The 72,089-nt window shown below is 37.5% G+C and overlaps 1 protein-coding gene and 1 long non-coding RNA gene across 2 annotated transcripts; both read left to right on the top strand.

Moving 5' to 3' along the window:
- Window positions 1-50,130: 50,130 nt before the first annotated feature.
- Aga (aspartylglucosaminidase) lies at window positions 50,131-61,285 on the top strand. The gene is made up of 9 exons (XM_038328481.2): window positions 50,131-50,315; window positions 52,119-52,272; window positions 52,800-52,912; window positions 53,775-53,887; window positions 55,761-55,872; window positions 56,912-56,987; window positions 58,550-58,657; window positions 59,349-59,482; window positions 61,044-61,285. Exons 1-9 carry the CDS (start codon window positions 50,189-50,191, stop codon window positions 61,142-61,144), a joined length of 1,038 nt encoding a protein of 345 aa, XP_038184409.1. The 5' UTR covers window positions 50,131-50,188; the 3' UTR covers window positions 61,145-61,285.
- Window positions 61,286-61,774: 489 nt separating this feature from the next.
- On the top strand, window positions 61,775-65,314 carry LOC119812371. The gene is made up of 2 exons (XR_005285076.1): window positions 61,775-63,875; window positions 63,985-65,314. It is a non-coding gene; the product is annotated as an uncharacterized LOC119812371 (long non-coding RNA).
- The last annotated feature ends 6,775 nt before the right edge of the window (window positions 65,315-72,089 follow it).

The following is a 72,089-nucleotide window of genomic DNA, read 5'->3' as shown; positions in this document are numbered from 1 at the left end:
ATCTTGTCTCACGATTATGTTAGCTTCCTCAAATATGGGCATTCCTCGGGAGCAGAAGAGGCCAGGATAAAGCAAGAAACTTTTGTGGTTTTGACACAAGAGGCTGTATCTCATCTTATCCTTGGAGTTCTGGGTGTGTCTGAGGATGAAATTAGCACAAGACACAAAAACAGAAGAAAAACAATAAAAAAATATTTAGTTCACATTTTTATATGCCATGGGAACCTTCATAAAATAATAATAAAATAAAAATAATAATTAATAATAATATAATAATAATAATGATAATAACTTTCTCTGTTATTATTACTGTGTCAGTAATCCTCTCTCTGGTGTGTAATGTCTATTACTGACACAGTGAGCTGGACAGAGAAAGAAGAGTAAGTTTTGAAGAAACAGACAAATTATATGGAGAAGCTTTAAGGTAGGAGTTACTTTAACAAGGTCTGCTTATCATTCTTTGATCTTGATACTTAGTCCTTGAGGATTGGAATGCCATTCCTCTTGTTGTAGGGCAGAGGCCCTTCACCTAGGACACTCATCCCATGCCTTTGAGAAGCAGAAAAGGTATCAGAATATCCTTCTTGTACCCACTTTTCCTGGTGCCTTTAATTCAAAATGATCAATATGCCAGAGTAGTTTATTTTTAACTCCTTCAGGACCTCTGCCAAATGCATTGGTGGTTCTTATGCTTTATGAAATCATTTTTTTTAACCATAGCTCCAGTATTCTTTTAACCACAGTAGGAGAGATTTACCTTGAATGATTTATCTATGATATGAGGACTATCTTAAAATAGCATAACAATTTATCTTCAGTTTAATCCTAGTCAAAACCATTTACATAGAAATGGATGTGATGACAAGTCTTAAAGTTCAGATAGTTTTAAAATAGTAAATGTAACAGATGCTTAATATCATCTAGTGCAATATATCATTGTATGAATAAAAAAGAAATATGAGATTCAGAAAAAATTAAATAGACAAAATGTAATTAACCCAGCTGACGTTTAGCCAAATTAATACGGTTTGTACCAAGAGAAGCAATGGCTGAGTCTCTTTTGTGCCAACATCAAAGAAATTTTTTTAAAGAAATTCTTATGGAGGCAATTGAACATGGAAAATGTCTACTCACTGCACAGCTAAGAGAATTATTTCACCTCTTATTGGCTTGTAACATATAGGAAAATTCTTGGATAGTGCTCTGTGCCTTTAGGGAGAAGCAGGTAGTGTGGATTTTAAGCATCCGGGAAAGCAGTACTTAAAGAACACTGCTATGCTGTTTTCCTTTTATAACCTTGCTTTCAAAATGAACCATCTCTGGTCAGCAAAGAGGAGTGAAGAGAGAGTTTCTCTTACTTAGGGGAGTTCCTGGAGCACTAGCTAGTGGCCGGCCACTGGTTGGCAGCATCCAGAAATAAGAAAATAAAGTCCCTATAATTATAACAAGTATGTTATGTTTAAATATGTGGGAATCATTGCCAAGATATATTTTTGTTTGTGCAAGTTAAATCTAGTCACGATAAAAAGGTATTAGATAAAAAAAAATCACAATTTTATATTTACTTTTAAAATTGCAATGAACTTTCTTTTTAAAAATATACTGTCCTTGAATAAACACATAATATATTCCTATCAGAAGCCATAAACTACAAACACTAAGAATAAAGTTCTGTTTCTCTGGGTGATAACAGAAAGGAAGTGTCTTTTGCTTAAATTGGGACTAATGTTATGTACCTTGGGGTAGGAGGCTTCTTTTTTTTCTACACCAAAACAGGAAGAAAGGAAGCTGCTACACGGTTAGCTTGCTGTCTCTCCTGTCTGAAAGCTCAGAGAAACAAAGGTAACATTGTCATTGTTTTATGATTGTAACTCTGCTGGGAAGCTTCTCTGGTAAGTTTCAACTGCAGGGGATGCATTTGATGAAAATCTTTAAAGCAATTGAGTGGTATAAACTGTTGACTTTTATCCTTGGCTGGCAGGAGTAGCTTATTCTTTGAAGGATCTTTACCTGGGAAGCTTTCAGATTCCATTGTCATGTGAAGCTTCCTATATCTAGAGATAAAACAAAATTAACTTTTCAAGGACATAGCGCTCCAGAAAGAGGAAAGTTATCTAGGAAACAAACAGAAGTTCAAAATCGAATGAGTAGCCCACAGCATTTAAGTTTTGTGAACATTCTATTCTTTTATAAATATAATGAAAATGGCACATGGGGTCTTTTAAAAATAAATCCTAAATCACAGCACGTGATTCATTTCTTCTTTAGATTAGTCTATATTCATGTTCTTACTGTATAAATTCATAAGCTTTAAAAAAACAGTTTATAGGCACCAAAATTTGTCTACTTTTTAAATTTTTAAAACAGTTTTACTATGTGAGTCACAGTCATTGTTTTCATTGTGATGCGTTTAAATTTCCTCCCTGAAGAAAATACTGTCACTTTGCAAAAACTTTTAGAGTTAGCATTATGATCTAGTCTCTTGTAGAAAGAAATCAACAGAGGTTCAGTGTCTTGAATTTATAGGTCTAGGTGGTTAAAAACAACCTTAATTAAATAGAACTGGCTGCTTCTTATACTTGCTAGTGGTGCTTTTTACATCACTGACAGACATGAGAACCTGAGAAAATATGTGTCACCCTACTGCTGAAGATGAATACAATGATCAGTCTCTGAGGAACAAGATGGGTATTAAGCATTTCGATATCCAATAGAGGAAAACAGTCAGCCAACAGTTTTTGGACAATTTTGTGCATTTATTCAGCTCGTCTTTCTAAAGATGCTTTTCAGACGTTCATGCCTTGTGATCCGTTTCCATCTTCACTTCACTCTCTCCCTTGAAGGTGAACAGGTCACTGGGTTTTGAATCAGCCTTGACCCTTGAAAATCACCTAATGAGATGATCTAACGGACTGTGGAGAAAACTTCAGCCATACTTTCCTTCTCATCCCGTCAGTGTTAGCACAGAGGGAAAGTTAAATTCTCCGTCCTTCAGGCGCATTTAGTGCTCTTTCATCGGACTATGGGACTAAATTTTAATAAGTCACTTTCGCAGGACAAGTCACGTATACTTCTGTTTTCTCAAGCTTTTTTTTTCATGTATACTAGTATATTGTCTTTAAGTTTTTTTTCTCATTTTTTTTATTAAAAATTTCCATCTCCTCCCCTCCTCCTCCCCCTACCCTCCCCTCCCTTCCACCCATACCCCCACTCTGCCCCTCTCCAAGACAAAGAGCCATCAGGGTTCCCTTCACTATGTTAAGTCCAAGGTCCTCCCAGCTCAGCCTAAGTCCAGGAAGGTGAGCAACCAAACTGACAAGGCTCACAGTGAGCCCGTCCATGCTGTAGAGTTCATGCTCATCGCCGTTGTCCTTGGTTTCTCAGGCCTCCTCCACTATCAGCCACATTCAGAGAGTCCGGTTTGGTCACCTGTTCCATCAGTCCCATTCCAACTGGACTTGGTGGTCTCCCGTTAGATCTGTCCCACCGTCTCAATGGGTAAACACACTCCTCACGGTCCTGACTTCCTTGCTCATGATCTCCCTCCTTTTGCTCCTCATCAGGACCTTGGGAGCTCAATCCGGTGCTTCTATGTGGGGCTCTGTCATTTTCTCCATCCAATGCCAGGTGAAGGTTCTATGGTGATATGCAAGATATTCATGAGTATGGCAATAGGATCTGAACGTTTCTGGCACCGTCTCCTCAGCTGCCCAAGGAACTAGCTGAGGGCGTCTTCCTGGACACCTGGGAACCCCTCTAGAGTCAAGTCTCTGCCAACCCTAGAATGGCTCCCTTTATTAAGATATATAATTCCTTGTTCCCATATCCACCCTTCCTATATCCCAACCATCCTATTCCCAAGAAGTTCGAATGGTCAAAAGACACTTAAGGGCATGCTCAACCTCCTTAGCAATCAGGGAAATGCAAATCAAAACAACATTGAGATACCATCTTACACCTGTCAGATTGGCTAAAATCAAAAACACCAATGATAGCCTTTGCTGGAGAGGATGTGGAGTAAGGGGTACACTCATCCATTGCTGGTGGGAATGCAAACTTGTGCAACCGCTTTGGAATGCAGTGTGGAGGTTTCTCAGGAAATTTGGGATCAACCTACCCCAGGACCCAGCAATCCCACTGTTGGGAATTTGCCGAAGAGATGCCCAATCATATTACAAAAGCATTTGTTCAACTATGTTTATAGCAGCATTATTTGTAATAGCCAGAACCTGGAAACAACCTAGATGCCCTTCAGTGGAAGAATGGATGAAGAAATTGTGGAATATATACATATTAGAGTACTGCTCGGCGGTAAAAAAACAATGACATCTTGAATTTTGCATGCAAATGGATGCAAATAGAAAATACCATCCTGAGCGAGGTAACCCAGGCCCAAAAAGATGAACATGGGATGTACTCACTCAAAATTGGTTTCTAGCCATAAATAAAGAACATCGAGCCTATAATTCGTAAAAAAAAAAATCTTAGAGATGATATATAAGAAGGTGAATCCAAAGAAAAACATATAGTTATCCTCCTGGATATTGGAAGTAGACAAGATTGCCGGACAAAAAATGGGAACTTGAGGGTGGGGTGGGATGGGGGGATAGAGGGATGGGGAGAGAAAAGTTTCTCAAGCATTTTTAAAGAAAGCGTATGTTTCAGAGGCCTAGTGAATAATCAGGTTACAAATGTCATAAGAATTTAACAAGACGAAAATCAAAGGACTACGGTGATCGTGTTCACCATCCCTGCTTATACCATAGGTAGTGGTATCTCTGTGTAAGTGATTGTAGCCCATGAAGGTATGCTCAGCAATGCCCACAGTATGTATGTATTAAGCCTTGTCTTTTGCTAGGTTTTTGTATTATATTTTTGAGATTATGGTTACAGCATTTCTCCATCTCCAAAGATTCCCTACAATGCCTCCTTTAACCCTTCTAACTATCCTTCAAAATTCATAGTTTCTTTTTCCTAATAATTGTTATTGCATACATATATGTATACGCATATACATATAGATTCTTAAATGTAACCTGCTTGGTCCCTATAATATTATGTGTATGTATGTCTTCAGGGTTGACTGGAAGCCTGTTCTTTGGCCTTCTCTGCTAGACATCTGGAGATATAAGTAATGTTCTCTAGCGTTACCAATGTCCTTGTTACCCGCAATGAAACATCAAAGATATATGTATCTCTTCCTCCTTCACCTCCCAGATTAATTGAGCACATGTTCTAATGTTTTTCATGAACAATTTTTAAATGTATTCCTTCTTCTCTACCTGTCTCTATTATTTATAACCTTTCCAGGTTTTTACCTAAATAATAGCATTACATTTTAAATTAATCTCTTTTGTTCTCTACTCTATGCTACTACAAAGATGAATTATCTAAATTAAAAATCTACAGAAAAGACTTCAGAGGCTTTTCCAAGAATACCCAAGTTCCCTACTTTCTCATACTCCGTTCTGTGAGATAATACCTTGCTTTAACCTATTTTCAACATGTCCTCATTCCCTCCATCATCATCCGTTGATTGGAAATTCTGCACTGACTGTTCTATCATTTTCTCATGTTCAGCATCACCTGGTTTGACTTCCCAGAGAATTTTGGAAACTGGGGGTTTTTTATCACTTCCTCTATGAAGTCTTCACTAAATTCTCACTTTTTGAGACGAATAAACTAACTTATTAATTTTTGGTCTGTCTTGCATGTGTTTGCATGAATGATGTGCATATTAACTTTTTTGTCTGTCTTTCATGGGTATGTGTGAGTGATGTGCATATATGTGTGTGTACGTGCTCGCATATGTGTGTCATAAATGTGTCTTCTGGTGCTAGGATTATCAGCAAGCTACAACCTGCATTTATTTAGATGTGCAAGTCCTCGTGTTTCCATGGATCCACTAGGCCATCTCCCAGGCCCATCTTCTCAACCCTCCAGTGGTACTGGTTGTTACCATAGGAACTTAAAGCCACTGCATTGATACTGTCCGTGTTTGTGTCTATTTCACCGACTGATTATCACCCAGTGAAGAGAGCTGCTTTAAAACAGTAAACACTCACTTAACACGAGCCAAACTGTTCAAACCATTCCTTATTTCCAAAATGGGCAGAAAACAACTGATAATTAACATGTTTTAGAGGAAGACCACATTCAGCAAGGATTAGAGCCTAAAGGGTTTCAGGACAGCAGCAACCCGTGCGAGGAACACTAGGAGACGTGGAAACCTGAGAAGCAGCATTCTATGAGAGGGCGTGTCAGAAAACAAAAAAATGTCAATGCACAAAAGTGAGAGGCCCTGTCAGGAGACACTGGAGTCCAGCTTAGCAAAGCTGAAATCCGTGGCCAGTGTAAGAAAGTCAGGGACGAGAACCTGAGGAGGAAGAGACTTATCAGCCAACTAGGGAAACTTACCTACATTCGAAAAGACAACAGCTACCATTTAGTGAACACTTATTTTATTCTATATACTATAGTAACCATTTTAATTGTTTCCATAATTAATCAGTCACATAGGTTCAATAATGAACTGGTTGTGCTGGTGAGAAAGTTAAGGCAATTGAAAAGTAAGCATTTGTTCAATATGGCTCTCCTCTTTTTAAATTCTGCATTTTAAAAACTGTTAAACATTGTCTTTTTTTGGAATAAAGGAGAATTACTCCCACCTGAATAATCAAGATGGAAAAAATTGGTCTTAATAGCCTTTTGAATTCAGTCAGAAATAGCATTTCTTAATATCGCCAGATTTTTAACTAACACCTTTGTTACTGAGCTTTAGCGATAACTAATTTGCTATTTGCAGATCCATAATTGTGTGAGCTCTTTTCTTATTATATCACACACATACACATACACACACACACATGCATTTCCCTCCCCCCCCCTCACACACACACACACACTCACACACACACACTTTATAAGTCTATTGGTCCTGTTCTGCTTCTCTGGGGAACACTGACTCAGATAGGTGGAAAAGAAAACACTTATAAATATCAGCTGTGCCATTTTGTAAGTTATAGGCTAATAGAATTATAAAAATTACTAATATATTCTTGATTGCTCTTATCATACATTATCTTTTCTTCCTGTTTCTTCTGTCTCTACACAGAATCTTCAACTTTCCAGGAATGCTAAACATTATAATGTTACAGCAACAAGAAAGCTAACGGAATGGACATTGCTAAGTAACAGATGAAGAGACGGAAGAAAATTTGGACTTCTTTCTGGAGAGAAGCTGTTCTGTTGTTTGTGCAAAGAAACTTCATGAGGAGAGGTCAGAGCCTTTCTACTCTTATCACTGTTGTATAGAAGTTTAAGAATGGAAGCCGGAAGTACATAGCTCCTGACTGAACAAAGACTGTGACAAATGCATGAACTTCCTCCTTTCAGTCTCACCTGCTGGTGCTTCCTCCTGCATAACAGAGGCTGAAACATGTTTTGAATTCATTTCATGCAACCCATCTTTAATCTATAGTTTTATGTGTCACTAAAGGTCTGCACATCAAAAAGGCATTCAAGATTGCTGGAAGTTAAGTTTTGTGGGGCAAGGATGATCATTCACTTAGCTGATGCAGATTACAGCAGACAGAGCAAGACTGCTTCTGGAGCAAGAATCTGCAGGGATACATTCTGGACCCAACAGATAGATCGCCAAACAGGAAGCTCCGTGATTTGGCTTTGTCTCCATTTAGAAGCCAGACACCAATGACAGCTATTACTGCAGGGTGGGTACAGTGACAACAGTTTTCTCACACAACCACTTTTATGCTGTCGATCATAGAATTTAAAATCTAAACCAGTTTTCATTGGCATTGTGATATCTGAGTCTCTCTTAGATTTCTTTGAAGTTATCAATTGGGTTGGAACTAAGAATTCATAATAAGCATTTTGCTTTACAGATAACTGTGATTTTTAGCAAATCTCCTTTTGGTATTATACTCAATAGTCACTATATCTAACAAATATTTAATATCAAAATTTCTCTAAAGCAAAATTGGAAGTAGAATTTAAAAGAGAGATTAGAATCAGAATTTAAAATGGAAGGCATACCTCAAAGGTAGAGAATACTTGCCCAGTATATGCCAGGCCCTGGGTTCAATTCTACCACTGGAAAACAGAACAAATGAACAAACTGGGCAGTGGTGGCGCAGGCCTTTATTCCCAGCACTTGGGAGGCAGAGGCAGGTGGATTTCTATGAGTTCAAGGCCAGCCTGGTCTACAAGAGCTAGTTCCAGGACAGGCTCCAAAGCTACAGAGAAACCCTGTCTCAAAAAACCAGAAAAAAAAAGAAAAAAAAGATTTTGGGAAGAAGGGAGCCCATTCCCGCAGTCCAGATGCCACCACAGAACAAGCAAGATGTAACTGCCTTGCTGAAAAAGGTTGGAGACAAGAGAAGCTCTCTAACTATAGAGCAAGTTTGCATTACCCTGGACGTTCAATTATTCCAAGACAGAAACTTTGGAAGGTAATCAGCAGTAGAAAAGCCAAGAGGATAAGGTGCTCAAGATGGGATTAGCACCTTTACAGGCCATAAAACTCCTCCTCTCCCTTCTGTGGATCAAATATCAAGAAGGCAGCAATCCATGAAGAAACCCTTCACCAGAAACTCACCTTAATGACACCCTGGGATCCAACTTCAAGTTTTTGAAACAGAGAAAATAAATTTCTGCTGTTAAAGCTTCTTCAAAAAAGTAAAGAAAGAAAGAAAACCAAGAACAAATAAACAAATGGTGAAAGCTTCAATAGTGGATATGCTAGCACTAAGAAGAGGCTATAGAGATTGAAAATAAGGCCTGTTGTAGACTATAAGAAATAATGAAAGAGGTATATTAACAGTATGTAAAACTCTGGGAGAGAAAGAATGATTAATAAACATTGCATCAAGAATGCCAAGGTAGAGTTTGGAAAGATGGTTCAGCAGTTAAGAATATTTGTTGTTCTTCTAGAAACCCAAAGGTTTGATTCTCAGACCCAACACAACAGCTAACAAGAACTCCGTTTCCAGGTATTCCACAGGTCTCCACAGACACTGCATGCACATGGTGTGTTGATTGACACACATGTAGCCAAAGCATTCCTTACATACAAAACCACAAATTTAAAATTTTTAAAGAAAGTCAGTGTAGCAAAGAACGATATTGCACTACAATCTCTCAGTACTAGTGAGGCAGAAACGAGGAAAACAAATTAGATCTAAGCCTTTGGGGGCACATTAGAGACCATTTCTCAGCTGACAAAAAAGCTAAAACAGTGAATTCTACAAATAGTTTCAGGGTATCGTGAGCAAATAGCAACAATTTACAACAGGTCAAAAATAAACAAAAATCATCACTATGTTATTATAAAATTACATCAGACCGTGAAGCCTGCTGATCGCTTTGTAAGAGTTCAAGACTAGATCATAAAACTTAATACCAAAGCATACATGTTCAATATTCAGGGATGAAACTTATTTCTGGGAGGTTAAAAAGATGTTTCCAGATGTGGTTTTTTTTTTTTTTGATGAAATGGTATGACCAAAAAAAATTTTCAATTTCGCTTTCTGCTGCTAGATAGGGAGCGATGGGCAGGTGCATGGACAGAGTTCATGAGGTCAATGAGAAGAGAAAGGGGATTATACAGTACAAAAACAATAATGACTACAATAAGGCCAGAAATAATATGAAAGAATTAAAATGGGAACCTAAGCTAAACAGTCTGGTGAGACCAGTGAAGTAATTCTACCTTTGAGCAAATATTTACTCACTACATAAGTTTTAAAATTAATTTCACCAATAAACCTCTTTGAGTATATTTCTCTACTTTCTCTGATCATCAAAACAAATTCACAAACATAATTTCGCTGCTGTAGCAATGATGTTAGGATAATGTGCCTTACAGCTCGCATTCCTGGAGTACAAGAGTTCATTGCCATTCTCATTACAAGTCAGCACAACTGAGCACTTTTTTTTGAAACAAAGAACTGAGGAATGTTACAGCTAGAATGGACCTTGTAAGAATGTTGAATTCTTTACTTTTCATTTTAATTAAGGTTTTAAAAGGGGTCAGGTAAGATATAAGCACAGGAATTCTAATTGAAAAACACTGCAGAGGAAAAACATGTTTTCCCTTCCAAACACATTTCAGAAGTAGACCACAGAAAGCGTGGGGTTCAAGGAGATCTTTTTCTAAGTCCACACAAATTAATTGGCAACACAAACCTCAATTATGTGTATTTGAGTAAATCAATCTGGGTAAAATTATATAACTAGATACTCCATGACTAAATAACAGCATTCCATACACTACCTTAACTTATCTGTTTTTGCCTTTGTTGTAGAAAGAAGTAGGCTGATTATCCATATTCGTCAATGTGGAACTGAAAGACAGACAAACTCTTATGTTTTCTGAGATTTCTTCCAAAAAGTCATATTCCTAACTAAATTCAGCATGGTAATTCCACATATCAGGGTAAAGGATATGGTAAATAATAGGAACAGAGCACACAGAAGATCAAAAAAACAGAAATTGTCTAGAGTTGAGACATCCTAAAAGCCTTCAATATCACCACCGCTATCAGTTATCTCTCAAAGAAAAAGAATTACTGGAAAAATCCACCTAAACTCTGATATCTTAAATCTGTTTAAGGAGATCAGTGTAGGTGGAGATTCCTACATGGTTGCACATTTTAGGAGCCTCTGCTTCTCCTTTAGCAGAAGAAAATTATATGCCATCCACTTAGTATTCACAAGCTAGAAATGCATTAGTCTCCTTATTTGCATTTCCTACCATGACCCCCTCACAAAACCTATCTCCTGATATTTAAATGTGTTTTAAGTCCTCCCTCAAATAGCAAAGACCTAGAAATATGATTCTAAGAAGTAAAATACAATATAAGGAACATGGTATCAGTCCCTCATAAAATTGATGGATTCTGTTTCAGTGGTCTTTTTTTCTGCTCCATGCCTCACTCTGAAGGAATCACAACCAACCAGACCATCAGACATACAAACCCCGACTCAGGTGGAGACCTTCTACTCAACCATAGACTACCAAGGCAAGAAGACCAACGAGTAAACAGAAACCAAGGAACAAAACACCTATCCAACAAAGAGAAACACAGAAATAGGTACCTAGACCTATAATCAACCTAATCCCAGATGCTTAGATGTCAGTGTAAGAATACAACCAACAATAAGCAGGGCAATATGTCACCAGAACCCAGATATCCTAATTAAAAAAAGTCCTAAATATTTTGACAGAACTAAATAAAACAATGACCTTAAAACCAGCTTTAGGAAAATGATAGAAGTTCTTAAAGAAGAAATAAATAAATCCCTCAAAGAAATTGAGAAAAGACAAAAACTTGGAGAAAATGAATAAACTTCTTTAAGATAGCCAAAGGGGGAAAAACATCTAAAGGAAACAAATAATACTGTTTAAGATCTGAAAATGGAAATAGAAACAATAAAGAAAACACAAACTGATGGAATTCTCAAAATAAAAAATCTAGGTAAGTGAACAGGATCTATAGACACAAGCATCACCAGCAGACACACAAATGGAACAGAAAATCTCAGACCAAACCTAAGAACAACAGGAATAGAGAAGAAGAAGCCTAGCACAAAGGGCCCAGAAAATATTTGCAGCATAATAAAAGAAGAAAATTTTCCTAACCTAAAGAAGGATATGCCTAAGAAAGTACAAGAAGATTATAAAACAAGAAATAGATTGGACCAGAAAAAAGTACCCTTGTCACATAATAATCAAACATCAAACATACAGAAAAGAGAAAGAATATTAAAAGCAACAAGGTGAAAAGTTCAAGAAACATTTAAAGGCAAACTTATTAAAATTATACCCAACTTCTCAATAGAGACATGATAAGCCAGAAGGGCCTAGATAGATACCTTGTAGATTCGAGTAAACTACAAATGGCAATCCACACCACTATACCCAGTAAAATATTATCCCCATAGATTAAGAAAACAAGATAATCCATGACAAAGTAAAATTTAAATAATATCTATCCATAAATTCAGCCCTATAGAAGGTATTAGAAGGAAAAAACACAACTCAAAGAGATTAACTACACCCATGAAAACAAAGAAAGCAATTTTTAAAAAGCCACATAAAGATGAAAAATGTACAGTCTGGAATATATAAATATATATATACATATTTATATATTCCAGACTGTACATTTTAATTGTGGTTTCTTTGATTTTTTTGACCTAAGAGAGACATTTAGCTGCAAAGCTAAACCAACATATGTATTTTAAAGGTACCTTGACTTCAAAATTTGAGTCTCAGGATATGTTACTTTGGAAAAGAAGTTCTGTTTTTGTTTCCAAAGAGGATGTGAACCTGTGGATACCTTCCAGGATAATGTGATTTAAATGAACAAGGACCTCTGAAAGACTGGGACACAAACCCAGACACAAAACTGTCAACCTACAATCTGTCCTGTCTCCAAGATGTGCTGGTGTAATGTTGGCACAAAACTTGTGGTTGTGGTCAACTAATGACTTGAGGCCCAAGTCACAAAATGGAGACCATGCCATGACACTGCTGGATAGACAGGAACCAGAATCTGGACAGCCCAGAGACCCAGGATAAATCAAACATGACTGTGGAAGAGAGAATTTGGTAAAACAATTACTAATGATATTCTACTATATGAATGATATCTGCTATGATACTACTAGACCAGTGCCTTGCCCAATTTTTATCAGAGAGCTGTCATGCAGCAACTGATGGGAGTAGATGTAGAAACTGACAGAAAAACATTAGGCAAAGCCTGGGGAACCCTGCAGTAGAAGAGAGGAAGAGTTGAAAGAGCTAGAGAGGTCTAGAACACAGCCCACAGAATCAACTAAACAGGGTTCATAGGGGATCACAGTGTCTGAAGCAACAATCACAGGTCCTATATGGGTCTGAGCTAGGTCTTCAGCATACATGCTGTGGTTGTATAGCTCGGTGTTCTTGTTGGAGCCCTAATAGTGGGGAAAAGCAGCAGTCACTTTTTGCCTGCTCTTGGGACACTTTTCCTCCTACTTCCATCAAACCTTCGCATAAGGATTTATGCCTTGTTTGAATGCAACTGGTTATGCTCTATTCAGTTAATATCCCCTGGAAGACCTTATCTTTTTATTTTTATTTTTTAAAAATGGAGCAGTGGATCTAGGGAAGAGAGAAGGTGGGGGAGAACTGGGAAGAGTAGAGGGAGGGAAACTAAGGCCAGGATGCTATGTATGAGAGAAGAATAAAAGAAAAAATTAAATTATTAATGTGGCTATATTGTAAAGCTAAATAAAAAATTAAATCAATATCTGAGGAAAAAATAATTGAAGCAATAGGCTAAGTAAGATGCCTATAGATTTAAAATACTTCAAAGGAATAAATTATCTGGTTTTTAACTTTAGAACCCTGAGTTAACTGGATCATTTTGACTTTGTTTTTTCTACAAATATGTGGTCTACCAAGTTAAAGAAACTCTATAATGATTTTCTAGGAAACCTGTCTGTTTTGCATTCTATTGTGATGAATACCATTACCGAAAACAAAACAAAACAAAACAAAAGACAGCTTGCCAAGGAAAGAGTTTATTTGGCTTACACTTGCAGGATACAGTTCATCACTGGGGAAAGTTTGGGCAGTTGCTCAAGCAGGAACTGAAGCAGAAACCACAGAGAAATGCCGCTCACTGGCTTCTGGTCAGTCCACGCACATCTGTCTAGGGATTGTACTGCCCACCGTGATCTCATTTCTCCTACATCAATTACCAATGAAGACAACCTCTTAGAAACATAGCCACAGGCCAATCTAATCTGGGCAATTCCCACATTAATAATTTAATTTTTTCTTTTCCCAGATATCTATATGAGGTATCAAGTTGTAGTTAAACTAAGCTGCTCCAAATTGCTGTTGTCTTTCTCAGAGGAAAGAATGTCATTCAACAAATAGATGGGCATCAGGGAGTAAGAGTGGGGACAATGGAAAAATGGGACCAGATTACGGCATCCCTCTCCATAGGGCTCAAGTGTGAAAAGGAAAGCTTCCCTTACTAAGAAAAGCTTGAGTGTAAGATTTTTAAAAAATGATCACAAACAAGCTAGGAAAAAAAATAGTATTTTTCTAGTGTTAAAGAAAACACTGTAGAAAAGCATACAAATGAAAGATGCATCTCCCTCACATAATCACTAATATTTTGCTGCTAGAAATATGGAAATCATGTTTACTATTTGGAACCTAGAGTGAAATATTCCAAAGAAGCCTTAATAATATACCTTTTTTTTCATTTTCCATGCACTGATATATTTCTGTACACAGTCAAGGCTTTTAATCATCTGATTTTCTACCATGATCCCGCACAGAAGTCACACACTCATTGTTTATACTAAGAAGGGTATTAAATACTCTATGAGATTAAACAAATGAAAGAGTAGAATAAAATAGAAATGAATAAGAAGCAGGAAAAATAGATGTGGGAAGAAGGTGCAACTGTTAGAAAAGTTCTTGTTTACTTCTCACTGCCGCCATAAATGCCATGACCCAAAGCAACCTAGGGAAGAAGAGGCTTTCTTTGGCTTATCCTTCCATGTCACCAGCCCTCACTCAGAAGGCAGGGAAGGAACTCAAGCTTGGAAGGAAGAACTGAAGCAGAAACCAGAAAAAACATTGCTTGCTGTCTTGCTCTCCATGGCTTCCTCAGTCTCTTATATAGCCCATCTTTCTTATATAGCCCATGCCTCACCGCCCAGGGATGGTACTGCTTACAGTGGGCTGGTTGTACCTTCACCAATCAGCAATCGTGAGAATGCCTCACACCCACATACATAGGGTAATTTAGTGGAGACAATTCCTCAGTTGAGATTCCCTCTTCCCAGGTATGTCATTCTGACAACTGAAGTTAACTTTTCCTTTTTTGCGTGGTACTAAGGCTCAAACTGAAGGCCTTGTGTGTGCTAGGCATTAACTTTATCAACCAAGCCACATGGCCAGTAGTGCTTGTTTCTTGTGAGCAATAGTTCTGTTTCACTGAACCAGTGTCATAAGTAACTAATATTTTCAAAAAGTATTACACCTTCCAAATATGTTTGTATTTCTTTAAGTTGCCGCATAAGTTGTAAAGCACTATTATGTATATGACAAGTGAGAAGCAAAAATCTAAGGGATGACATATGGATTGTTCAGGATGTTGTGCTAAATGAAATAAATGAATACAGCAAAAATAAATTCCACTTATATAAAAAATAAATAATCAGTTTTCTTGAAGTACACTGTAGAGTCCTAGTGTCCACACAGATGCATTGGTAGTTGAGAGGGTAAACTCATGATACTCAAAGTATATACAACTCCAGATAGAGGAATATCCAGAGATTTATTGGAAAATATGATGCCACAGTCAATAACATTTCTGAAAGCATATAGGGGAATAGCCATAAAGCCTTCCCACCACAAAAAATAATTCATGTGAAGTGAGAAATATTAGCTGTAGTTAATTAATCTAAATGTTTCTGTATTTCAAAACAATATACTGTACAAAGCAAATACATGTGACTTTACATATCAAGCTGTCCATGACATGTTCCCAACTTCAAGTTTTGTTTTTAGTTTCTTCTTCATTTATTTGTGTGTATGTGATTTTGTGTACACCAGCATGTACATGCAGAGACCATCAATTTTATGAGTTGGTTCTTTTCTTCCATGGCATGGATCCTGGAGATGAACTACAGATTATAAAGCTTGGCAGCAAGCTTTTACTCAAGAAGCCATCTTGCCAATTCTTAAATCTCTTTGGTTCTACACCACGATGCTTACAATTACAGAGATAAATGCCCCATGCTCTCAAGAACAAAAGCCTGATGATAGTATGTGCTTCCTTTACAACAGAATCCCTGATTTAATTTTCATAAAGATATTACCACAAATCAAATATGACCAATAAGTAACAGGACAGAATTCTATAATTATACAACAACAATGCATGCTCTAAGTGCGTACCTATAGACCAGAGGAAACGTGTTCAAAGAAAACAGGAAAATAACAATAGATGAAGAAATTAAATTAGGAACTGAAGAGATGGCTCAGTCATTGTCAATGTTTCCTGCTTTTGAAGAAGACCTAAGTTCAGGTCCCAGTGCCCATGTCAACTGCTCACAACTGTGTGTAACTCTAGCTCCGGGGGTTTCAATGACCTCTTCTAAACTCAACAGGCACTTACACATGTAAGGCATATATTCACATAAGCACACACTCATACAAATAAACGAAGTATATATATGCATATATATATACACATATAGAGAGAGATAATTAAGTTATACTACATTCAGAAATAAAAGCTCTTATTGCTGCTTCAACTTCTAGAGGCAAAGGGTGTATATTTATATGCCTTTTAATGACTTTATCCAATAAGATTAGTAGAGACAGAATCATTTTTAGTAAATAGGAATCTTTAGTAAAAGTAACCTTGGTAAAATTATCTTAAAATGTTGTTATAAAATACCATAATCAAAGCAAAATTGTTAGAGAAATACAGAGTTCTTGCCTCTCTATAACAAATAAGAAACATATAGGAGTTGGGGTTACAGTGAAAACTGCATAGTACAACATTCATATGTGTTAGTCTTATTAACTATGCCCATTTTAAACAGTGTTCTCAAGTATTAGGATGCTAAGATTTAATAGACTCTTTTCTAAATCCCAGAAAATCTGCACAAAAAAGTAGAAGGAATATTGTAGTTTTGGAGGAAAGCAATTAAACAAGACACTTTAAATTTGACCTAAATTCAGTGACGGGTCTGATATTTTGAATCTATCTGGGATAAAGTATATTCTTCACTAGTTGAAAAAGCTATATAGCAGAGTGATTTATAGCAGTACTTCTGAACGAATGAAAACCGAACATTTTTACAGTTGAACAAAATTGGGCTTAGACAATAGGGAACCTAAAACTCATTTGGATTCACGCAGTGTTTCGAAAACACATCACTAGGACCTTTACAATCAGCCCAGCCACTGACTGGCAGTCAGGGAAAGAATCTCCAAGTAGAAATATGTTGACCAGATTCCGCATGCTTAAAACCTCAGGGGAGGCATCTTTGTATGAGCTATCTTTTCTATTTTCCAGTGGGACACAGAAGATGGACCTATAGACAGACAATTATAGTAATCCAAGTTGGACATCATAAAGCATGAATTAAAGTTTCCTTGCCTATCTGTGACAATACTTTCTAACTTGCTCTATTTCTAAACTGATTATGTGCTGGTATCCCCCAGCAGACTGAAGGTAATTCGGAAGAGCAGCCATCAATTAACATTTACACTCTTCAGAGATAAGAGAATGGCTATCATTTTAGTTTTGCAACAGAAAGAGATGAAAATCTACAGGCTGGAGCTTTAGAGGCTTTTAGTATGCATCTTTTTCATATCACCTGAATTATATTTCAGGATGTTTGAGACTTCCAAAGCCATGCTTCCAATATTGAAGCAGGTGTTCTTCCAAGTGAACAGTGAAAAATATTCTGTAATAGCTAGGTCAGCTTCACAATTCTATTCTTATTCTTTTCTTGGTTCATAATATCTATTTATTCCTGAGATACTAGGGCACTGATCTAGCCATATTACTGCAAGAAATAAAATGAAAGAATATCTAACTTCTGTCCTTTTACCAAAAGTAGTTGCAATAGAAGTTAACAGGGACAGAACTGGATAAGGGGCAGGCCCTGCTGATAAAAGACGGTGTGATCCTCTGTGGGTAGCTAATACAAGACTGAGGCTTCTAAGTCTTCACATGGCACGGATGGATATCAAAGTTCCTAGGCTAGATTCAGGAAATCCAGTTAACATTACCGTTAGGCCTGAACACATGGTTTGAATACAATAGATGGCTTTCATTTTGTGCTATAAAATCACTTGGTGCTTTGGGATTTGACCTGTTCACTGTTCAGAAAATTTGTACTTGCCCATAAAGATAAACAGACAGACAGACATTCATTACCAATACAAAGTTTCTTTTGTAAACTTTATCTAGCATTTCATTATTAACTATGTTATGTAAGTATTATTTTACTTTCAATTTCTTCTTTGTCAGGAGAGAAGTTTTATAATTATTTTTATTCTATCAGATTAGGAGCCACTATTTAATGGTATTATAAACTATTGACTATGATTAATACAGCCTGGCACTTGGAAAGTTCTGTGCACAAAACAACCATTACTTTACAACAATCATAGAATTGATGATGCAAAATGAATACGATGTAATTTATACACAAAAGGTTATTACAAAATTTGTCTTCTCTGGCTTTCTCAAAAATCATCAAGTTAAATCCATGGAATGAGCAAGGCATTCTGTGCCTGTGATCAAATACCTATGCCCTTACCAACACAGTGAAAAGAAGCAGGCGTTACAAGTGATTATGAATTTCTCCAACTGATAACAAATGCATGCAGATATATGTCCTTTCTATAATGAATGTTTTATTCATATACACAGAAGGCATTTTCGACTCCCCATTCCCCTTTGCCTAGACAGAAATAATCAAAGCATTGTAGTCTGGCTACTGTAACTTTTCCTCAGCCTAGTAAATTTTGTTGGTTAGGTGTTAAAAGAGTATTAAATTCAGTTCACCACTATTATTTAAGCACTGATGCTTAAGATACCTTTCTCATATCATACGTACTGTGGAATTCTATTTTAGTATATTATGTTTGGCAGAGATGATTTCCAAAAGAAAATGTACTATGGGCATCTCATTTCATGCTACCTTTCTGTAGTCAGGATCTTATACCCTTTATGTATCTAGATGACACATATTAAATGATATATCCTTTTCTGAAGCACCTCCTATTTCTCTGCCTTCATGGGGACGTGACACCTTCTTGTCACTCTTTGAACTGTTTGTCTTTACAATCACTATTAAGTCCTTCGAGGAGCAATTCACCTGTTAACTCTTCAATGACTAGCCCAAACAAACACAAAATCACTATGTGCTTAGCTTTCATAATGTTTGAGGCCACATTAGTCATTTTCAATCCTATTATGGCAGATGATAGTATAGGGAAGAAATAAGATAACAATATTCTCTGTCATCACCAGTAATCACTAAATACTCACTGAAAAAAAACAATGGATTTCCAATTAAGAGTTACTCTATGTTTTAAGGTATATTTCTTAGCAATTGCAATGTATTAATTTTGTATTATTAAATCAATGATTATAACTATAGTTTTGCTGTCAGTATTTAAGGATAGAAAATAATAATTTGATTAAAGTCATCACCAAAGCCATAACTATCAGGGAAATGTCAATAAAATCAACAGAGAGATTCCATCTCTCCCCAGTCAGAAAGACTATTATTGAGAAAAAACAATAACTTCTAGTAAAGATGCTGGGAGAAAAAACCTTGTATCCTGCTGGTGGGAGTGGAAATAGGTATGGAGACTCTTAAAAAAAAAGCTAAAATTAGATCTACCTTTAGATCCACCTTATGACTCTTCCATATAATCCTTAGGTATTTACCAAAACAAATATCCAACAACATATTACAAAGATGCTTGCCCACAAATTTTATTGCAGAGTTCTTCAAGAGCTAAATTATGGAACCACCCTAGGTATCTGCCAAAAGAGGCTGGATTGGGAAACTGTAATCCATGCACACACAATGGGACTTTGTAATAATTAAAAAGGAATGAAATTACATCAGCAGCAGGAAACAAAATGGATGCCACAGAAACCCATCACATTGAGTATAACATTGTACTCAGAAAGACAAATACTGGCTGTTTTATCTCATTTGTAGATTCTAGATTTTAGATAGATATATAAAATCCTATGTGTATATAGGGCATTATGGTGGGAGCAAAATTATCTTGGAGAATAAGTGATACTAACTGGAGGAAGTGAAAAGAAAAGAAACCAAAGCACTTCTACTTCCCTTTGTAGCAGCTTTACCAAAAGTAAGATCAAATTTTAATTCTCCACTTCTCTCTCCCTTTGTTCTTTCATCATTCTTTGTCTGTTTGTCTGTCGTACGAGTCTGAATGTGTGCCTACATGAATACTGTCTTGTGAATTAGCCCTTGTCCCTGTGTCTGTGTTCCTAAGAAAGAGCTTTTCTTTGTATTTAACAAACAGTACAGAAAGCATTAAATAGGTCAGTAATGATGGACTTTACAGAAATCCTTAACAAAGTTTCACAAGGGATGAAATCACTGACTCCAAATGACTACCACTGGCCCAGATAATGAACAAATGCTTTCAATCAATATTCATGTGCACTTTCAGAATTTTCAACAGGTATTTATTTTAAACAGTTGCTTTCAATCTATTTGCCCATTCCAGCATTTATAATTATAAGATGCATTACTTTGGGTCAGGGACATGGAGGAATAAACAATTTAAGATTAAAGCTATGTAGCTCAGGTTGTAAACGTTGATAACATGGGAAATCCAGGTTGAGTAAGACTGGTTTTTACATTGTTCTCTTAAGGGCAAGTTAAACAAACAGCTTTAGCACACCGCAGAAGATCATTCTTGAGTGATCACAAAGTGAGTATATTTTACCTAAGCTGTGAGGTTCAGCAAAAGTTCCAGTCTCTTGATAAACTTAGAAAATACTGACCGAAATATTCAAAGTGACTTTCATTTTTCCACTATTCTGTTCATTTACTTTCTCTAATCACTAAAATTTTCAGCTTTATTTCATCATAGTGCAATATTGCTAAGGGTGACAAATGAAAAATGTCTTCTACTTCCCTTTCATTTGTGTTACCACTTATTGAGTGTCAAAGGCACTCAGAATAAAAGAGACAATCTATCCCTTGTGCTCTTTATTTAGAAAACTTCTGAAGTTTCTCCTATGCATGATTTTCACTTCACTCAGTTTCCGCTCTACATAGAATCATAATCCATAACCTAATCCATAGGTTAAAAGGTAAATTATACATGATGGTATTTATTTAGCAAGAGTTCATTACCTAAAAGGAAAGTGGTTGTTGTTTTAAAACTCAGCTTATTCTAAAAAGTCGAGCTTGAATTTTCTCAATTATATAAGTATTACAAAGGAATGCTTTACAACACCTTTCAACAATAGCCTCAAAAATAAAAACATATATAATATCTTGTGGTAACCTTAACTAAGCAAGTATAAGACTTATGTGATAAAAAAAAAAAGCTTTAACACACTTGTGGAAGTTTGAATAAGAATGGCCCTGTAGATTCATATATTTAAATGCTTAGGAAGTGTCACTTCTTGAAAGGTTGGACTGTGAGATTTCAATCGTCCAAGCCAGGACCAGTGACTCTCTCTTTCTGCTGCCTGTGGGTCTGGATGTAGAACTCTAAGCTACTCTTCAGCACCATGTCTGCCTCCATGCTGCCATGCCTCCTGTCAGGATAATAATAGACTCAACTTCTGAAATGGCAAGCAAGTCCAAATGTAATGTTTCCTTTTTAAGAGGTGCCATCCATGGTCATGGTGTCTCTTCACACCAATGACACTGACTAAGACAACACTAAAGAAAGAAACTGAGGAAGATATCAGAAGATGAAAATCTCTCCCATGCTCATGGATCAATAGGAGTAATATAGTGAAAGTGACCATCCTCTAGGAAGCAATCTACAGATTTAATGAAATCCCCATCAGAATTCCAAAAACTTCTCAGAAAATAAAAGGAAGATTTGCAGCTTCAATTTCACATGGAAACACACACACACACACACACACACACACACACACACACACACAGGACTCCTCAATGATAAAAGAACTGCTGGAGGTATCATCATCCCCAATCTCAAACTGTACTACAGAGCTATGGTAATAAAAACAGCATAATATTGCCATGTAAACAGACATGCTGATCAATGCAATGAATCCACATATCTATGGACACCTGATTTTTTAATAAAGAAGCCTATAGATTTGCTGTGGAGGAAAAAGTATATTCAAAACATGGTGCTGGTCAAACTGGATGGCTGCATGTAGAAGAATGTAAATAGATTCATACCCATCAAAATGCACAAAATTCAACTCCAAATAGAATAAAGACTTCAACATAAGGCCAGCTACCCTAATTCTGATAGAAGAAAATGTGGGACATTGTCTTGAGTGCATTGTCACGGGTAAATGCTTTCTTAACACAACACTGAATGCACTAGCACTAAGAACAACTAACAAATGTGACCCTAGTAACTGAAAAGCTTCTATATGGTAAAGGACTCTGTCATTCAGACAAAATGACAGGATATAAAATAAGATTATCAGCGCCCCCAACCAGTAGGAAATAGCCTGGAAAACTATGGCCATATTCCCAGAAAATGGACTATGAATATTTTCCTTCGTTTAGAATATTGATTACAAGTGGTTATGGATAATGGTCAAGAGCAAAGCTAAACAAAGGATATTAGATTCAGACTTCTTGTTTTTTTATGGGGGGAAATGCTGTGGGAGAATGGTTTGTAACCTGTCAATTGCATTTTAATAAAGTTCTTGGTATCATTCAAATTTTTTCAAAGGTGAATCATCTTCACATGGACTCTGTTCTATACTTATATAATTATGAAGCTCAATCTAGACTTAATAAACTATAGAAATAGCAAAGAATCTGATACTTTCATCTTCAAACCCAAATGAAAGTTCCTAATTCAGTTGTGTCTACTGTCGAAATATCCAAACTAGCTTTGTTTAATTAATAATGGCTTCTCATTTAATATTGTTTGCTTCCCAATCTGGATCACCTCCTTTACAAAGCACTGTTCTAAGCTTTGAGAGTGAAGGAAGTAATAACCTGGAAACACACTGGGAGGTAAATAGTAAATCGTTTAGACTTTGATATGCAGTCTCTGTCACACTGTTCAGTTTCCCTGTGGTATACCACTAAGACAATCATAGACAATACATAAATGAACTCCAGTGATACCTTATTCTACCTATGTTCCATGCATTACATTTTCTATCTGCTTTCCTATATAGAAAGCTCTCCTACCTCAGACGCTAATAAAAAGAGGTGGTTGTGCAGATTTGGCCATCAGCTATGTTTCGTTGGTCACAGTTTGAAGAGGATATAAGGAGAATCAGAGTCAAGATTTGTACCAAATAGAGGGGGTGTATACACAAAATAGGTCACTTGTTTCTATAAGAAATGTACAAGCTACTAAACTCAGAGAAAACATGAATAATATTATGTAGTACATCATTATATATATATATATATATATTTCTAATGGCTAATTCTAGTGTAGTATTTCTAATCAATTAAAAGTTATATGTATGTATGTATATATATAAATATATATTATATATTATAATATATTATATATATTTTATAATATATATTATATATTATAAATAAATATATATATATATTGTTGACTGAAGCTAACTATACACACAAAAATCACCAATTAGAATCTCCACAGAATCCTCAAGTTGAACTGCTCATTGAAATATGGACACAAAATATTAACAGAACAGGAGGAAGGAAAATAATGAGTGTCATAGCAAAACAAAAGATAAAACTAAAAGCTAGGTCACCAATGTAAATATACACCCCAGCAGTAAAAGCCCATTTTATCCATTGATTTCTAGCAAAAAGAGTATGGTAGAGGAATACAGAGGTAAAGAATGCAAACAAACAAGGGAAGACACACCTACTCAAATGAAGTGACATTCTATGATATGCATAAATGTGGTAAATTCTAAAAAAGAATGAGAATCTATTCTACCATCTCTAATTCTTACACATAACCACATTTGGGATGGGGCATTATAAATCCATGATGTAGACTTCAGGTTAAATGGTAACCTGAAGGATGAAACCCATAAAGGGCACCATGATTAGAGCCAAGACCAGTTGCTAGACAAGTCATAAACCATAAGAGAGAACTTACTACTACTTTGATAAAAGGGACATAATATTAAACAGATACCTAGTGACTTCCATTATACCCAAACAATGTCATATCTCTCAACCCTTCACCAGAGTAGCTGCTTACTGCTGGAGATGGAGGTGATTAATTTAAGAAAAAAACCAATAACTAGTCAAAGTACAGAGACTATGAGATGACAGAATTCTTAGCCCTAAGTGAGACTATATGTGTGCGCACACACACATGTAATTGTAATTATGCAAAGTGTATTTAACATTCTCCCTTCAAAGACTGAAGTGAGGACAGGCCAGAGCCAGAAGTTCTGCAGATCCAGACATGAGTCTGAGACTTCTGAGACTGTAGACCAAAAACCTCTGGGCGTACACACAGGAGTCTGGAACTTCCAAGAAAGTAGACCAGAGCCAGAGTCCTTTGCATGATGGGGCCAGAAGGTCCTGCTCATGCACTCTGCTGACATTAAGAGACCATGGATGCCATCCCAGGCTACAATACTCAGCAAAACTTCCAATCACCATAAAAGAACAAAACAAGATATTCCATGACAGAACCAAAATTAACCAATACCTAGCCACAAACACAGTCCTACACAAAGTACTAGAAGGAAAACTCCAACTCAAAGAAGTTGGCTACATAAACAAAAACACCGACAATACATAATCTCACAGCTGCAAATCCCAAAGAAGAGAAAAATACACAAAATAACATCACCAACAATGAAAACTAAAATAGCAGGAGATAGCAATAATTGGTCATTAATATCCCTTAACATAAATGGACTCAACTCAACAATAATAACATACAAGCTAACAGATTGAATATGAAAACAGAATCCATCCTTCTGCTGCATACAAGAAACAAACCTCAACCTCAAAGAGACATTGCCATAAAGTAAAGGGTTGGGAGAAAATTTTCCAATCAAATGAACCTAAGAAACAAGCAGGTGTAGCTATCCTAATATCTAACAAAATAGACTTCAAACTAAAATTAATAAAAAGAGACAAAGAAGGACATTTTATATTAGTCACAGAAAAAAATCCATCAAGAGACAATCTCAATATTGAACATTGATGCCCTGAATACCAGGGCACCCTCCTATGTAAAAGAAACACTACTAAAGCTTAAATCACACATTAAACCCTCACACTAATATTGGGAAACATCAGCACTCTACTCTTACCACTAGACAGGTCTGTCAGACACAAAAATTAACAAAAAAATAATGAAACTAAAAGATGTTATGACTCAAATGGACTTTACAAATATCTATAGGACATTCATCCATGCATAAAAGAATATACCTTCTTCTCAGCACCTCATGGAACCTTCTCATAGTAGGTAACAAAACAAACCTTAACAAATACAGAAAAAATTGGAATAACCCCATGTATCTTATTGGATCACCATGGCTTAAAATTAGAATTTAAAATTAGAAAGAATTCAAAATTAGAAAGCCCACAAACACATGGAAACTGAACAGTGCTCATCTAAACCATCAATGGATTAAGGAAGAAATTAAAGACTCCCTAAAATTCAATGAAAATGACCACACAACATACCCAAATTTATGGGACACAATGAAAGCAGTGTTAAGAGGAAAGTACATAGCACTAACTGCCTATATAAAGAAGCTGGGGAAATCCCACGCTAATGAATTAGCAGAACATTTAAAACTCTAGAACATAAAGAAGCAAACTCAGAAGAACCAGATTGCAGGAAATAATCAAATTGAGAGCTAAAATCAACAAAATCGAAACAAAGAAAACAGTACAAAGAATCAATGAGACAAAGAGTTGGTTCTATTAGAAAATAAACAAAACAGACAAACCTTTATCCAAACTAACCAAAAAGCAGAGAGAGAATACCCAAATTAACAAAATCAGAAATGAAAGAAGGACATAACAAAAGACATAGAGGAAATCCAGAGAATCATTAGGTCATATTTCAAAAACCTATACTCTACAGAATTGCAAAACTTAAAAAAAAAATGGACAATATTCTGAATAAATATCACTTACCAAAATTAATCAAGACCAGATCAGCAAATTAAATAGACTTATAGCTGGTAAAGAAATAGAAGCAGTCATCAAAAACTCCCAACCAAAAAAATCCCAGGACCAGATGGTTTCAGCTCAGAATTCTACAAGCTTTTCAGTGAAGAACTAATACAATATTCCTCAAATTTTTCAACACAATAGAAACAGAAGGACATTGCCAAACTCTTTTTATGAGGCTACAATTACCCTGATACCCAAACCACATAGAGGCATTACTAAAAAATAGAATCACAAACAAATTTAACTCATGAACTTTCATGCAAAAACACTCAATAAAATACTGGCAAATCGAATCAAAGAACACATAAGAAACATCATTCACCATGATCAAGTTGGCTTCATCCCAGAGTTGCAGGGATGGTTCAACATACAAAAATCTGTCAATGCAATCCACAATAAAAACAAACTGAAAAATAAAAACCACATGATCATCTCATTAGATGCTGAAAAAATCATTGACAAAATACAAAAGAACATCTAACTCAGAGTCATGCCAGCTCCTGCAGCATCCTATAGCTCCTCCATAGAAGATATGTGGTTACAGAAGACCTTCCACCTTGAGTCTTGCTTTTGGGTTTGGCAAAGCCACCCACACTGCAAAAAGTAACCTTTCACCTCTTCAGCTTCCTGGATGTCACTTGGGGAATAGATCTTCTCATCCTGCCAAGACAGGGGCGAGTAAATCCTCCCCCGACAGGAAAATCTTTGGGCCTCTTGTACTCAGAAGCTAATGGCAACACTGCTTCAAAGCTGCTGTTCTCCAAGGACTAAGGAGAGACTTGGGATTGCCTGTGTAGCCAAAAAAGCTGTCTCATTTCTGATTATTTATCCCTCTTAGATCTGTCTAATGGCATGTGAAGATTTAAGGTACTACTAACTTATTACTTCATTTGTTAAGTTTCCTGCTAAAATACAAACAGATGTGCCTCTTTAACAGGCTTCATAATCCAGGACTAACAGGGTTTAGGTGTATCTTAAGAGAGTCAGAGTTTTCAATTCTCTTTGTCTTCTAAAATGTTCATACCTTTTAACCTAAAGCAATAGTCTTTTGCTATGATGCCAAGATGTAAATCTGTTCCAGTTCTCTTACAGATAACTACAGGTTTCTGGAAAATGTTCTGCTGTATTATCAAAAAATCTGGTATGGTAAAGACTAACAAGCTCCAGAACCTATGTCAACCCCACCCATTTTTAAGCATATTTTATAGATCACTCCTGCTGTCTGGGCCAAGACCAACTTACAAAGTGCTCTCTAGACAACACCAACACATGCACCATCTCCTGGGAATTCACAATTGGTACCAACTCTCTTGGATCAAGGACACCTACCAACTAAAATCTGGTTTTATCTGCTCTTGTGTCCCAATTATATAAGAGCCTCACCTGTACAATGAGGACACTCCTCTTTCCCATTCTTTCTGGCAGTTAATGACTTCCCATGGCTAGCTCCATTTAGAGGGCCAATAATAACATTTTTTATCCTAGCCACCTGCCTTCTTATCTTCCTTAAGAACCAGCTGCCTGAAGAAACCAGGATGACAGTAAACCAGATGCTGCTCCAGCCATACCTCTTACTTAGCGTGAGCTCAACAACTCACAACTCTCCTCTCTCCCATGTTGTCCGATGCCCATAGGAAGCAGTCAGCTTTGAGCCAATGCCGCTTTATCCAAGGAGTCTAAAATGTTCGGTTGAGGGGCTTTACCTCAGCTTGCTGGCACCCTCTTATCCAAAAAGCCAGGAATGTTTGGTCAAAAAGCATCATCCCAGCTCCCTAACATTCCTTTATACAAAGAGTCTGTAATATTATATTCGGGGGGCCTCATCCCAACCCCTGGCACCCATCTTTGGAATGGAGCAGGAAGCAAGGGGAACAACACAAACAAAAAAAAATTAAGAGTTATATGGTTTTAGAGTGGAAGAACAGAGGAAACAGATCCATTTTAGAGAATCCCAGAGTGAGATAAACATCAAAAAGCTAGAAAAAAAGGAGGGGGAGGGGAGAAGGGGAACAGGGGCAGGAGCACACATCTAGAAACCATAGGCTTTTGGAGCTTTGTTTACTTTTACATTAGGTGTTAGATACTCCCAATTTAAAAGGATTTTTGTAAAAGGCAGCCCAAAGACATTTGAGGAATCAGCTTTTAATCACAAGAACCCATTTAGAAGCCCATGACAAGTAGGATGCAAGCCTGTAGCAATGTGTCCACCAGAGTTCTTGAGTCAAAAAGGGGGTTCATGAGAAATGAGTGGCAGATGTCTCTGGTGTCCCCAAGCCCCATCCCAGCAAGGCCTGGCTCACTGCTTGGATCAGGCTTTTGGCACAGCTCCAACTTCAATGGAAAGCCGAAAACTTGACAAAATTAAGGAAGCACAAATGGGTCCCCCTGGGGACCCTACCTGCATGTATTTCAAAAGGGGAACTCAATGAGATGAAGCCGATCTTAGCCTGGCATAGAGCACGTGAGAGATGGGCTTTTTCCAACATGTGTCCCTAGGCCCAGGGAAAAACAGACACCCCCACACACACACATGGGAACTTCATATGTTTGGAGTATTTCTTAGAACAAGCCTCTCCACCAATGCAAATAATTCCAACTGGAGTCTGAAATATTATATTTGGGGGCCTTATCCCAGCTCCTGGCACCCACCTTTGGAATGGAGCAGGAAGCTCCATTTCAAGCCCCCTCCCCTTGGAGTTGTCTTGGTCCGAACCCCACCTCCAGAAAAGCAAGCCAAGGGGTGACCCCTCCCAAGGGTGGGTCAGGATCACTCCCACAGGCTCTTTATCCTGCCCCCCAGAGAATGTTCTCTCTCTTCCCCTCACCATGCTTTCTCAGTGCCACCCAGGAGTAAGGTGATCTATTAAATATGAGCATCTTTTATTTGGTCTAATTTGGTCTAATTGGAATTATTTGTGTCAGTGAAGAGGCTCATTCTAAGAAATATTCCTAACACTCAAGACCCAGCAATACCAAAGGATGCTCAATTATACCACAAGGGCATCTGCTCAACTATGTTCATAGCAGCATTGTTTGTCATAGCCAGAACCTGGAAGCAACCTAAATACCTCTCTGCAAAAGAATGGATAAGCAAAATGTGGTACATTTATACAATGGAGTACTACACAGCAGAAAAAAAATAATGACATCTTGAAATGTGTAGGCAAATGGATGGATCTAGAAAACATCATATTGAGTGAGGTTATCTAGACCCAGAAAAACAAGTATCATATGTAATCATTCATAAATGGCTTTTAGACATAAAGCAAAGAAAACCAGCCTGCAATTAACAATCCTAGAGAACCTAGACAACAATGAGGATTCTAAGAGAGACATACATGGATCTAATCTTCTTGGGAAGTAGAAAAAGACAAGATCTCCTGAGTAAATTGGGAGCATGGGGACCATGAGAAAGGGTTGAAGGAGAGGGGAAATGCGGGGAGAGGAGCAGAGAAAAATGTATAGCTCAATAAAATCAATAAAAAAAAAACCTGCAGGGCTGGAGAGATGGCTCAATGGTTAAGAGCATTGCCTGCTCTTCCAAAGGTCCTGAGTTCAATTCCCGGCAACCACATGGTGGCTCACAACCATCTATAATGAGGTCTGGTGCCCTCTTCTGGCCTGCAGACATACACACAGACAGAATATTGTATACATAATGAATAAATAAATAAATAAATAAATAAATATTTTTTAAAAACTGTAATGAAGTAATACAATAAAATATTAAAAATAAGAATTCTTTTATGTTTATATAAATTTGTTTGATAAATTCGCATCACAATCTATCATGTTTATTCATCCACCCTTCTGGTTGGATTTGTGAATCCAGAAAATATGAGGAATGCTGAGGCCAGTTCCATGGAGAGAGCTCAGTCAGAAATCTGGGGGTAACAGCAATTGTGAAAGTCAGCCTCGTAGTTTTCTTGGGTTCACAGAAAGGTGGGAATATGAAATTTCACACATGTATCAGAAGGGACTAAAAGAGTCAGGATTATGGACAGTACATCTCTCTCAACAGACAATTGTATGAGCAAAGAAAAACAGTATAGATAGTCCGTGTTCTCTCCAACATCCCGGTAAAGTTCTATTAGTCTAATTCTTTAATGTATTGTTATTATTGTGTATATATATGATTGTCTGCTTGGTTTGAAGGGGGTGACTTCACTTCTAGTCCAGAACATTGAGGTAAAAAGGCACACCTTTAAGGTTTGTCACACCTTCTGCAGAAAGCCTATATGAGGACATGTAAAAAAGAAGCTCTTGCTCTTTCCTTGCTTGCTGCTGCATTGCAAGCACATCCATTCCTTCACTGGTTTTGAAGCTTACTTCTTTAAGATTCCAGCAGGAACAGAAAATCAGCTGGGACACCCTGCCTTGTGCAACCAAGAAACTACAAGTTTTTTGGATTTCCATTCACAGTTAGCCATGGGTTAGCTGGGCTTCAGCCCGTAAATAATGCCAATAAATCCCGTAAGTGTGTGTGTGTGTGTGTGTGTGTGTGTGTGTGTGTGTGTGTGTATACATATATGAGTACGTGTGTGTGTGTGTGTGTGTGTGTGTGTGTGTGTGTGTGTGTGGCTCAGTGGTTAACAGCACAGCCTATTCTTTCAAGGTCCTGAGTTTAATTTCCAGCAACCACATGGTAGCTCACAACCATCTGTAATGAGAGCCAGTGCTCTCTTGAGGAAGAGTTCCATCAACTTAGAACATGAAACCCAATATGGGCTGCCCATGCATGCTTCAGCATTGTCAGGTCATAAATAAAAATAATGTATTATAGATTAGAATATATAGATAGATAGATGATAGATAGATAGATAGATAGATAGATAGATAGATAGATAGATAGATAGATAGATAGATAGATAGATGGATAGATAGGAGACACTGATGGGGAGAGGAGAAACAGATTCATTCCATAAGTTCTATGACTCTAGAGAACCCAGACTAATACAGGATTACAGAATGTATTTAGAGGGTTCATATAGACCAAAGTTTTTGTCCCACCAGGTCTCACAGTCCTTAAGTCCCAAAGAATCACACAGAGGCCTACATTAATTATTAGCTGATTGGCCCAGTAGCTCAGGCTTTTAACTCTTATAACTTATATTAGCCCATAATTTTTATCTATTTTAGCCTCGTGGTTTGCTAACTTTTTGGCAAGGCAGTCACATCTTGCTTGCTCTGTTTCTGGCTTCCTCTCTGTCTGGGTGATGACTGTAGACAGAAATGTCCCTCTTCCCAGAATTCTCATCACCCCACCTACACTTCCTGCCTGGCTACTCAGGGTTTATTTAAGATACAAGTGACAGGGTACAGACCATTGTGCCACAGCAGGTTCACACTTGCCATAAGGCATGTATGAAGATCAAAGAAAACTTTATGTGCCAGTTTTCTCTTCCAACCTTCATATGGCTTCCAGGGATCAAAGTCAGATAATCAGGCTTTTCCACAATTGATTTTATTCATCCCACCAGCATAAACTATTCTCTACAAACACGTGGAAGAAGGAATCTCCAAATTCCTGAGAGAATGTGTCTGCTAATGAGGGAAAACTGCTTTAAATTATGACTTATGTTAAACACAAAACAAAAACATATCTTGGGTTCATTGTGTTCTAAATGCAAGAACCACATCAATTGGTACTCAGGAAAAAAAACTCATATTTTGCCTGTTTACATGTGTAAACAAAGGCATGTATAGAAGAAATCAAGCCAGCCTTTTCAAGGTCACACAGTAACTATTTGGAAAAGTTCAAATTTAACTCAGGTACAATCATTGTTTACTACTAGTAACACTTAGACCAAACTATTCAACTGGTATCTTTGGCACATATGAACTTACAGTACTATTTCCCCAACATTGACTTCTTTGTTAATAAAACTAAAAAATAATAATGATATGTAATATCATGGACATAATACAAGTTAGTTAATAGTATTTTCCTTTCTAAGTATGTTAATTCAATTATACACATATTGATGTGTATTCTAACTTATTCGCAGCCCACAAAAGTTCATCCACTAGTTTACATTATAATGTTTGTAAGAATGAAGCATGAGCAATATACCTATTTTAATTAAAACACATCAACCGTCTATGTGTTCAATATATGATAAGATTCAACATGTGACTTTATTTTATTTCAAGAAAGAAAAATTATGTCCTTTTACTGAAGATCAAATGTTTTGTTTTTGTTTGTTTGTTTGTTTACAGAAACAGCCTACCACAGAACCATATTTTGAGCCCTTCTTTCCTTTGCGTTTTGACACAGGGTCTCCATAAGATGCCCTGGCTGGCTTTTAACTCAACTACTTGCTAGAAGAACCTTGAACATGGAATGTTCTTATGAAAAAATGTAAGCTAAAGTGGTTTACTGTAATTTACTCTCTCTTAAAAGAAAAAGAAGAAAGACTCAAACTCCACCTTATATATTTTTTCAGATTTGATTTATACTAATGAAAATTGATCCAAATAGAAATGAGATTTTAATTATTAATAACTTTAACAAAATGAAAAGCAAGCTAAACCAGAAGAATGGGGGCTCTCTTTGTAAGCACAACTATTCCAAGCCTTTAATACAGTCATCAGCTGCCAAATTGACTTAGAACTGCTTAAATGCAGGACCTCAATTTCAATTAACCTTATATATTTCAAAATTCTCAGATCCCATTTTCTTCCCCTTAAGTTAATGAGACCCAGTGATAGCACTCCTTCACAAAATAATATGAAAATATGGAAGAGTTTCATTAAAAGTGCATTGGTCGAGGTGAGGATTTGGTCATTATTTCAAGTAAATCACACACTTCAATTGAGCAAGATGGAGATAGAGCTCAGTAACTACAACCTAGCACCCCATCCGGGGCTTTATTTCTTGATGAATACCACTACCAATTAGCTGACTAACAAGGAGGAAAGTTCTCGCAGAAGGGAGAATGGAGAGCAAGGAGAAACCCAGCTGTAATGCAGATTTACTAAATGCAGCTTGGGCTAGATTAGTTTGGATTAAAGCCAGCTAAGCAGAACTATTGTGCAAAGCTTTCCCTCGGGATAATCAGGAAAACACAGGTAGCCATCTGTGCAGGATTGTGTCGACATGTTTCAGAGGGTTCTTAAAACAGATGTCTCCCTTTCGTTCTGCTCATTAATATGTATATACTACGAATAATATCTATTTTATATATGTCTGATACTATAGATCAAAGTGTCTCCCAAATTTACCCCCAAATTTACTCTCAAAGGTAAATATTATAGGCATTTCCCTAAATTATAAACATGTTTAGAATTTTAAGCACTATTTTATTTGGTCTTTGGATTAGTTTTTTATAGGAACATCAGTATAAGTGGTGCTGAGGGCCTATAATCTAATAAATATTTCACTTAAGTATAATACAAATGGACTGTAAAAAACTTAACACAAGTTTTCAAAGCTGTGCAGTCATTAAAATGCTTTAAAGAAAATATTTTAAATTATTGAATACATACTTTCTCTGAAATTGTGCTAACAATCATAATCAAAGAGAACTTGAAATAAATTAATAATCTGTATAAATATATTTTGTATTTTTTACTTTATTAATTATGTAGAAGGTAGATAACATACACCATAAGCAAAATGAGAACTCTGTTCATCGTATACAAAGGAAGCCTGGTATTTCAAAGATTTGAAATGTTTTTTTTCTTCTATTTCAATAGGTAGTTAGAAAAGACCCATCATATGAGGTTTCTAGCTAGGTTTAATGATAGCATCAATCCCTGTGTAGGTCAGTTTTGTTTAGTAAACATTGATTCTTTTTTCCTTCGTAATAATACCAATGAAAACATGTGTTTAATTAGCTAAAAGTAGGAAACAATGTTATTTTGTTGATCCAAATCTTTCTATTCAGGTTTCCATAGGTATTTTTAGTTACTGTCTTAGTACTCTTACCAATAAGTCTCTTAAATACTCTTTGTAAAACATGTTATTCTGCTCCTAAATTCTACGTTGTAAATTTTTTCCCAAATAAACAGATGTTATCAGAACTTAAACGTTATTAACATAGAGCCATTGGCACTTGTTAAGAGGATTAGGAAATTTAGCTTGAGAACATTTCTGAATTTATTTTTATTTGTTTTTCTGCTTTATAAACTATTTTATTAATTTTAAATTTTTGAAAAGCATCTAACGGAGGAAAAATAACTGAGAATATGCTGAAGTGAGCACCAATCACCTTAACACTTCTCAAATGTATCTAAAATTTGCTTATCAAATATTGAACCTTCTTTCCTAGTGAACAAAAGCTTTTGTTTTCCTGCCTCAATTGTTTTCCATTGCCTGTTACTCAAATATTTCTAAATTTACCTTTTCTGTTTTCAAATCATTCTGTGAACACATATCAAATCTCTTGTTCTTCCCAGCCTTTTAAATCCTTTTTAAAGATGTATTATTTAGATTTTAATATTTTTACAAACATGTATATGTGCTTTTAACTATGTAAGTATGTCATTTATTTGCTCTATATCATGTACCGCTTAGAGTTACTCCCAATTCTCTCAGGTCTTCCACTCTCTCATACTATTCTTGGTGAAATAGCCTTGTAAAATATAGAATGCACCGTTCTGGAAGTCAAGTGATTAGCTCAAATGTTAGCTCCTCTGGCTCAAACTGTATATGACTCTAGCAGAAGAATCACTCACAGCTCTGTTCATCAATAAAATAATGAATTCCCCAAATTATAATAAATAACATTAGTGCCATAGCATATAAAATCTTACATCTTAAATATAAATAATATATTCATATGATTTTCATATGAAGTGATAGCACCCATACCTGCCTGACCATGGTGAGTTTGCAACTTCAATGCCAGAGGGTAGTCTGCACTTAAATTCCTAGAGTCTTTCATTTGCTCAAATTCTAACTCAAGAGAAAGAATAGCACAGCTTGTCTTACAGCTAGAATATAGTCTTTCCTGAGCCTCTGGGAGTGACCAGGATTCCAGGCATGAACCACACATATGCAGGCGGCTAAGTGGAAGGTCTTGGATGCACTTTCTTTTGTATAAGATGATACATTCCACTGGATCGGGAAATAAGAAAATTGCTTTGATTGCAAAAGTTGAGGAAAGACAATAAACCAGACACAGTGATTACAGAATGAAGAACATGGAGAAAGGATTTCTCATATGTATTGTTTCCTAAGAATACAGTAGATGCTGTTTTGCAGGTATAGCAGAATAAAGACTATTGGTCTAGTTAACCTGAAAGTTCAATCAGTATCAAACCTCACTAGACATAGTTCTTCCTATATCTTAAGGAAAAAGTAAAGCCTAAATTATATAGCAAGATAATTAAGCACAAAAAAGCAAAAACCCTTTGACCAATACTGGCAGAAACGTCTAGGACTACAAAGAGAAGGACAGGAATAGAAGAAGCCTTCCAAAAAATGAGTTCTGTGAGTTACAATGACCTAGTTAGAGAAAATCTTACTTCCAGAACTTTTATTAATCCTCATTTACCTACTCATAAAATATTAGTAGGAAAATTAGCTTCAACCACGCTACACTCCTGACTGATGACCTATCAGTGAATAAGATAAAGAGTCCCTTTTTATGAAGCCTGTATTCTTTTGAGGGAGATGAATAAATACACAGGTAAAGATACAAGTCAAAATCTCACATAATATATATATATATATATATATATATATATATATATATATATGAACAGAGTAACTCCAAAATTAATTAGCGAATGAAAATAAAATATTTAAGCAGAGATCTAGATGTAAAGAAAAATACTCCATAGAAATATATGACAGATTTGTGTGCTTTGGGCAGAAAAGAGACTAGTGTGTTAAATTAAAAACAAAAAAAAAATCAGCATGAAGGCAAATTCAATGGAACTGCAGAGAAAGAAACAAAGACAGAAGTAAAAAGTATTCTCCACAGTCTTATCGACACATGTGAGACTTTGGGTGAGGGTGAGTTTTAAATTTTTATATGCCCAGTTAAGGAAATATTTTTAAGGTTCCTAAAAAATTCTCAACAAGAAGTCAAGAATGGTAATCCACAGACCTTTTCTCCACCAAGTATTTTTATTTGAATGTTATGAAAGATCATTAGAATGTCTGCTTTTTTCTTTTCTTTTTTGACAGTAAAGTAGCAAGGTCTAATGTATATTCACAGATGGTAGACAATGAGACAAATCAAAATAGAAGCAGAAGTGAATATAATTGTCTACTACAGCCAGTTTAGGTGATACTATGGTCCAACGAGACTTTGAGAAACATCTATATTTTGGGGGTTCACTAGTCTAACAGGACTTGCTGGTAGAATAAAGATTAGTTTAATGAGAGAAAACCAATGATGTCTTGAAGACTCTTGCTCTAATCAGTTTGACAGAATATGATGCCACTTTGAGTTTTTCTCAATTTGTGACTAGAATAGTTTTGAAGTGGAGACCAAAACATAAATATCAACTTATGTGGTCTCATAAAATTCACTTTTAAGCATAAGAAAACACAGTTCACACTGCTTTGCCTGGTGCAAGATGTTAAGAAATGAAGAGCAAATAGTTTTCTCTCAGAGATCATTGTGTGACAGAATTTTGCATGTCCTGAATTTTTTATCTGTCTGTCTTCCTGATTGTGTGTGTGTGTGTGTGTGTGTGTGTGTGTGTGTGTGTGTGTGTGTGTGTGTCTGTGTGTGTGATAATGTTGTTATTTTATATGATTTCTGCCTATGGTAAAATCCTGTTAGATATCCCTGCTTAGATATTATCCAGTTATCACTTCCACTCCGTTTTGCTTTCTTGGAAAGGATGAGGTTTTAATTGTGGAGACAGAGTAACAACAAACTGTTCAGTAAACAAATCAAGAGAATCATTACTAGCTCTCTCTCTCTCTCTCTCTCTCTCTCTCTCTCTCTCTCTCTCTCGTCTGTTAGTACATACTCAAGTGAGCATAGGGTGGTACATATTTTCACGTACATGTGCAGAAACAAAAATGGGGTACATCAGGCTTTCTGCTCATGTCTCTATCCTGGAGACAAAGTGTCTCATTGAACTCAAACCATTTTTGACAGGGTGGCCAGTAAGTGAGATCCCAGGATCCACCTGTCTCTGTCCTCTTAATGCCATAATTATAGGCACACATGGATATGCCTGGCTTTTGTGTTGATGTTTGAAATTCAAATTCAGGCCCTCATGCTTGCACAGAAAGTACTCTTACCTGCTTAGTCATCTCCTTCATCCACATACACAATTTCTAATGTTTGTTAACCTCCTTTCAAAAATATACTTCTGTGAAATGAACAAGCCTCCCTAACTTGGCATATTTTGATAAATAGCAGTGCATTCCATACTACAGAAAGGAGTGCTAAATTCTATTGAAAACATATGCTGCTAGGTTAGCAGGCATCGTTCTCAAATTGGAAACAAAGCAATCAATCAATAGGATGACACAAAAGTAAGCAGTAGAATAATGTGTCATAAAACAAAGGAAAAGAAAGAACTGCAGCCACATGCAATCATGTAGACACGTCTAACATGTTTACAAAAGAACGCAAACTATGGCTTTCTTTGTATAAAAATTGAAGAGCAAGCAAATGAGTATGTGATGACAGGCTTTATACTTATTTGGCAAGGAGCAGAAATTGACTAAGGAAAGCTATTGCAAATGCTTCAGACTTCCATCAAAGGAATGGTAACACGAGTGAATTTTGATGCAAACCAATTCAACACATTACACATTTAATGTGAATATGCTTATATATACACACATATGACAAATTCCTTCTATAATTCATATAAGTATACATGCAGATACTGAATAAATAAAAGCTAACATATCAAAAATAACAAAAACGCTCATTACATTGTTTTATTGATTGATTGATTGATAAGGGTTTCTCTGTGTAACAGCCCTGGCTCTCCCGGAACTCGCTCTGTAGATCAGGCTGGCCTCGAACTCACAGAGATCCTCCTGACTTTATCTCTTGAGTGCAGGGATTAAAGGTGTGCACTACCATTTCCCAGCTTATAACATTCATCCTTCATGAGTATTCAGGTTAGTATAACAAAAATATACCAAATCAACTGATGTATTCTACTGCTCTTTGCTTCAGACAAAAATATGTATAGATCATTAGCTATAATGTTATAATAAGTTACAGTAAAATCTTTCTTCCCTGTAACTATTTAAAATGAATATTAATTTATAATAGAATAGGACTGTCTGAGGACATGGGACTAGACTAACAGCTTCTCAACTCCTTCTCAGCACTTCACACACAAAAGGTTTAGGTAGGGTTTTGGGAGCTTTCGCCTGGATTCTCAGAACCAAAGGAACTGAGAAAGCATGTTTCTCTGTACAGAGATAACCGTGGTAAACATTCTGCTGCCTTATACTTCACATACTAAACAGCAGACTGTGGGAGCTTAGCTACCTTCCAGCTTTGCTCTCGCACTCGGCCTTCACAGGTCATCTGATTGTTCTTGTCATCCTTCTGAACAATGGGAGAAGTCGGGCAAATTTCCTACAGATTCTTCTCTACAGAAATAATTTGAGGAAAAAGGAAAATCCTCATTCTCCTTAACTCTGTTTTTTTTTTTTTATTTCATAGAAAGACAATGAAATGACTGTGTAGTTTTTCCCGTTTGGTTTCATTTTGGCAAATGCTATAGTTGAAAGTGTAAAACCAATCAATGACACCTCTGGTTAAAATTTACGTCTGAGAACTATCCCAAAGGAGTGATTCCTGAGGAATAATATGCAGCCTTCAATTTACTTTATCACAGCTGGATATGAAGTTAAATCCCCCAGTTGGAATTTAACCACCCAGAACCAAGCACCAGATGGCTTATCTTCACCTCAACCCAACAGCTGTGTCCTGATATGCACAGCTGGTCTTCACATTTGAATGACAATATTTAAATGATAACATTATGTAATATAGAAAAATGTGTTTGGGTAGCACTGGTCTTGGAATCTAGATTGCACAGTTGCTCTTAATAGTGAACGCAGAGCCTCAATAGTAATTCACATTCTTCTATTTGCGTTGATGGGTCCTGGCTGGGGATAGGAGTTTGCAGCCACGTGGAAAGATTCCAGTGCCATTCATATTGTACTACTTTGTCGGTAATGATTCTCCTGGGTGCTTACCATGTGAGACTTTACCGTCACATAAAAACCAGCACAACAGTTTCCATTCTGAGGCAGCAGATTCTTAAAATTCTGTGATAATTAATAGATAATACTTCCTGCCAGGATGGAGGAATTAAAAGGGGCTTGGTAGAAAGCAGCTGCTATAGAAATATCCTGATACTATTGGGATGTTATTGTTCATTTCATAGTGGAATTTTGGTTATTATTGAATCAGCAAACATAACTAATATTAAAATTCAACTCAAATAATTTTCATGAAGTGTAATTCTCAAAGAAAATATATTTGAATGTATTTCAGATACATGGAAAATTGACACAGTTCAAATGTAAGATGGATGACTGTATGTTCAAAGTCTTAATGAAATATAGAGTGGCAAGCTTTTTGCTTTACAATTTGACAGAGGTTCCCCATGCAGCTGCTAAAACTTTGATATATGCATTACCCTCATGATACAGTGGAAGTTTATCCTCCCATGTATTCAAAGTAGGAATAGATGCAAGGGAAAATTGTATTTTATAATAAGACCTTCCACCATAAATGATAGAGTTTATCACTGCCACTTTTAGTAACTAGGGGTTATTAGTTAGCAGACATGACAATATACTTTTATAAGTTCAATTTTTCACAGGCTTAGATGTAATTGTATATGAAATGATTTCTGTAAACATCTTGGAAACAGAAGAATGTGCCAGGAGTAGCATTGCTTTTTTCATTCTCCCTGGGAATTCAGTAGACAATTCTCCAGTTGCTCACCCATGTCTTGAGTCCACTGACATATGAATCAAGGTCTGGCATGCAGAAGTCTGAATATCATTTCACAAATAATAATGGCTAAGGCAGAGTCTATACTTCATTTTGAAATTCAAGTGAACTTCTAGGTTCAGTTCTAGAATTTGACACACTTACAACTTAAGAAAGACAAAACAGAAACAAAGAACCCATGCCATTTGAGCAGCTCAAGCCCTGAAAAGGGAAAAAAGATGCAGGTGAGTCTGTCCTACCTAAAATTGTTTATCAGTGAAGCTCTTTGAGGAGTAGAAAAACCAATGTGAAAGTTATGGGAACTAGAGATAAAATCCTGTTGGATGAGGCAGGAACCCCAAGGCAGTCATTCCAAAAATGTCCTGAGCAGAAGCCAGAACTGCCAGGAGCCAGATCTGGCTGCTCCTTCTTTGTTATTCCCTATCTGGAAGCTCTGTGGGTGGACATGACTGACCCTGAGAATGAAAACCTAGACATGTCACAGGTGAGTCAACTGGACTGACAATCTCACCCATCTTCCCATTCCTTTTCATAGTTTCTTTATATAGGCCAAATGATGTGATATTCATTGCCTTCTATATGTTATGTTACAGGGAGAGAGAGAGAGAGCAACTTGTTTCCTTAGCATCCGCCCAACTAGCTTAGACCTGAAATAATCACACAGAAACTACATTAGTTAAATCACTGCTTGGACCATTAGCTCTAGCTTCTTATTGGCTAACTCTTACATACTAATTTAATCCATTTCTATTAATGTGTATATTGACACATGGCAGTGGATTACTGGCAAAGTTTTGGCATATCTGACTATGGCCATGGCTCCATGGTATCTCTCTAACTCCTTCCTCCTTCCTCCCAGCATGCCATTTAGTTTTCTCTGCCTATCTAAGTTCTACCCTATCAACAAGCCAAGTTTGTTTCTTTATTCATTAGCCAATAAAAGCAACACATAGACAGAAGGACCTCCCACACCAAAGTTGTGAATATGTTTTATTACCATTGGTTAATAAAGAATCTGCTTTGGGCTTATGGCAGGGCAGAATATAACCAAGCGGGAAATCTGAACAGAGAGAGAGACAGAGAGAGAGAGAGAGGAGAGAGAGAGAGAGAGAGAGAGAGAGAGAGAGAGAGAGAGAGAGAGAGAGAGAGAGAGAGAGAGAGAAATTAGAGTTGAGAAAATACCATGTAGCTGCCAAAAGACAAAGACACCCTGGAACCTTACTGGTAAACTAGAAGCCTTGTGATAAAATAGGAATGGGTTAATTTAAGATGTGAAAGTTAGTTAATAAGAAACCTGAGTTGATCGGCCAAGCAGTGTTTTAATTGATAAAGTTTCTGTGTGATTACTCCGGGTCTGGGTGGCTGGAAACGAACAAGCAGCCTCTGCCTTTAGTACCCCATTTCCCCAGGCCTGTTCCTGTGGTAAGAGGGCTCTGCCTTGCTTCTTCCTCTCATGCTACCTATAATAAAATACTTCTTCCCAAATCTCATCCTCTAGGGTCAGTGGATTTCATTCTTCAAATTTATGAAATAAGAACCCAAATGTCACCAACGCAATGGAAGTTCAGTGTGATTGTGAGTGTCTAGCACTCTAACTTCCAAGTTAAACCCCATCTGAGGTGAGGAGAAGGTCTTGGTCAAGCTCAAAGACACCCCCTTCTTCCTGTTTCATAAAGGAAATGTAAGAGATGGAAAGGATGTCTTCTCATGGTATCTCTTTGTTCTTTCTTTTTGTATTCTTTTACGCCAGCTAACTTAATCATTAATGGTTCATGGGTCAGGAACATGATTTTTCCCTTAAGAGGAAGACACTGGGAATGAAGAGAAGAACTGTGATCTTATTTTTACGAACCCATGGCTTAACACTTGTAATTACATTCATAGGTGTCCCCTGAGAAAACTGTGAGCAACACAGGCTTTACTCTCATAAGACTAAGGAATGGGTCAGTTCCTAAGACATTTTTGTATCCAAGGCCCATGTCTCATGCTAAATTAGAGTCTGTCTAGTCCGGATGACTAATATAAATTGGTGACAAATGCAGCTCTTCTCTTTCACAACACACACGGAGGCCATTTCCAACTCTTGAAGGTTATTCCTTCAAAGCTATATATGCCTCCTCCCTTTGCTATTTGCATCCCTTCCCAGCATATCCTGTCTTCTTCTTTAAGTCCTGTTTTAATAAGGGTCCTGGGTATGAGAATTTCTCCAGGAAATTTAATCCTGGAGATGAAAATGGATTCAATCCAATCAAAAGAAGGAAAGCCTACCTTCTAGGAGAAAGACTATCTCCAAAGGCAAAGGCATATTTTCTGGACTTGGTTTTAGCATTTCTCTAAGTTGTGACATGGCTTTGAGCAAGGCTGAGACAGACTGGAAGGTTTGGCTTTCTTTAGTTAAAGTCAAATTTGAAAATAGTTCATTTCCCCACATGTATATGTTTTGAATGCTCCATTTTCCCATATATGTAAATGGTGTAATTTTTCTCTTAATAGGACAATAATTCAGACCCATAGTCCAACCTATAGCCAGAGGCTACAGTCACACTAAGAACCTCCGACATAATATGTATTTCTTTAGCAGTTTTAGTAAGTCTCATCAAGGCAGGAATTTTATCCGTTTTGTTCACTACTATGTCTATAACATGAAAATACTCTCAATGCAAATTAGGCCCCTAATATCTACTTGGAAAATAAGGAAGTTAAGACGGGTGGAAGAGAAATACTGGCAAAGAGGGAAATATAAGAATATAGACAGAAGGGAATGTGGTGGGCAAAAAGGGAGAGGGAAAGAAGGAAAAGGCATGGATAAAAGAAGGAAGGCAATAATTGTCAGAGTTGCTGATGGTAGGGCAATTTGGGCTGAAAAGCCACCTTGCTCATTTGGGATCTGAGCTTGGTTTGGGGACTAAGAAACAATAATGACAGTCAGCAATGTACAAAAAGGAATGTCACCACATATTACAGTCTCCTTAGGTTCCAACTCTCTTGTCTATGCTTTTCCTTTATCAGCAACACAAATAGACTTCACATCAACTAGATTCCCTCTGCAGCTCTCACTTTTTACGTTATAATTTAGCTGTTTCCAAGTGATACTGCTGAAAGGTAAAGACGTTCAGTTCTGTACACTCATCACCGGTAGCCGACTTGATTTCCAATGAGTCTCTAGTCATGCTCCACACTTTATTCTGTTATTTACTGCCATTTTTAAATGAAACTTTCCATAATAAATCTTCAAAAAAATCTCGCTCCAACTTCTATTCACCAGTCCCATTCATAAGACTGGTGCAAAGTTGGCAGGTGGATTTTACTGCTCTGAGAGAAGATCAAGGCTATCCAGCATTAATTCCTCCACTTTCCTTTAATCTCTTCTTCTTAAAAATAACTATCTTATCTCCAAGGGAGAATTGCCATTTTCTTTTCCAGCGCCCACTGAGTACCACAGCCATAATTCTGAAGTGGAGGGAGGTTTCTTTGATTCTCAGGATCTAAATAAGATTGATTCACAGTCCAAATTTACACACTGATGAAGACCAAAGTCCTTTAAAAAGTTTCTAGAAACTTCAGGGAATTAATCCTCATGGTTACCTATGTACCTGAACTTCTGCTGCTGTATATGGGCTCCTATTACACACTACACTGACTCAGAAGAAAGGTGAAAGTCCTATAAATTAATGATTTAAAAAAAGGAAAGGAAAACTAAAGAAAGAGACATGTGTATTATAAGCTTTTCTGAAAAGGCCAAATGATATGTTTTTGACCAGAGAGAATAAAATAATATTCTGGAAATTCTTGTGTTTGCCTGACAAAGAGAGAGGGGGGGGGGGCTGGCTTTTTCTCATCTCGTGGCTTGAAGGTGGCTGTGAGCCTGGAGCATCAGTTACAGTAATACAGCCAGAAAGAAACAAGGAAGTCTGAAATGTTACAGCAGCTCTCTAAACCTTGTCACTTGTCAAAAGAAGGGAGGGAGGGAGGCAGGGAGGGAGGGAGGGAGGGAGGGAGGGAGGGAGGGAGGGAGGGAAGGAGGGAGGGAGGGAGGGAGAGAGGGAGGGAACGAGAAAAAGAAAGGTAAAAGCCACCTTCAAGTCTACTGGTATTTGCAACTGAAAACCTATAAAGCTGATATAAGATTCCAGAATTGCAGGTGGTAAGTGTGCCACTGGGTAAGAACAAATCACTTGCATAATTCCATGTAAGATATATGCATTCCTGATCAACCAATAGATATAATTTAATAAATTAAAATTTACTACAAGACATGGTTACTTTGGAGGTTTACACTTATTGTTGATGTTAATATTTCAAAGTGATTTCTAAATTGGAAGGAAGATGAGAGGAAATCTGTTCTGTTGCCCTGGGCCTCTGTTAGAGTAATAGGTCGCCTTTAGGAAAACATCTTAGCGTCATAAACAACTGCTATAAAATCATGGCTACTATATACAGGGATCTGTCATATCCTCGTTATAGCAACTTTATCATACCAATGGCCTATGATTAGGATTACAAGTTGAAAATACGTTGCAGAAAATTTAATTTGAGCAAAAAAAAAAATCATGTGAAGACCAACATAGTATTTTACTATTTCAGTCCTTGTATATCATTAAGATGACTTTAAAGGTTAAAAAGTCAAAAGGAAGTGTCTGATTTGAATTTGCTACTGGGGTGACAAATGGTTTATGGGGAGGGGAGAATAACCCAGAAATAATATCTCAGAAGGGAAGAAAATTTTCTCAGAGAATAATAAGATGACATTTCTGTATAATGACTCTAATTACATCCAGAATGTACAATCAGGTAACATTAAGTATTCCTGGATTAGCAAAAAGAATAGATTCAAATTAGAAACAGTTACCACTATGCTTTGACACCAGCAAAAACCTTTACTTACAGGCTCTGAAATTGACAAGAGCAAATGCCAATCAAATAAATAGACTGTATTTAGACAACCCAGGTAATAGTTCAGTGGGCACTTGTGCAAAAGAAATTATTATTTCAATGCCAAGTCACGTTCACAGCTTTGAACAAGTAGCAAAACATGGGCATGTTTCTAAAATGGATTTCCCAGAAACCACGCAAAAGCCAGAGGGGATGGCTTAGTGTTTTAAGCCTGAGATTTGAAATGCCTAGACTCCCTGCAAACTACACCGTTAAATCCTCTGTAGAACCACAGCTTCAAATGCTATCAGGAAAGACTCAACTCTGCATCTTTTAGAGACTGATAAATTGAAAGCCATGAAGTTCAGCAGAAAAAGAGGGGAATTTACGGCTGCCTATAACTACCACCCATCAACCTTGAACACACACACACACACACACACACACACAGAGTATTTGTAGCAGCTTTTAAGATCAACAGGAGATTTAATTCTTGGAAAGACTTAAACATTTTGAATCCAGAAATCATCCAACTCTGGTATGCACCATCTTCATAAACATCAATACTAATTTTCAGGCAACTCAAAGTGGATGGAAAATATTTTGGGCTCCTATTTAATGCAGTCAAAATCTGTGTGCTCACTTAAAGATGCATTATAGGTATCCAGCCACTTCATGGGTATTTCCGCATTCTATACAGATTGTTCCCCCCAGACACTAATTGATAGAATTTGTTAAATGCTAATTAAAACAAAAGCATATTACTTAATTATTTTTTGAATGTTCATCTAACTATTACCTCATTTATTAAAGCAAGAAAAAGTATTATTATCTCCATATTATAGATAAAAAAAAGCATATCTCTGGAAGATTAAATGAGCTAGTCAGAGCTGCCATACAGTTGCCCTAAATTTTAAAATCCAAGTCTTGAGGCATGATATATTGTTACAAGAACATTTCCCTTATTAATACAGACAATTTACAAAACCGAAATAAATGATGCATTCTACGTTTGAATAAAAATAATTTTATAGCTGGCTTTTAAAAACCATCAACACTACATATTTGTTACATGTAATTAATTACTGAAATAAGAAAGTGGGGTAGATCCTAAGAAAATTATATGATATGGGACTGACTAAACTGCTAATATAGGTGGAATTGTCTTTAAAATTTGCTGCTTCGCGGAAAAGTGTGCTGGACACTATGAGCCTGTGTGCTGAAGATGGATGCCCCAAAGGTACAGAAGAACTTTGGGGAACTGTCCAGGCAGCGAAAAGTCTCTGTCAATTTTAAAATTTTGGAAATTGCTTGCAATGTACTTCTTGTTTACTTATGTAATAGCATATCCTTCTGGAGTCTTTGAAGGAGTTGAAGAATTTATAGTTATAGTTTTCCTTGTTTATGATAAAAGATAAAGTAGATATAAATATTGTAACTGTAATTCTTGCTTAATAACTGTTTTGTTATATGTAATTTTACTATGTTAAAGTTAAAACCTTTCTTTTTATTTAAACGGAAAACGGGAGTCCCCTCTGTGTGCTGTGATTACCATTGATGAATAAACAACTGCTTTGAGCCTAGAGCAGAGCAGGGCAAAGCAGAGCTAGGTGGAGAAGATGGAACTGAATACTGGGAGGAGGATGGCAGAGTCAGGAAGACACCTTGCAACCACCACTGGAGATTTGCTGGTAGGCCACAACCTCGTGGTGAAACACAGATTAATAGAAATGGGTTAAATTAATATGTAAGAGTTCGCCAATAAGAAGTTATGTCACTGGAGGGCCAGCTTGTTGGGGTTTCTGTCCTGCCCTGTTTTCACAGCTGGCAAGGTCCTAAAGAAATTATACAGAGGTCTCCATAAGTTATAAACTTATTGGCCTATTAGCTCAGGCTTCTTGTTAACTCTTATAACTTATATTAACTCATTGTTCTTATGTATGTTAGCCATATGGCTCATTACCTTTTTCAGCGGGGCAGGTCACATCCTGCTTCTTCTGTGATTTGGAGACAATTCGATTCGGGAGGAATGGGCTTCCTTCTTCCTAGAAGTCTCCTGTTCTCATAGCCCCGCCTCTACTTCCTTTCTTGTTGACCCGCCTATACTTCCTGCCTGACCAATCAGCGTTTATTTAAAACATGATTGACAGAATACAGACAATTTTCCCCGCACCACTTCCCCCTCTTTTTTTTTTTTTTTTTTTTTTTTTTTTTTTTTTTTTTTTTTTTTTAAACAAAGGAAAATATCCATAGTCTGTTTTGGGAGGAATGTGGGCGTAGCATTCCAGGCTACTTCTGACTGGCTGGGAGCACTGATAATCTTATGCAGACCTAAAGAAAATTTAGAATTATGATCAAGTCCTAACTGGAGTATCCTGTGAGTCTTGATCATCTCAGCATCTTGAATCTGTTCTGGATGTAGAGCTCAGACATCTGGGCCATCTGTTCCTACCAGAGATTTCTTAGGTGGTCTTCCTTGATCAAAGTTAAAGCTAATGGGCCAAGCAATGATTTAATTAATACAATTTCTGTCTTGTTATTTCGGTTCTGGGTGGCCAGGACAAACAAGAGGCCCCCTCCAGGCAACAACTATGGGTCATTTTTGCTAGTCTACTTACTGAGTATTATTAGTGTACTATTAACAGATGTCCATTTTAGTTTAGACGCACCTCAATATCAAGCAAAAGGATCCAGTTACATTGAGACACAAAGAAATACTGAATCTAAACTATTCTCCAAGTACTAGCTAAAAATAAGTAACAGTCATGCAAAAGGAAATAAGCTATCTAAAATAATTAATGTCTTTAGGATGTAGCTGTTGTGATTGCCCTAAGCTTAGAAAAAGGGAGCTCACTGAGAACTTCCGTGGCTGAGCACTTCCGTGGCTGAGCACTGCAATAAGTGAGGAGCACTACAGTAGCCACTGCAAAGCCACCAAAGAGGGTAGGTTCTTTTGTGACTACATATTATTTTAAGAACAAACATCCACAGAAAGCTGCTAAATTGAGACTTTTAAATATTCCTATTATAATATAATAATATAGTTTAGCAAATCCCTCCCCCCCCCTCTTTTTTTTGGGTCAAACCATAAGACCAGGTGAATTTCTTTCTTTCTTTTTTGAGACAGGGTTCCTCCGTAGCTTTGGTTCCTGTCCTGGAACTAGCTCTTGTAGAGCAGGCTGGCCTCGAACTCACAGAGATCTGCCTGCCTCTGCCTCCTGAGTTCTGGGATTAAAGGCATGTGCCACCACCGCCCAGTTGACCAGGTGAATATCTTAGACAAGACTTTTATTTCAAGTAAGTAGAGAATTTGAAGAAAAGAGTGGACACAATGGGAGGAGCTGTCATAAGTGAGAAGAAGGCAGGCACAGCCTAATACAGCTTACTACCCAAAACCTGGAGTTTCCTTCCAACCTAGGGTTACCCCAAACCTTGTATAGGTCTAGGAAACAAATTTGAGAATGAGCCAGCCTGAGCCAAGTCAGTGAGATTATTAATGATGGTGTACAATTCCAAAACACGGTAAAGATTTCTCTCAGCAGAACTGTGCTTGAGTGTTTTTACAATGAGTGTGTGTGTGTATGTGTGTGTGTGAGTGTGTGTGTGTGTGTGTGTGTGTGTGTGTGTGTATGCATGCCCTCTCATATGACTAAGTTACATTCCTTAATGGATACAATTTACATGGTCTTATAATGTAGAAAGACTTAAAATTTAAATAAAATTCCTTCAATCTCAGAAATTTGTCCATCTAAGGATATGCTAGGGGTATTAATACTGTAAAATCCAAGGTTACACCCGGTCTAAGTAAAGACTGTTTGTCATGTTTAACATTCTTGTTCGAGCTGTCCTTAGGACAATACAAATCTCTTTATCAGTTTTGTTGAAGCTTCTTGACTCTCAGCAGAAAAGGCAAATAAGATCCCAGGAGGGAGGGTTTTCCCCCTTCTCTTGTTCCCTGAAATTTGCCTGTCTTGCCCTGTTGCCTCTGTAAGAGTCTGGGTTCTTTCGGCTGAAGGAATTATATCACACACACACACACACACACACACACAAAACAAAAAAACCCAACGAGCTGCAGGAACTAAGATCAATTTTCCATGTATTATATTTTATAATTTCTGAAGGCATGTCTCAGTTCTTTGAACTTATAAATAACAACCCAAGTGCTACGGGAAATTAATTCCGAAGACAATAAGTGTTTTCCTTGCTTTCTTATTCCGTTTCATCCATCTTTCCCATCTCACCTAGCATGAGCTTCATGCTCATTAGCACAGCACAAGTAGTTTGGTCCTCCTCCAAAACCCCATAGAAAGATCATGTGTCGTTTCTTTTTAATTACACCTAACTTTTTAATAGCACTTTCCTGCCTGGGGATAATTCTAGGCTATCTTATGCTGTTTAAATTGCAGATTCAGTTTCCATTCAACAAGAACCTTGAAGATTTTCTAAGCCTCACAACTCCCATGTAGTTCATATTTTACCACTCTGGATAGATTTACAGATGCTCTTTAAAATTATGTCTTCCTTCAGCTACATGGACAAGCATGCCAGAGCCCCAATGGGATTACTGGTCCATGCTCACACATCTGCGCGCCAGCTGAATTATCAAAAGGAGCAGCCGGTACCACGCATGTAAGGCTCCCATTTCTCCTTTTATTCAAACATTTATTTAGTACTTAATGGTGCCAGGCATGAAGATAAAATAAAATACCTTCCGAAAAGAATGGAGTTAGCGTTCTTGGCTGGAGGCGAGCAGTCTGCACTTCAGTGGGCAAGGTAAAGGGTATGCTTCTATCTGCGCAGCAAGTCCTTCCCTTCCAGCTCAGGGATTTGTAACGAAAGGACGTCCTACAAGAGGCTATGGTGAAGAAATGATGGAAAGTATGTGTCAAACACACCTCGAACGAATCCGGTCCTAAGCAAAAACACGGCACCTGTATTCAGAGTCATTTTCAATTTTTGAGGAAATCCGGAATAGGAATTAGGTCTGATTCTCTGTATTTACTGTGCATCTAAGTCGGCAAGTTATGTCGAAGTCAAATAGTACCTATCAGTTCTCTGAAGTTCGTGCCCTGCCACTCAGGGTTGCATAATTTCATATTCATTTTCAAAGAGGTCAATCTACCTTTAAGTGAGCGCTAAGCAGTATACTTTAGTAAAATACTAAAAGTGTATATGTATCAGCATATCAGCACAAAAATAAACAAAAAACAAAGAAACAAACAAAATAAATAAATAAAGCTCCACATAGCTGGCCAGTACAGAACTACAGCAAAAAAAAAAAAAAAAAAAAAAAGCCCCCAGGGGCCAGCAGACTGCCTCATCTCGCGAGAGTTGAGAGAGTTGGACGAGGACCAAAGAGAATCACGAATTTAGAGTCTCAGCTGGCCGAGACCTTTCTCGTGCTGGCCAGCTGGGCGCGCGGCTGGCTGGGACTTTTCTCGCGCTGCTCCGCTGGGCGTTCTGCTATGGCGCGGAAGTCGAATCGGCCTTTGCGTCTCCTTCCGTTGGTGCTGGGCATCGCCCTGGCTCAGGGCTCCAGCCTCCTGCCCCTGGTCCTCAACACTTGGGCTTTTAAGAATGCAACGGCTGAAGGTGCGGAGCGGCGGCCCGGGGTGGGTGGCCGCGCTGTGCGATCTCCTCTGTGGGAAGCTGCGCTCGGCCCTGCTGCTAAAGTTACATAGGGGCGAGGGAGCCATCTGCGGAACCCGGGCCTCCTTCCAGTCTTCTTCCTGAATCGCTTTGGCACCTGACCCTTTCTCCATCCTCCCTGCCACTGCTGCATCTTAGTTAGGTTCGGGTGTATTTATTGCTCCCAGCACCATGTTAACTGACATGTGACCCTCAGGCCTTTCTGCTTTACTCTGCAAGTGTCACCTGCCTTTCTTTTTGTGGCACTCCGTCTTTTGCCGTACTGTGTTCTGTCTCCCACACGCCACCTCTTGTGAATGCTTTCTGTTTCTTCAGCACTCTCTGGGTTCCAGTTTAGGCAACAATTGACAATTTCCTGTGGACACATAGATATTTGATCCATGCTTGTCATGTTTTCCTTGTCGCTGAGACTGATGGATAGCTTCCACCCTTGGTTATCCATTAAAATTATCCTTAAGTTTCATGGGACTGTCTGTACCCTTCAGCCCTCAACCCTGTCACATTTGAGACGGCTATCATATTAAACATCTGTGGGCACAACTGGTTACAGAATTCAGTGTAAGGGAATTTGTATGTTGTGGGGGATGCATAGGAATCAGAGAGAATGAGAAATCAGGCTGAAAAAGAGACCCCCAACAATAATAAATAAATAATAAACAAAGGAAGTCCAACATCATGTGCAGGGGACAGTTCTCTGTTAGTTGCCAGTGCTGAACAGAACCACTTCTAAAAAAAAAAAACCAACCTTCAAAGACTTACAAGTGAAGTGACTGCCCTTTCAAGACACCCACTCTATATCCACAGAACACTGTAAAAATGTGGCCACCTTAGAGAAAGTGTCTGCTTTCGAAACTGGGCAACCTCTGAAACACACTGTGTGGTCTTGAACCGCATCTTATCCATTTCTTTTGAAAACGAGAATTATGATTAAAATATTATCTCAGAAGCTGCACGAAGATGAGATTTATTCGCCCACGTGACATCGTTTGCTGTTGTGATATCGTGTCGGACTTGCTGTCACAAGTGCTATCAAGTTAGTTATGAATAGTTTAGTAATCTAATGTGCGACACATGGCTATCACCCCAGCTCTCCGGAAGCTGTGGTAGCAAATCCAGACTTCTAGACATGCATTGGCTGTGCGTGGATTTTCAGCTGGGCTTGATCTAATAGTAAGACCCAATCTCACAAAGTAATGAAGAAATGTTAAGGCTGTAGCTGAAAATGCCAAAGAGTTTCATTATCCCTCTTAAAGATGACGTGTTTGTTTTTTGTTTTGTTTTGTTTTGGTTTTTCAAGACAGGGTTTCTCTATGTAACAGCCCTAGCTGTCCTGGAGCTAGCTCTTATAGACCAGGCTGGCCTGGAACTCAGAGAAATCTTTCTGCCTGCCTGCCTGTGCTTCCAGAGTGCTGGGATTAAAGGCATGTGGCACCACTGCCCAGTTTAAGATGATGAATTTGTTACAGAGAAGAAACGCTTACTGATAAGGTTGTTAGATATTCACTTTCCACTAAGAGCCAAGGTCTTTGACTTTTTAATAGTAACTAGTGATATAATTTTGTCTGTATCATTTTAAGTTCCTTGCAGCGCTTTTGTACGATTTGATAAAAATAATTTAAGATTTCGGCTTAATGGTATAAATATTAAAGAAAAAAGCTTAAACAGGCCTTCCAAAATGTTCTTGGCTTGTTGTATTTCAAGTTGAAAAATATATGCCTATAAATAAGCCCTATTGGAATTTCACAGCATGGCGGATATTAGCGTCTGGAGGTTCTGCCCTGGATGCAGTTGAGAATGGCTGCGCTGTGTGTGAGAGGGAACAGTGTGATGGCACAGTGGGCTACGGAGGAAGTCCTGATGAACTTGGGGAAACCACCCTGGATGCCATGATCATGGATGGGTAAGAACGCGCTGCAGGACGTGTCTCTGTGCTTTCGTGTCAGGTTGGCTTATCTTCAGGATTGTGGTCTTCTGAGAACGAGGTGCGAGGTTGCATTAGTGTGGCCACTCCACGTTTATGGTGCTTGTCTTTTCTAAACACAAAGAGTTAACAAGAAAAAGAAAGCAAAGCCCAAAGGTCCTCCTGATATTAGGTCATCAGGACAAAGTAAGCCCAGAATCCAAAGCTGTGCCTCGGACCCAGTGATTTACCTGCCGTCTGTACCTGCTGTGGCTTCAGTAACCGGAAGCCTGAAGGCCTCTTTTAAAAGCTGTGTTTAAAATAAGCTGTTGAGATATTCAGTAAATTGACTTTCTGTTCTTTAATTTTGTCTGTGGGAATCCATGAACTTTACAGGTTGTTTCACTGCTGCGGTAAGATGGAGTTTAGCCTTCAACATATTGCTGCTTAGAGAAATGCAATTTTTCTGGTCAAGTACCAACAGAAAATGCCTTCCGTAAATCTTCCCCCGTATTGTTGCCTTGCAGCACCACCATGGATGTGGGAGCAGTAGGAGGCCTCAGAAGAATTAAAAATGCAATTGGAGTGGCTCGGAAAGTCCTGGAGCATACAACACACACGCTTTTAGTAGGGGAGTCAGGTATTTTTAAACCTACTGAAATTTTGTTCTAGTCTTTTTGTCTATGCTCACTGTAAAAAAAAAAGAAAAAAAAAGAAAAAAAAAGAAAAAAAAGTAGAACTCACTGTGAAGTAGAGATCAAAGGAGATCCAAGTTAAAATTACAACTGTTTTATTTCATGTCTGGTTAGCTGGATAGGTTACTTCTAAATCCTGCTTTGTCTTTAAGACTGCATTTTAAACAGTACGTTATTATCTGTCCGTGAGTGATTTCTCTTGAAATGGGGTCACCGTCAGTTGTCTCCCTACAGGTATGAGACCCAGGGAAGAGCTGCTTGTATCAGACAGTAGTGCCAAAATAGACACTCCTCTTACACTGTCCCTTGAGTCCTTTCCAAGTTCCATTGCAGAAGGTCATAAAGTAGCCTATAATAAAAAAATATATTAATGATAAATATATTTATGAAGCAACCTTAATAGGCTTGAAATAGAATTGCAGACTCTCTGAGAAGGATGTGTTTTGGTCTTTGGAATTCATACATCTGTTCGGTTCTTTTTCTCCTAGTTAGAGCAATAGAACTCTGTAGATGAGAGGGGTGAGCTTCAGAGTAGGGATGGAGATGGTAGAAGTAAGGCAGTATCAGAAATATGCACTCGGCCCAAAATCTCCAATAGATCAGTGATAGAAAAGACACAGGGAAGCTGAAATCTAGAAATGACTCCCTGAAAACTACTTACGTCCAAAAACTCCTTTAAAAGCCTGCGTTCCACCCTCCTCAGATGTCTTTCTATACCCCATGTGAGAGATGGCTGACCCAGAATGCCTGTAGTGCATGGTTTTGCTTAGAAATGCATGGGCTTATACTTTTCTCTTTCATCTCCAGCCACCAAGTTTGCTGAAAGTATGGGTTTTACCGATGAGGATTTATCTACCAGTGCCTCAAAAGCTCTTCATTCAGACTGGCTTGCTCGGAATTGCCAGCCAAATTATTGGAGAGTATGTATGTGAATTCAACATGAAAGAGCAAATTGAAAATGCTGAGTGATCCCTGGGGTTTATGACTCCTGCTCTCAGGCATGCATTTGTAAATTGAAGGTTCACTGTGTGTGAAGAATGGAATAGACACCATCAACATTGTTTTGCTTGCATTTTCATGAAACAAAATCCAAAGTCTAAAATATTTCTTAGACATTATCCTTGTGAAATATATGCAGTACATTACCCATATTTTGATTAGGTCTCTGGTTTGTCATTCGTGGGATCAGTTTTCTTTACTAGGAATTTTAGCATAAATCAGTTTGATTTTTGTAGGTCGAGTTTTCCTGTGCTGGCAACACTCCCAAATAACCACACAAAGACTTATTATTTATTGTAAATGCTCGGCCAATACCTCAGGCTTGTTACTAGCTAACTCTTACATTTTAAATTAACCCATATTTCTTATCTACCCTCTGCCACATGGCTCGTGGCTTACTACCTCATATTCTACCCATCCTGCTTCCTCTAACTCTGCTTGCCTCTCCTGTGACTCTGTCCTTCTTCCCAGAATTCTAGTCCGTATCTCCCACCCAATCTCTCCTGCCCAAATAAAAGCCAGTTTTTTTTTTTTTTTTTTTTTTTTTTTTTTTTTTTTTTTTTTTTTTTTTTTTTTAACCAATGAGAGTAATACACATTTACAGGGTACAAAGATTGTTCCACAGAAGATTCGCCACACAGATTCCTTTTTGGAATTTCTTAGTCTCTAATCTGTTTCTGCCTTAGACCCTAATTACCAAGGTTTTCAGGGTTTAGCTAAAAAAAAAATTCTTCATAAAACAGCTGCATGGTAACCTTGTGCATGAGTGTTATAGCTGTGAGTAAAATGAGCATCCCTAAACTAAAAATCTGAAGTGCAAAACTCTTTCAGCACCAGCAAATGCCATAGTGCAAGTTCCAAAGGCCATGCTGCTTCATTCAATGAATTGCCATCAAATCACAAGTGCAACTAAAAGTCTAGATTTGTAATCTTCAGATTAATCATATAGATAGGCATAAACCATAGGTGAATCTTATGCTTAGACATCTGCCCATTCATGAGATATCTCATGAACATATAGAAATTCCAAAATCTGAAAAAAAAAATCCAAAACACTTCTAGTCTTAAACCTTTCAAATAAGGGGTACTGAACCTGTATTAAGTTCTTAGCTTAATACCAATCTGTTCAGACAACCTAAATGTATTGGTGTATTCCTGTACTTTTAGTATTTAAAGGAGTCTTGGACTGCCACTTAGTGGCTGCAGCCAGAGGGGTCAGTCTATGGCTTGCAGGCTACAGGAAACTAAAGAGAGCCAAAGATGTGAGGTACCAAACACAAACTCATAAAATGCTTACAACATGACTTTGGGGCAGCGCAATTTTGTTTTATGATAACTTGAGCGGGCAGTTCTCAGTGTGAAGGTTACAGCTGACTGTGCCACGTGTCTGTAGTTAGATACCTTATAAACCTAGAGTGAAAGGTAACATTCTTTTAAAGCAGATTTTTCTTGAAATCTCAGAATTTGTCACCTGGGAAACATTGTGACAGATCAAGGTTAGGCTAGGTACTTGCGCCATTGTGGCTAATATGTAATTAAAAGAAAAACTTGATGTCTGTCATTATTCTAAGGATTGTTATGTATATAAAGAGGACATCCATTGGCTTGGTCTTTGTCTTGTATCTTTCTCATTGATAGTATGCAGTTTTGAGAATCCTCAATTTTCATGTAAGATTAAATGAACTTTCGAACTCTTAGTTACTAATGTCTTTTTGGTTTCCTACCAGTTTCACACAATTATTTGCCAGTTCTTAAAACAACCTTTTAACCAAAACACATGAATCCTGTTTACAGAAAGTTATACCAGATCCTTCAAAATACTGTGGACCCTACAAACCATCTGGTGTCTTGGAGAAGGAAAATACTGCCTATAAAGAAGTGGATATCCATGGTCATGATACTATTGGTAATTCACTTTTTATACAATTTTATTGATTATTTTAGTTATGATATTCTGTAGCTCATATTCATTTTTATTAATGTACCAGAAGTTAGCTAGCTTTCATTATTTTAAATGCCAAGAGAATACCCCCTTCTTATGTGTATCTTTCTCTCACTATATATAAATGCACATATATACATAATATAATGAGCTTAAACACATACAAATTCATGTTTGTAATATAAATATAATTTTGTCTTAGCATCTATAAAGTTCTGTAATTACTTACACAAGACACCAAATATCCATTGACTATTAAATTGTAGATTATCAAATTATTATTATTTAATGCTTTGATTATTTCATGTAATTTGCTGTTATATAAAATGACTTGTAATAATTTTGCTAAGATGTATTATTGATAAGTTCTCTTAATCCCAATGGATGATTTTGTGGGGAGAACCGCCTTTGAGAAGGTACTGAAAGTACCTAGTACATTTGAAGAGTAAGGGTATGAGTTTTGGGTTTTTTTGTTTTTTGTTTTTCTTGGCTTTTTTTTTGGCCAATGCTACTATGAAACCAAGTTATTAACATAGTATAATATCACTGATACAGTTTTCAATATTCTTAATTTTTTCTTTTATTCTACCTGTAATTAAAGAGAGAACATACTTTATTTTCTTACTGGAATCAGCATATAAAAGCTCAATACCGTAGACTTGATGGATTATAAAGAACAGAAATGTATTTTGCAACAGTGTAGATATGGAAAATTTCAAGATACAGGCACTGGTAGGTTCCTTGTCTGTTGAGGTCCCATTTTCTGGCTCATAGGTGGCATATCTAGTTTTCTCGTGTCTCTTGTATTAATCACTCATTACGGTGTTACCCTAATTATCATTCCACCTGCCATAGTTCCCTCCTAATTCTATCACTTTGTGAAGATGTATATTACAGGGGAAACAATCCCTCAAACTACAACAGTCATCAGCAGATCCATTATTTGGCTATATTTAAGGGAAACATTGGGTACTTACTTTTACTTTTTTTTTTAACCCTCTAGGCATGGTTGTAATCCATAAGACGGGACATACCGCTGCGGGCACATCTACAAATGGTTTAAAATTCAAAATACCAGGGTTAGTGTTTCCCCAAGACCAGATTTCTCATCTCAGCTATGTATCCAATGTAAAGCTATATATGCGAGGGCTTCTATAGGGTACCAAACACAAAACTGAAACCCTTACCTAACAGACAAGAGTGAAAGAAGCATGGTGCCATGTGAGACTGGCCAAAGCAAGCATCACAGCCAGGGCTTCAAAGTTCAGCAGTGTCGGGTTAGTCTGGATCCTGAGTAGTTAGTGATGTCAGTCAAGTGGTAGTGGAGGCTGGGACCTGAGCACAGAGGGCTGAAGGAGCACACGCAACACACGGCCAATGCAACCAGTGTATACAAGTAGTACACTTCAGGTTGAGGGCTTCTGCTGGCTGGAATAGAAGTGGAGTGTGTGTGTGTGTGTGTGTGTGTGTGTGTGTGTGTGTGTAGGAGGGTTGTTGTTTTGTTTTTAAGTAGAACAAAGGCATTAGGTAGGTTTATTAAAAGGGGAAACAGATAAAAGTTTGACACCTTACATAGGAAGCAGTGTAAGAAAATAATTCAGAACTATTCAAGTACTGCAGACATGAAGAAAGGTGTAATAATAGAACAGTCACTGTAAATCTGTGTGATTCGATACAACAAACTGATGACAGATTTTTTGCTTAAAATTTTAATTGATAAGAAAAATGTATGTAGTTTTGGAGTAAAACGTGCTGTTTTCAGATATGTAAACATGTGAAATAGTTGAACCAAGCTATTTAACTTATGTATTATCTCACATGCTGTATCATGAGGGGGCCTGCTTGTTGGGGTTTCTGTCCCATCCGGTACCCCACAGCCGGCAAGCCCCAAAGAAATAACACAGAGATCCCTATAAGTTATAAGGCTGATTGGCCCATTAGCTCTAGCCTCTTACTGGCTAACTCTCACATCTTGATTAACCCATTTTTCTGACCTGTTTTAGCCATGTGGCTCAGTACCTTTTTCAGTGGGGCAGATCACATCCTGCTGCTTTAGTGATCTGGGCAGGAGTAGGAGGAATCAACTTCCTCCTTCCCAGAATTCTCCTGTTCTCATTGCAGCATTTCTACTTCCTGTCTGGTTTTCCCACCTATACTTACTGCCTGGCCAATCAGTGTTTTATTTAAGACATGTTTGACAGAATACATATAATTCTCCCACACCAACATGCTTTTTAAAATATATACTCTTAGTGGTTACATATAAAATGTATTATTATTAAATGTAGCACATTTCTAGAATTTATTCCTCCCATTTTAATTAAAATTTCTTTTCTTTTTCTGCCCGCCAACATCTCTCCAACTACCTTCTCTCTATTATAAACAAACCAATATTTTAATCTTTTTCTATAAATCAGTTTTGTTATACTGCACATCTATCTGAAAAGAAAGTCATATAACTGACATAGCTATTTGAAAACTATAGTTGAAAAACAAGCAGAAATGCAATCTAGGGAGGAATCTACTTAAAGCAATAACCAGTGGTGCTGTGAAAAAGCCCCTAATTTTATAACAGTTCATAACATGATTTTGTTTCTATTTGGTTTCCTGTTCTAAATTGTTACGTTCTCTATGCACCAAGTCGTGTAGGAGACTCACCAGTACCTGGAGCTGGGGCCTATGCTGATGACATGGCTGGGGCCGCTGCAGCCACGGGGGACGGCGACATACTACTGCGCTTCCTGCCTAGGTGTGACTCCTTACCTTTGTCCATTTAGAGGTGCTTAGAAGAGATGAAGAGACATGTCATGTCAGGACACAGTCGATTTTTGTACTGTGTTTTCTGAATTCGGGTGCATAAGAGACTTTCATGAAACTGTGTAAGGTATTTTGGTTTGTTGTTGTTGCCAGTTCATTTGTAATCATTCCCTTGAGTCACCATATTCTTGGGGAATAAAAAGTGCCTCACTGTTCTTCATAGAGGAGAATGCTTATGATGTGTTTAACTGACACAAGGCCACAGTGAAGGGACCGGGGAAAGTAGGAAGTGTGGCCACGGTGCTCAGTTAATAACTACGGCTGGATGTTTTGAACACGTGCGGATTTTTCTCCCGAGATTGTAGCTTCGTTCCCCATGCGAATGTAACCTCTATTTGTGACTTCTGACTGGTATTACTAAAATGACAGTTATTCAGCCAAAGTCAAAAATAATCGTCCTCGTCTGAAATTAATGGTGGATGAGTTGAAGAGATGACATTGTAGCAGGGCTTGCTTGCCCTGATGTTAAGGCTATGACAGGAATTACGGACTCGTGTTCATTCATAGGTATTCTAAATGTGACAGTATAGTCGGTTCAGATTTTCTGACATCAACCTCACCTAAAGTGAAGTTAGTGTTTATTCTGTTCTCTTATATTAAGTTGTCACCTCTATTAAAATTAGCTACCAAGCTGTAGAATATATGAGAAGAGGAGATGACCCATCCATAGCTTGCCAGAAAGTGATTTCAAGAATTCAGAAGTATTATCCGGAATTCTTTGGGGCTGTCATATGTGCCAATGTGACAGGAAGTTATGGTAAGTTAGATCTGTGTTTTTATTTGTCTGAATTTACTAGTGAGTATAAAAGAAATATACTTCTAAATGTCTGAGCATGAAATATGCCATTTCTATCTGAAAAGGGGGTCTGTAAAGTTCTGAGTGAACGTTAATGATGAGCTGTCAATACCTGTAAAATGTTAAAATATGTACTTAAAACCTTACATTGTTTGACTGCTGGCTGTCATGGGCTACTTTTGGGCTGTCAGTTCTTGTCTTCTGCACATATCCTAAAACTGTAGTTTTGGCCGGAGCACATGTTGACAGGCTAATTTAGTCCGATGCTTTTACTGCTTAGAGATGGTGGGGACAAGTTAATCTCCCTTACTTCTTTCTCATTCATTAAAACATTTCTATCATTTCGATCCTCTTGGCTCTGCAGAACAAAACCATTTACTAGTGAGTCAGCCAGACAGGCCAGCAGAGGTACCGTGGCAGTGCTTGGCATGTCTCCTGTTCTGTTTGCTTTCCGTATGCACCAGTCACAGCTGTGAAGCGTTTAAGGTCAACCATGCTGGTTCTCATCACTGTGCTTTCAGATGGAGAATATGCGCAGCTTCCCAATCAATAGAGCTTATTAGGTTAGACTGCTCATTGCTGTTCTTTGATCTTTTACTTCCCACACTTTTGTATTTGAAGAGCTCGTTTGAAGAAGTCCGCATTCTTTTTTAAGTTCTGAGATAGAAGAGTCAAAGAAAGTTATGGGAGCTGTTTTATGTATGAAATAAGGCAGTTTAATGATTCCCTTTTAACAGATAAGCCACAGAAGGCTCAAATTTACATTTAGCAGGGTGGGAAGATACTAATTATCTTACTATATGAATTAAAACTGGATTCTTTTCTAATAAAGTCGTGGCAGAAGGACCTCTCCCCCGCAGGTGTGCAAACAGGAACAAAACTTAGAGAGAAAGCATATTGGCAAACAACTCTTCTTGCCTTCCTTGAGAGGGAAAGAGCAGGGAGGAAGGGAAGCAGGCATTTAGAAAGGGCTTATAGGTAAGAGGGTGTTCTAGTTGCTAGGAAAATAAAAGCTTTGGTAATTTCTCTTAAGAAAGGGTTGGAAGAGTGAAATACTAGAGCGACAGCAAGTGTATTGGGAAAGGGAACCAGCTGCTTGTCCGATGTTCCAGGGTGATTAAGGGCTGGAGAAATGACTCAGAAATTCAGAGCACTTGTTCTGACACAGCTCCAATGTTCAGGTCCCAGTACCCACAAGGTAGCTCACAACCATCTGTACTCCAGTTTCAGGATGTCTGTCTTCTTCTGACCTCCTTGACACCAGGCAAATACTTATATGCATAAAATAAAATAAGTTTTTTTAAAGGCTATATTACCACCTTATCTTCCTCCTCTTCTGTGACCATTAACTACCATTATAAAGGGTAGCATGTAGATTATATATGTACATATACTATGTGGTCATAGGCATGCAACAGCCAATGTCTAGGCAAATGCTATCTTTCTTGGTTCCGAGTACATGCCTCCAGTAACCCTCTGTCTTCTTCTTCTTCTTTTTTTTTTTTTTTTTTTTTGACTCAAGGTGCTGCTTGCAACAAACTTCCAACATTTACTCAATTTCATTTCATGGTTTATAATTTTCTACAAAATCAGCCAAGTGAAGAAAAAGTAGACTGCATCTAATCCCTCTTGTCCGTTAGCATGTGAGTTCAAAGAGGAAAGAAAGTAGGGCTGGGAAAGTTGCTCACCGACATCATGTAGTGGTCTTCATTTATTTCAAGTTCTTGTGTAAGTTAAGCGCAAAAATAAATTATGCTGCAGTGACGTTTCTGTACCTACATTTTTATTTATTTATTTTTATTTAAGGTGTGCTTCCCACTTGAGAATGAATATGCATTCTTGTATGATGTATTTTTGAAGCTTTAAGAGATATTTGAATTTCTAATCTGTAGTGATGAGGCGAGCAGGTCTGCTTTTCATCCCTCCCGGATCCCACACAGCTAGCTTTACACCCGAAATGGAGTAGCAGGCTGCATTCCTGCCGCCCAGCTCCCTGCTGTCTGGCTAGTTTATGCCCTGAAATAACAACACAAAAATTGTATTCATTTAAACACTGCTTGGCCCATTAGCTCTAGCCTCTTACTGGCTAATTCTCATATCTTGCTTTAACCCATATTTAGTAATCTGTGTAGCACCACAAGGTGGTGGCTTACCAGGAAAGATTCAGCATGTCTGACCTGGTGGCTGGCTTCATGGCAACTGACCCAGAGAGAGGAGAGGCATGGTGTCTGCCTCACTTCCCTTCTTCCCAGCATTCTGTTCTGTCTACTCCACCCACCTATGTTCTGACCTATCAGACCAAGCAGTTACTTTCTTAATTAACCAATGAAACAACAGATAGATATAAACACTCCTACATCACTAATCAATGTGGCAAGTAAAGTCTATAGTGAGGACTTATTTTCACAATGCTGTAGCAAATACAATATCTGTATTTGAGTACTCAGAGTACGCAGGCATGCCTGGTCCAGGACCATAGTAACACCACCTCAGAGGATTCGACCAGTTGAATTTCTGATGTTATATTGATATGTCCCTTATGGGTGACCATTTTGGTTTTACCTGATGTTCTGTAATAGCTTTAAGCAGGAATAATGCTATTAAAATATATGGTTTTTATTCTCTACATTATGAAAAGCTGATGTGTTACTTGGTTTTCTTTGGATTTCTCTTTGATGGAACACTCAGTAGGGGAAAGTTACTAATCCATAGAAATCTCTGATCTTTGGACAACTAATATTCAGTATGGATTATTTCTTTTGAAAATCACATAAGGAATTCTTTTTTATAATTTTACTAATCTCTTGTACCAAGGTAGGGGTTGCATTAGAAAATGTCAATAAGTATGTTGTCTAGCTTGGCATTGTTTTCCAAATTTCTATCAACTATCCATGACTGACAAGTACAGAGACACCATATGTCTGATTTCTCAAAATTATTATTTACTCCATTATTTAATCATCATTGTTTTAATCTATAGTCATTAATAAGATGAATGTATTATATTGTTGTCAATACTGTTAGTACTGTTTTGTTTTTTAATATACACAAGTATTTGTTGCCCTTTGAAAATAACTCATGATATTTGTTCTCAGGCAATTCTACCTATCCCAATTACTTGGGAAGCCACTTTCAAAATGTTCACTACCAGCACAGAGTTTGGAGTACTTAATTTGAACCCAGTTTAATAAAAATGCTTAAACTACTTTACTAAATAGTTTTAGCCCAGTTTAGTAACGGTCCTTTACAAAGCAAGTGTTTGGTGTCAGAAAGAGGAAATACCTAGATTATTTACCCGGAGGATTCATATGAACGCTACTCAAGAGTATATGTCTAACGCAACAGGCAATGAGAAAACTATTAACCTCAGTCTGTTCTAAAAATGTTGATAATTTCACATTCTTCACATATTTGCATTGACTCATATTGGGATAATTTTCTATGACTATTTCACTAATGACTTCTAATATGTTGATACTTATTTCTGCTAGCCACGATATAAACTAGTCCCCTCAAATCCCTTCCATGAACCATTGCCAGCTCCACATTCCTGCATGTGGTAGTTTTGCTTTTGCTTTCTCTGATCTGATACAAGCGGCTAAGTGGTTCTGGAAATGCATTTTGAGTGAATTTGGAATGTGAGACCTTCCCAGATTCTTTTGTATTTTGTCAAGCATGGCAACATGCTGATTGGTGCTCCCAACTGCTTGTGTCCTTGAAAACTATAATGAGAAGACATCCCTGACAGTACCCAGTGGACATAAATTATGATTCAGACTATCCTAACTGATATATAAAATACACCAATCAGGTAAGGAGTTTTGTGAACACTTCTAAAATATGATTAAAATATGATTATTTAAAAACCTCAAAATGAATTTTTTTCCTGCTTAGACAAAGATAACCAGGAAGATAGTGATAAAATAATCATTCTAAAAATGTTTTTTAAAGTGTTGGGGGTAGTTCCAGATGATGTTTTCATAAGGAATCTCTCATATTTTTTAAAAGAAGCCTATACACCTGTATTCAGTGATTCCTAATGATGTAGGAAAAAAAATTCACACCAGCATGGTACTGCCACGGATTCAGGAACTGTTTTCAAGGATGTTCCTAGAACAGAAATTTTACAAGACTGAGATGTCTCCCTCCTGCAAGAGGGCACATTTGTTTGTGTCTAATACTGTTCTGTTTCTCTGTGAAGAAAATGGCAGGTGGCTTTGTTTGCAGCCCCTAATAAAAGACTGAGATTTCCCAAGACCATGTGTGATGCTCACATTGTAGACTCTTTCTGGAATAAACAGACACCAGTGAGAGGAGGTGCCACAGGTGGATCAACGCCAGGCAGCTCCCAAAGGTACTCTGTCCCATGTCCTGTTTGTATCTCATTTGATCCTCTAAAACCATGAGGTGGGGTGAGTAAGCAAGCCCTTTATCTCGGACATGCCTTCCATTCTGTCTTTCAGCTTTGATGACAGTGTGACAGGCTGATTTGTTTGCAGGTGAGATTGTTAATTTTGACTAACTTATTTGAGTTGAGTAGAGCCAGGAGCTAATGAAAATAGCCCTTATTTAGGAAGCCCATCTAAATAATCTAAATGGTAACTAAATAAAATATTCAGATGGTGACTAATACAAATTTTAACAGGTGACACAATACCTCACACGAAATATCAAATATTTCATGAAGTTCACATTTTCTCCTGTTTCAAAGTATTCTTAGGAGACCTTGACTAATTGTATTTTCTTTAATTAAAAATAGATATTTGTACTATATGTACAAAAACATCAAAACATCTATCTTCAATATCAACAGTCAAGTGATTTCTTTTGACTTTAGATGGTAAATCATAGGTACAGTATATTTTAGTTGATATTCCGTACCCAGGCAATATATCTTCAAAGTCCATAATTTTAAATTATTGAACATTTCTTTCAAATATCATGAGTTCTGATTTTCTGTGATTGAATTTAGTCCTAAGAACCCAAGAAAGCTAATCTAGGGTCCTTAATAGTACAATTAAAATCTTACAATTCAAATTCATTTGAATATATCTATTGCTGACATAAATCTTAATTGGAAAGCAATTCTGAAAATAAATTAATGTATTTTTGTTATTTTTCTGGTCAATTCTTAGTTAAGATCCCAGGCTTTTGGTTTGTTTTCTTGATTATTAAACTTGTCACATATTATGCAGTAGGTTTTCAACTCTTACACAATTAAAAGATAAGTTGATGAGGTCCTCAAAATATGAATTGTGCTGAATAAGTGTTCTGTGATTTCTGTTTTATTATATAACCCAGGGTCAGCCAGTTTTAGAAAAAGAAAGTCATATTTTACTACTGAGGAAATCACATCTACTTAAAGGATAAAAAATGACCACATTCAGCGTGGATATAATGGAAGTCGGAGCTGCTGTGTCCAACCTATTTGCCTCTGAGTTAAGGGGAGGAAAGTTATTTATGGGTCCAGTGCACGGATACTGCATTAAGAATTGGTCATTTGATTTAAACTTGTGACCTTTCCGAGTGGCGCATTAGATGTGTTTGCTTGTGTATTTTCTCTAATTAAAATCTTATTTCTATAATGTGAATGGTGACATATAATATTTTTAGGAAAATCAGAATCTTAGAAATAGTGGAGGTAAACAAAGTTATTCTAATTGCTTATAATCGATCTCATTTCTTCCTGACTTATATAAAACCCTTGAGCACCATGAATGTCAAAATACGTCTTTCCATTTCTAAATAAAACCAGCATTTTTCATCTTTTCTTGTTCTGTTCATTGTAATTAAGCCTTGTTCTGTTCATTGTAAATAAGGTCGAAAATAAAACCAGAGTTGTAGTAAAATAAATGTCAGACAATGCAAGCTAGCTTATGAGGCCGAGACAGTGTAGCACATGACAGTGCTACATATATTACACGTATTGGCAGACGTTAAGTTGGCGTTCATCTTCCCTCTAGGGAGACAATGTTAAGATAAGGTGGTATATTAGACACACGCAGAGGCGCACACACCGCCTCAAATGAACTTAATTACTTGAATTCAGACCCTGTTCTCTGCCAGCGATTAACTATGTGAACTTGACAATTAGCTTGATTTGATTGTTTCTCAGTTATCTACACTGAGGGAATAAAAATAAAGCACCCACACTCCAGTCTGATGTTGGTCTCCCTCCATCCCAGATTCATTCGCCGAGTCTGGGGCTCAAGGTGATAATAAGGAGATAGGGCCTCTGGGAAATTGGTGAATCATGAGAGCATTAACTTCAGGGATGGGATTAGTGCTCTTATGAAAGTGTCTCAGACAAGATCCCTTCCCATTCTTCAACGAAGGCCCTGTCTGAAACACAGAAAGCCTTCCTTTCTGTGACATGTGATATATTGTCTCTCAGTCCAATATTTAAAGTATTTCAGTCATCTGCTTTTACCTTTCCTTTTCAACATCTTAATAGAGCAAAATTTACAAAAGGACATGTAAATGGTATAGAAATGAGACAGAAGAAGGAAAAAGCTGTCTTGCTCCCAAATGGAATGCACAGTCCTGTAGCAAATCTGAAAGAATCAACAGAACAGTGTGTCGTGGTACCACGGTAGCATTCAAGAATGCCCTCCAGGCGTTTGTCCCCTCTTATTCCATCCAGGCTGCCAGCCCGTATACACTGCTCAAAGGCAAGAGAATCTTCTACTGTACTGAATCCTTTCAGCACTATAGAGCAAACCTTACCAGCTTGATATCCAAGTACACATCTTTAATCCTTAGCAATCTACCACCTGCCCCCGAGAGATTCTTTTCATCTCCTAATGTGAAATTCATCCTTTTTGATTCCTCATACTTCTGAGGGTTTTAATAACAAAAATTCAAGTCCAAAGGTTCCTCTGAGAATTATGGCTGACTGTATACTGTAATCCCCTCTAAAATTAGACACAGGGCCAGCCAGATGTGCTCAGCTGGCAAAGACCCTTATTACAAAGCCTACTAGCCTGAGTTCAGTCTCTAGAACCTACGTGGTAGAAAGAGAGAACGGAATCCCATATGTTGTCCTCTGGGTCCCACACAGATTATGGCACACATGGGTACAACCTCCAGCACACAAAATTGATTGATTGACAGATCACTGATTGAGTAAAAGCACAGGCAGAAATTCCCAATCTGAGAGGAAGAAATAGTAGAGAAGCAATGGAGGACCAGAGCATAGCAAAACTGGAACTCAATGGGAAAGATATGGAGGTCCTCTGGCTCCTCGAGAAGCAACTGGGGAAGAGTTAACGCTGCAAGCCCCAGAGGCCTTACTCACCTTCACCATTATGACTTTGCCCTTCATCCCCCATGATCACACACTTGGCCTGACTCTCTTCACTGCACTGCGTCATTTCTACGGCAAGTAACCCTCTGCCATACCTGTAAGGAACCCCAATGAAACTCATTGGTTTGCCAAGTTAGACTATGTCGCTGTCCCTATTTTCGTCTTCAGTTTCCTATCTGTGGTGTGTTACCATTTATTTATATCTCCCTCAGAGAGTGGCACACAGTATTCAATCAGAACAATTAGTCCTTTACTCTTTAATTCAGCGGCACTCAAAATCTCAGAGCAGGCACAAATGGTAGAGAAATTCTTTGCCAGCATATTGCACGAACAGACTGTAGTGCTGTTCTCAAGAGTCCTCGTTTCTGTCTGAAACCTCATAACCATGGTCTTTGCGGCCCACGTATCTTTCACCATCGGCTTTTCTGCGTTCTGAACAGAATCACACACCAAGCTCTACTTGTAGTGGTCTAGGCTTTCTCTTGCATGTTTCTCCACACTCATCTAAATTCTTTCCGCTTCAAGGCCTGATGCACAGGTTTAATTACAACAGTGACCCCACTTCACTGGTGTCTGTTTTCTCTGTGAGTTACTTTTCGTGTCACTGACAAAAACACCCGAGACAACAACTTAAGAAGAGAAATTTCTTATTGTGGGTTACAGTGTCAGAGGTCATGCTGTCATGGAAGGGTCAGCATGCAGAGAGCGTTATATTGTGGCAGACCAAAATCACACAGGAAATACAGGATACAGGATTAGATTAGAGAAGAGCCATCTCCCAAACACACAGATTGACTCATTCCTGAGTTATGCTTTATTTCCTCCCTTCTTTTCTTATACCAATGAAGGTCTTATTCCAGTCAGTACATCAGTGTCTCGTGATCCAGTTGTCTTTGTAAATGTCCCCACGACCATCTTCAAATGTCTTCTTTGGATCCTAGTTATTTACTAGTTTTTAAATCCCCCCAGGTTTTTACTAATCCAATCAAGTTGGCAATAAGAACTATCACAATGTGAAATAAATAATACAGGGCAAATCTGCTTGGCTCACAATTTCAGAGTTTCTGTGCACAATAGCAGAGAGGGTATGATGGGGCAGATTAGCTTGCATCACGGTGGCCAGGAGAGAACATTACACTAGTGGAATTTTCCATATTTTCCCCTTTTGTTCCAGTCAGGCCTCTAGCCTATGAATCAGACTGCCTACATTCAAGGTAGGTCTTGCCCAAATAGTCAATCCTCTCACAAGGAAATGCAATGTGTTCTCACCTTGATGCTTACAAAACCAAAGCAAGCATAGCCAATAAATAGCAAATGAATGAAGAAATAGTATTGACAACAGATTGTGGAACGTGAGTGTGATTTCCAAAGCAATGCTCTCTTGAACAGAAGTGTGCCAATTTTATTTGGGAAGACAGAACAGACTCACATAAGATTACATTTTAGAGGCATTCATATTCCAGAAGATGCTTAATGAAGGAGTACATTTGTACACATGCTTAGTTTGACACAAATCAAGAAGGAAGGATGATGGATGAAATTTGGGTCATGCTTATATAAAGGTGATGTAACACATGTTCAGAAGGTTCAGGAACACTTGGAAATATGTTCTGCTGGTGTCATTAAGTTTTAACTGAGAAATGCAAGGCTATGTTGATGGTGTGTTGATGAAGAACTGTGTCCCTAAAAGTTACAGCCACACTTATACACAAACTCTCTGAAATGCTTTTGACCACAGACACATCTACAGATGTGCTTTACCAATCTCTTAGCTACTTCTCAATCCAATTAAGTTGCCAGTGAAAACAACTTACCACAACTGATTAAAATGACATTAAAAGCAATGATATAATTAGTTAAAAAAAAACCTAACAGCAACACATATAAAATCAGTCTGAGGAAAACTGTGAAATTCTTATGGAGGATATAAAAGTGGACATAAATAAATGGTTAGTGTTAACAGAAATCCACAAGCATCTGTTTAAGGGGATATCAAGGATTTATTAAGAGATAAAAAAAATATGCTTACAAATAGAGGATATGATAGATCTAGTTGCAGAGTCCTTAGAAAGCTGGGGACCAATCATAGTCTGCTTCATGCCACTGCCTCGGTCTTCACCACTCAAGAGAGAATGACCACCCCCCTTCCCTATAAGAGATCATGTCAGCAGACAAGAAGCATCACCTCTATTGGGCCAGATAGTCCAAGATCATTGCTAGAGATTCCCCTTTTTTCTTAAACAAGAAGATTCTAAACCTAATACAAAACACTATACAACAAAAATCATTATCAAGTATTGTTCAAAAGAAAGAAAGGGTGATAACAAACAAGATGGAACTACAACCAACAAGAACAATGTCAAGTAAGAAGCACATACTAAATTTTCAGCTCATAGGTAAATGGCAAATTAGAGTAGTCCAATAACTGTCCTATTCCTGGAGAATCTGAATTTAGTACCTGGTATCCTCTTAGTAAAGATATGAAAGGATGGTAACTGTGACTATATAGTCTTCAGCACCATCAAAGACCTGAAAAGGAAGTGACAGAGACAACTGGCTGCCTGGATAGGCAACATATGTTTCTCTGCAATGTTGGGCGCCCACTTCTAGCTACAGGCCTAGAATACCTGACAGACCACTTCCAGAAACAGGACATTTTGAAGGACTGTCCTACCATGTCTTGGCGAGGTTCAGTAGTTGTTTTTCCTTGTGTCCTGCATAATGACAACATGCTTACTGTCAGTAGCCAAAGCAAGGGCAGATCTTTGCCCAATAGGCTATTTTTGCCAAGAATAAGACTTATATGGAGTGTCTTTGAGAACCACCATCCTCTCATGAGTGGATTGGTGTGCTGCCAGGAGCAATCATGTCTCACATCAACAGAATTCTTCCACACATCACAAAAGTTATTCAAAATTGATCACACATTAAATGTAAAATTCAAAACTATAAAGAATAGAACATATAGAACGTCTAGAGGGACTTGGGCTTAGAGATTAGTTTTACATATAAAACCAACAGCAAGATCCATGAAATAGTTATTTCTGAAAGATACCAGCAAGAGAATGAGAATGAGGGACAGATTAGAAGACAAAACTTCCAAAAGACTTTTCTTATAATGAACTGTTTTTCAATACACAAAACCTCTTAAAACTGAACAAACAACAATGGGGTTATGAAATGAGTAAATGCTTGAATCATACACACAACAAGTAATAGAAAGAAAGATGTTTCACACTGTACAATAGGAGGGAATTTGAACTAAAACCATAATAACATGGTGCTATACACTGAGAATGTCAAATACTAGTGAGATTGTGGAGCAAGAAGAAACTCTTTCATTGTTTGGGAGAATACATGATGGCATATATAAAATGAGAAATAATTTGCATGGTCCTTATAAAACTAAACATGGTTTTACAACCAATTCTTTGCTCTTTTCCCACATAATTTGGCCTATATACATATCTTTTTACATGGACATCTTATGAATAACTTCCCAACTTGGAAAGAGCTAAGGTCTTTTCTTCTGGGTGAGTTTAGAAAGAAACTGTGCTATTTAACATCTGTACTGTTAGTCAATCAATACTAAAGGAAAAGCTTGCAAGCATGGGAATTCATGAATCTTAAATGATTTTACTAAGAGAGAAAGATGAAAAGATTGCATAGAGTAAAATTTCAATTGTGTAGTATCCTGTGAATAAAGTGGAGACAGTTAAAATGTCTGTGGTTCCCAGAGTTGATGGAAGGAGGTCAGACCATCAACAGAACATGAGGAATTTTCATGTAAATAAACTATTTTATTCAGTGTTGTTATATTGGCAGGTACTGGCCATTATTCAATATTAATTTATCAAAAACCAATGGAATTCACCAAGTAAACCCTAATAAAATCCATGAACTTTGAATGGCAATAAGGTTCCTAAATTGTAGCAAATATACCATTTTTTGTGTGGTGTTATAGCAAATGTTCCATTGTGATAAGCAAAGCTATGGCCAGGGCAAGATAGGTTTATAGGAACTCCTTGTATATTCTGTTGCGAACATAAAAACTTCTCTAAAATATAATCTTTTGAAAAGAATAAAAATAAAAAAATATATTTATAACTTCATTGAAAACTTGAAAGATCAGTGAGGCTGTTACAACTACATTTCACATGGTGAGGATTCTCGGGAGTTGTGTATGAACTGCCCTCTTGGGATACAGGCAAGCTCCATTTGTCAGCACCCTGCCAAGCCTGCTTTATACCTTTATATTCTGTGCTGGGCCCTGGGTGCCTGAGTTTGTGACCCCTGCTGTGGAGGAGCTGTAATGGCTTCATTCCCTTCCTCATTTGTGCATTCGACTTTGAGATTTAGTACTTGAGTTACAATACAGACAACACTGAGTAGAAAGTCAGAACACAGGGTTCATAGTAGTGGTGAGGGCAGAATTCCAAATAGAAGAGAGGGATGGCAATTTTACTGAAAAGAAGAGCCAGGAAATTCTCTCTTTTTTTTAAAGATTTATTTTATTTATTTCTGTGTGCATGTGTGTGTGTTCACACGTGTGTTGTGTGGGTACCTGCAGATTTCAGGAAGCAGCTGTTGGTTCCCTTAAAAGTGAAATTACAGGCTTTTGTGACTTCCACCAAGTAGGTGCTAGAAACCAAACTTCATTCCTCTAACAGAACAATAAGGTTCTTAACCCATCCATCTCTCAAGCCCAAACCCCGGGAGTTCTTGTAACTCAGTTTTCATAATAAACACGTATACAGTTTTATATGAATTTGCCTCTAAGACCTCATTTTACCATGGGTACCAATCAGATCTCAGCTCTTCCCCTAACTATGGAATCCCCAAATTATGAGGTTATAGGCTTTTCCTTTGAATCTTACATTTCTCTCAAGCCTGCATCTCTCTGCACTCAGTACAGAGTGGCAAACTAGTAAGTACCTATTCCTATTACCCAGAATCAAATCACCAGTGTCACCTGGAAAGTTATTGAATACACAGGATTGCAGGATCCTCCCCCAGTATAATGAATCTAAATCTGTACTTCCCCAAGTTTCCCAGATAACTCCTAAGTCCGTGAGAACCTGAGCAGCTCTAACCTAAGTAATACCAAGTTCTTTGCCTGATAACTCACCGCGTGAATTTGAAAGAACACAGCACTTGAATTTGACAAATCTAATCTGGAATATGTTTTCTGCTACCATGCTGTCTGGGTATCACTGGGGAAAAAATTGCACTTCCCTGGCGTTTTATGTCATATTAAGGATA

The sequence above is a fragment of the Arvicola amphibius genome, chromosome 4 (genome assembly GCF_903992535.2).
Source record: "Arvicola amphibius chromosome 4, mArvAmp1.2, whole genome shotgun sequence".
NCBI lineage: Eukaryota > Metazoa > Chordata > Mammalia > Rodentia > Cricetidae > Arvicola > Arvicola amphibius.
Note: the sequence above shows the minus strand (reverse complement) of the source record. Positions and strands in the feature narration are given on the sequence as shown.

Excerpts from the sequence above, each read along its gene's own strand:
- Aga (XM_038328481.2), top strand. The coding sequence starts at position 50,189 with ATGGCGCGGAAGTCGAATCGGCCTTTGCGTCTCCTTCCGTTGGTGCTG. Across the intron at positions 52,273-52,799 it reads GATGCCATGATCATGGATGG|CACCACCATGGATGTGGGAG; the intron begins GTAAGAACGCGC and ends GTTGCCTTGCAG. Across the intron at positions 52,913-53,774 it reads GCTTTTAGTAGGGGAGTCAG|CCACCAAGTTTGCTGAAAGT; the intron begins GTATTTTTAAAC and ends TTTCATCTCCAG.